Below are 60,948 nucleotides of genomic sequence, written 5' to 3'. Positions count from 1 at the left end.
GATTGTCTAAGCCTACACTTAAACTCAGGTCTCCTGACTTAGAGGGCTCCCATGTAGCTCAGCTTTGGGGTGGGGGACAGAAGAAGAAGGGATGAGCAGTATATCTAGCAGAAACAAGGCCCAGCCTTTCCTGTGAGGCAAGCACCACTCACCCAACCTTCTTCAGGGACCTCATTAGAGCTGTTTAGCTAGGCAGGTGTCAGCCTAAGCCCTGGGAGACAGGGCGGGGTGCTGAAGCCACACAGCCTCCACCTCTTCTGTAGCTGGCGCTGGTTGTGTTGCTAAGAGCTTCAAAAGCCAAAGACAAGAGAAGTTGAAGCTGGAGCTGAGGGCAGCCTTTTCCAGGTTGTCAGGCACTAACCTCCACCTCCGGAAGCTGCCTACAGGTAGTGGCCCTGGATATCTCACACGCCAGCGCCAGGCCACAGAACCATGAGTCAGGACAACAAAGTGAAGACAAGAGAGTCTAACCCCCCTGCCCCGTCCAAGGCCAGGTGAGAGATCCTGGCCCCCTGTGTTGGGTCTGTCTGCCTCACTAGATGGTAGGGCCTGATTCCTCTTGGCTCCCCCAGTCACAACTACAGCATTGAATGTCTGGTGAATAAATGAAGCACGACCTCCCCTCCTGCCACCACAGGAAGTCGCTGCCTGTCCTGGACCCATCCGGGGATTACTACTACTGGTGGCTGAACACGATGGTCTTCCCAGTGATGTACAACCTCATCATCGTGGTGTGCAGGTTTGGCGGGAGCACTAAGGGAGGGCCTTAAGGATCCTAGGGAGCAGAAGAGAGCAAGGCCTGAAAGAAGGGCAGGCCAAAGGAGGGATGGGGGCTGGTGGGAGCCGCTGTCCAAGGCAAAGCACTGAGGGGCCAGGGGAGACAGTCTCTGCCTCACACAAAGAGGGTGCCCTAGCCAATCCCTCTGTCCCCGCCCTCCAGGGCCTGCTTTCCTGACTTGCAGCACGGTTATCTGGCGGCCTGGTTCGTGCTGGACTATACAAGTGACCTGCTCTACCTACTGGACATAGTGGTGCGCTTCCACACGGGTCAGTGATCCAAGGGCTAACCCTTTGTTCTGTGTTCCCTTCCACTTTAACCTCTTAGTAACAAGAGAGTGACCCCTTTCCTTACAGTACTACCACATGCCTCTATGCTTGACAACACCCCCAAGATCACCTCAGGACCCCACTTCCACTGTCTTCCTTTCCTTCACTGGCCTGCTACTGTCACCCTCAGTTACTATAGCAGGAAGGTGCTCTGACCGATACCTACTGTTGACCCCATTCTGTGGCCGATCCTGGCCTGTCCTCCCCTTCTCCCCTCTAGGATTCTTGGAACAGGGCATCCTGGTGGTGGACAAGAGTAGGATCTCCAGCCGCTATATTCGCACATGGAGCTTCATGTTGGACCTGGCTTCCCTGGTGCCCACAGACTTGGCCTACTTGCGGCTGGGCCCGCACATACCCATGCTGAGGCTGAACCGTTTTCTGCGTATGTCTCGCCTCTCTGAGGCCTTCGACCGCATAGAGACCCGCACGGCTTACCCAAATGCTTTTCGCATTGCCAAATTGATGATTTACATTTTTGTAGTCATCCATTGGAACAGCTGTCTGTACTTTGCCCTGTCCAGGTACCTGGGCTTTGGGCGTGACGCATGGGTGTACCCAGACCCTGTGCAGCCTGGCTTTGAACGCCTGCGGCGCCAGTACCTCTACAGCTTTTACTTCTCTACGCTGATCCTGACTACTGTGGGTGACACACCACTACCAGACAGAGAGGAGGAGTACCTCTTCATGGTAGGTGACTTCCTGCTGGCCGTCATGGGCTTTGCCACCATCATGGGTAGCATGAGCTCCGTTATCTACAACATGAACACTGCAGACGCAGCTTTCTACCCAGACCACGCGCTAGTCAAGAAGTACATGAAACTGCAGCATGTCAATCATCGGCTGGAGCGACGAGTTATTGACTGGTGAGGAGGCTGGGGTCCCAGACCTGGACTGGAAAGCGTGTACGTGGTAGAACCAAAGTGAGGTGGCTGGGTTCTTACTGCATGGTGGGCTGGGGAGGGCAGTCAAGGTGTTGGATTCACTGGGCAGGGCTTAGAAAAGAATGTTCTCCACTAAGGGGACCTGGAGTAGCGGAGAGGGTGTATAAGAGACTGATAGGGAGAGGCACTCATGCACCAGAGCCCTGGAGAGACAGCCCCCCACACAGAGGGTAATCTTCAAGATTAACATGGAGACCAGGGAGTGGAGAACTGCCACTGCCTGGTAGGGCCCAGAAAGGGAAAGGAAGAGAACAATATCCCCCAAAAACGGCCAACAAAAAGATGATTGGCTATGTCATGGTAGAACATTGTGGGCCCAAAAACTGAAAGTATCACATAATTGGCTATAGTAGAGGGACCCTAGAAGGGAAGAGAGTTTGGTGATTGAAGTAGCAATCAATGGGGTGGTACAAGTCCTGTCACTGATGGGTGGGGTAGGGCCTGACAGGAGGTAAAGAATGTCTCATCCATTGTCAAATGGTGGAGAATTCCATGCCCTATGGGAGAGAGAAGAGATCATACACATTTGTGACCAGGAAAGGAGATTGTGGGCTGAAGATATTCATCAGCCAGCTGGTAGTTACTTCCACACCCCCTGTGAGATCTCACTGTGGTTGGGCTCTTGGCTAAAGCTGAGCTGAGCCCTGATGGATGTGGATGGAGGCATACATGTAGGGGGCTGATGAGGAGTTCACACTGCTCTTGCCCCCAGGTACCAGCACCTGCAGATCAACAAGAAGATGACCAACGAGGTAGCCATCTTACAGCACTTGCCGGAGCGGCTGCGGGCAGAAGTAGCTGTGTCCGTACACCTGTCCACTCTGAGTCGGGTGCAGATCTTCCAGAACTGTGAGGCCAGCCTGCTGGAGGAGCTGGTGTTGAAGCTGCAGCCCCAGACCTACTCCCCAGGCGAGTATGTCTGCCGCAAGGGAGACATTGGCCGAGAGATGTACATCATCCGTGAGGGTAAACTGGCTGTGGTGGCAGACGATGGCGTCACACAGTATGCCGTGCTTGGTGCAGGGCTCTACTTTGGGGAGATCAGCATCATCAACATCAAAGGTAGGCACCCTAGCATTTGTTCTGAGGGTAGGGCTGGGGGAGAGGGGTGAGAACACCAGAACCCGGTCCTGGGATAGTACTTCAGGGCTAATGGATGAAGGCAACCTAGCCCATGTGCCCATGACTAAGTCATTAGAGGGCTCGGGATAGAAAGAAGGTGGACATGGAGGGTCTGTTTCCTGAGAAGAAGCTGAGCCAAAGTCAGTGAGCAGAGCGGATCTTTAAAAGAGGAAGGAGACATGCTCTGTGGGTATTAATCCAAGACACAAGCAGACCAGTGGAAAGTGACAGAGATAATAATAATAATAGTGTTGCTAATTGCCATCAAGTCAATTCCAACTCATGGTGGTCCCATGTGTGTAGAGTAGAATGGCTGCACAGGGTTTTCAAGGTTGGGACCTTTCAGAAGCCGATCGCCAGACCTATCTTCCAAGGTGCTTCTTGGTTGGTTCAAACTACTAACCTTTTGGCTAGTAGTCGAGTGCTCAACCATTTGTGCTATCCAGGGGCTCCATAATAATAATAGTTGATATATATATGGCATGCTTACTACCCTGTTCTAAGTGTTTCACATGTATCAGCTCATTAAATTCTCACGACCGTGTAAGGTAGGTTTTATTTTTATCCCTATTTTAAAAATAAGGAAATCGAAGCACAGAGAAAAGTTAGGTAACTTGGAAGTCTACACATGTAATAAGGAACACACACTTGAGATCGAGACAAGGAACAGCCTTCTCACAGCCAAGTGGAAAGGAAAGAAGGCTAGAAGGAATTCCCTCTTACTTAACATCAACTCTGGGCTGGCCCCATTTTTCATTATTATTTATTTATTTATTCATTATTCTTTCATTCTTCTCATTGGACATACGCAGTAGAAGTTGTTATGCTTGATTACAGACGTGAAAAAAAACCTCACTCCCTGGAAAGGGGATGCACTCACCCTCGTTGATGTTCAGATGGAGGCTGGATGTGCTGTAGACTGGCAGATGTTCCAGGCCTCTCTCAGCCTGAAGGCTCCACCTTTTAGTGTTTCAGAAGGCCACACATCCGTCTTCCAAGGACCCCCTCAAGCTCCACAAGCTGCATGTAGTTGGCTGCAGTCTACTGGACCTCAGACAATTCGCTTCGCTTTTTAAGACTTCAGTTTCCTCACTTCCCCAATGGGGATGATGTTGAAAACATCTTTGTGAGGATTAAATGAGCTATATGGAAACCCTGTTGGCATAGTGGTTAAGTGCTATGGCTGCTAACCAAAGGGTCAGCAGTTTGAATCCACCAGGCGCTCCTTGGAAGCTCCAGGGGGGCAGCTCTACTCTGTCCTATAGGGTCTCTATGAGTCAGAACCAACTCGATGGCACTGGGTTTGGTTTTTTTGTGTGTTTTATGGGTGAGGCAGCCAGCACAGTGCCTGGCACATGGGAAGTGCTCAATAAGCAGTAGCTCTCCTTCCCCCTTTCTAAGGTCCTTTCTGACAATGAGACTGCAGCATTTGGCCTCACCTATCTTGCCATCTCCTAACATCTTTCTAAAACACACCTCATACCATATAGCTCCCCTGCTAAATAGCTCAATAGTTTCCCACTGCCTTCAACATAAAGTCTGAACTCTGCCATGGCTTCAAGAACCAACTTGGCCTGGCCCTCTCCTCTCTCTACTCTTCTCACACCCTCCACTTCAGCCACTCTGAACTGCTTACTGTTTTCTGCAACCATTCCTCTGCTCGTACTCCTCCCTCTGCCTAGATGATCCTCCCCACTTTCCCCTCCTCCTCTTCCCCTAATTTCCTTCTCAGTTCAGGCATCCCAGGAAGCCTTCCCTAAGTTCCCTGCTTTCCACCTTGTTAGAGGCTCTTTACCTGCTTCCTCATAGTACTCTATTCATATGTCTACACTGCACCAGCCATACTGTTATGCAACTCTCTGTTTAAATGTCTATCTCCTCTAGACTATGAATTCTTAGAGGCAGGTTGCTGATGCCCAGCACAAGGCCTGGCCCCCAATCCAATACTGAATGCAAGAATTAATCAGGGAGGAAAAGAGGTCAAACTGGAGTTGGGGGTCCTGGTTCAGGAGTGAAATGCCACCCTTTGCTCCCCACTAACTATCCTCCCATCTGTCTGTCTGTGGACCACAGGGAACATGTCTGGGAACCGTCGCACAGCCAACATCAAGAGTCTGGGTTATTCAGACCTGTTCTGTCTGAGCAAGGAGGACCTGCGGGAGGTGCTGAGCGAGTATCCTCAGGCCCAGACCGTCATGGAGGAGAAGGGCCGGGAGATCCTGCTCAAGATGAACAAGCTGGATGTGAATGCCGAGGCAGCTGAGATCGCCCTGCAGGAGGCCACAGAGTCTCGGCTTCGAAGCCTGGACCAGCAGCTTGATGACCTGCAGACCAAGTTCGCTCGCCTCCTGGCTGAGCTGGAGTCCAGCGCACTCAAAATTGCTTACCGCGTAGAACGGCTGGAGTGGCAGACTCGTGAGTGGCCAATGCCGGAGGGCCTGGCTGATGCCGATGATGAGGGGGAGCCTGGGGAGGGGACTTCCCAGAGTGGGGAGGGAAGGGCTGGCCAAGAGGGACCCTCAGGCCTGGAGTAACCTCCCCCCACTCCCCAAGACCCTCACCTCCAGGTGAATGCAGAGTTGTAGGAAAGCCTGTCTGCAGAGAGTCCAACATACTGCCTGCTAGGTCACAGAAATGGGAGTGAATTGGATCTGTAGGTGCCCAGCCAGAAATGTAGGCGTATAGCACACATTCAGTCCCCATTCACCAACACATATACACATGCCCATTTGCACACATACACACATATAGGCCACAAGACTGTACGTTCCATATAAAAGTGCTCTGGAGTTCCCATTCTAAGAACACAACTGCTTTCTCACAAGCATAGATAAGCCTTACACCCACATAACATATTCACATTCAGCCATGCACACCTAAACACACATACACCAATAGACACACAGATGTCTTCCACAGGTGTGTATGCACTTGTGAACAATAAAAGCACACCTAGGGCCCTCTAGTCCAAGATGTCCTTTAAAGGCCCCCTAGTACGGACAGTTCACAAGTGTACCCTGCAAGTTGCACTTTAATAAAGTATTTGCCTCCTCGCTAAGCATTTATGGGGCTGGGGGGTTAGAGGAAGAAAAGCTGATGATGGGCCAGGGTGCATTCTGTCTGAATTCAGAGTTACAGGGGCCAGGAGCATGAGCTGTATATAGCTGGGGGCTTGGCTTCAAAGGGTCCGGAGTACCTGATACACTGAGAATCAGGACAGAGCCAAGGCAAAGCATGTTCACGCATCCCACTGCTTTCATACATATACTTGCACACACATGCTGGCCGTCGCGTCTCGCACCAGAGTATGTGTTCTCAAATTTGTGGCCTCTAAGGCACACAACAACAACAACAAGGGGTTTGGAGAGGTCCCTAGGTGGCCGAATGGTTTGCAGTCGACTAAACCGAAACGTCAGTGGCTCGAACCCACCCAGCAATGCTGCAGAAGAAAGGCCTGAGAATTTGCTTCCTTAAAGATTACAGCCAAGAAAACCCTATAGAGCAGTTCTACTCTGTAACACATGGGTCACCGTAAGTCGGAATCAACTCGACAGCAACACGTTTGGTTTTTTGGTTTTAAGAGATTTGATCTAGTTTAATGGACCAAAGAAGATACATCTGTTCCTTTCTTTTTTCCCTGGCCCAGCCCAGGAGCCTGGGGTCTGGAATTCCCTGTGTTCAAGGCTGATTCCAAGGGGGGAATAGTTCCCAGGACCACTCTCCTGGCGCTATCCTACTATGCCATTATTGGTGCTGGCAGAATCCAGCCTCCTTCTCTGTACAGTACTACACAGTGTAGGGTGGAAGATGGAGTCTAGTAAAGTAAAACACCATGGGTGCGGACAGTTGGAGATGAGAACTCTGGGGGTTTTGTCCCAGCAACTTCAATATACCTTAAAAGGAGGTCTGCAGGCTTGGGCCAGGGAAGGTGTTATGGGGTCTGTGGGGAGGAGAATCTGATGTCATCTCTGAATCAGATTCACCGTAGGCCACAAATGCAGCTCCGTCAGGGACTTGCCAGCCTTTGGGTTTCAGCTGTGCCAGGTGGTACAAGAGAATGTCAGGTAGGGCTTTCTATGTTGTGAGGACAGGGTTGTGTGGAGAATGATCTACTGACTGTGATTGTTAAATCTCTGTGGATCAGCCAAGTATGGCCATGGAAACATTCTCCCAGAGCTGGTGGTGTCCCCAGGGCTGACCAACCTTTAAGATATTGTGGATGCAAGTAACATAGATGGGCTCAGACATAGAGGATTCGGAATAAAGCTTTCTGAAATGGTCATAGGAACTGAGGCTGTGGCTGGAGTCAAGGTGTCAGAAGAGACTGAGAGGGCTTATTGGATTTGCTGTACTTCAAATCATTTTTAAATATGTATTTTGTGATATCTTTCTCAAAACTGTAAGATCCTTAAGGCTGGCACTGGGTCTATCTTGTTCATCTACCAGGCATATCATAGGTACCCAAATATAGCGGTTAAGTGCTACAGCTGCTAACCAAAAGGTCGGCAGTTCAAATCCACGAGGCAGTCCTTGGAAACTCTATGGGACGGTTCTACTCTGTCCTATAGGGTTGCTATGAGCTGGAATTAACTCAATGGCAATGGGTTACGGTTACAGGTTAACCAAAGGGATGGGAGTTGAAGTAGATAGAGACTCATTGCTGAAGTGTTTTCCTGTCATCTCTGCCCCTAATCATGTCAAGCTAGAATGCATGAGTGTGTGGTTAAGGTTTTTTTAGCAGTACATCAGAATTTAGGGAGCTGAGAATAAGTTTTTCATTGGCATACTACAAGGTGCACACCTGTCTCCAAGCTGGCATGGGAGCCTCAGAGCAGCACCCCCTAGGGTGTGCACAGGCTTGAAGAAGGCACATACTAGCATAACCAGCATGGTCTGAAGACCAGAGGCCCTAACCCAGATTTTCTGTCTTACACAAAACTCCAAGAAACTTTTGCAAGATCCTAAATTGGTGGAAGAGAGAGTGGAAAGCAAGCCACAAAACACAACTGTGATTAAGTTTCTCATAAGGTAGGTGATTAAGAGCCTGGATCAGATTTATCCAATTTAGAGAATCAAGGAAATGTACAGAATGGTGCAAACGGTTAAGGGCTCAGCTGCTAACCGAAAGGTTGTCAGTTTGAGCCCACCTAGAGGCACCTCAAAAGAAAAGCCTGATGAGCTGCTTCTAAAAATATCAGCCGCTGAAAGCCCTGTGGAGCACAGTTCTACTCTGACACATGAGTCTGAATCAACTCAATGGCAACTGTTTTGATGGGTTTTTTTTTTTTTTTTTAATGGAATCATTCATAACTGCTCTACCTATCTCCTTTGGTCTTTATAACCTTGTTAGGAAGTTGATATTATTATTGTGCTCATTTTTCTGGATCTGGAAACTGAAGCTCGTATAGTAACTAAAAAAAAAAAACTAAAAAGGTACCATTTATTGAAAGATTACTTTGTGCTAGGTCCTTGGCTATTTTCAATGTATTGTTCCAATGAATCCTTACAACTATACGACAAGATTCTGTTATTACCCCCTTTTAAAATGAGGAAACTGAGGCTCTGGTAGATTGGAAGTTCTTGTTGTGTGCTGTCAGGTCAATTCCAACTCTTAGTAACCCTATAGGCCAAAATAGAACTGCCACATAGGGTTTCCTAGGCTGAAATCTTTACTGGAGCAGATCGCCAGGTCTTCTCAATTGCAGAGTGGCTGGTGGATTTAAATCTTTCATTTAACAGAGGAGCACTTAACCACTGCATCACCAGGGCTCCTTTGGTAGATTAGATAACTTGCCCAATATCCCAGGGCTCCTAAGACACTTGAAATGAAACCTTGGCCTGTCATATTGTTTCTTTCAGGGAGATAAGAAAGGGACTACCTCAGCTCAAGGCCAAGGCCAGGCAACCTCCTTCCTTCCTGGAGAATGACTTCTATGGGCAGTAACAGTAGTAACCAGGGAAAAGGGGCCCATCGTGCAGGGTAAAACTTGTGAATCACCAGCAGACTTTGACAGCATAGCTGCCAAATGCACTGAACTGTGACCTCAGGTCTACAGCTGAAGACAAGGGACCACTCACTGCTTAGGAAAACAGCAGCCAATTCCAGCTCCAGAGTCTGCACAAATGCAGCTGGGGGAGGAGGCAGGAGTTTTGAAGTCATTGTTAGATTTCTACAGAGGCCTCAAGAACTCTTCAAGGGTCCTCCTGCTGAGAGCCCCAAGCTGCTTCTGGCTCAGCTATTCTCCCTCCCACAGGACCATGGGCCTCGCCCCTTTCCCTCCTTCAAGGACACCTCAGCCTGTCTAAGCTTGGGATGTACACCTCTCCTTAGTGTTCCCAGTCAGCTGCTCCCCAACAGAAGCTTCTTGGATTTACCCCACCCCTGTTTTCTTTCTGGTTGTTTGGCTGCTGGACCCAGAAGACAGGTGGAAATAAAGTATCAAGCGTGGGAAAAAGAGAGATTCTTAGGGAGAAGGGCCATTCAACCTGAGAAGAGATCTAGTACAAACACTAGGCGTCAGGAACAAAAAAAGGTGGGTTTGGCTTGAGGCTAGGCTCATGGATGAGTGGTCAGGCTGGGTTGGATCTGAGGTCAGAGGCATGGCCCAAGTCAGGGAGAGTATTAAATATATATCTATAGTGTCCATTCAGACTCATGGTGGCCCCCCACACAGAGCTGTGCTCCATAGGGTTTTCAATGGCTGTAATCCTACAGAAGTAGATCACCAGGCTTTCTTCCCTGCCACTGCTGGGTGGATTTGAACCTCCAACCTTTCAGTCAATAGTCAAGCAAATTGTCCCTCCTGGAGAGAGTATTAGGCTGGCCTTGAAATACAACAGATGGGAAAAAGCATTTTTTTGGAGCCAGTCAGTTGGGTTCTAGTTCTTAATCATCACTGACTAGCTGGGGGGCTTTCTATGAAACGTATCAGGTTTGTTGAGAGAAATGCTTAGATAATTAAAATGCAAGTGAGATCATGAATGTGAACTGTCTGGCCTTAAAGTGTCTGGCATATAGCAATTGCTTAATAATGAATAGTAGCTATGGCTGTTACTCATGCCCCTCAAGCAGATGTGCTTTTGAGGGCACTGGGCACAAGTTTTCCAGCCTCCTGGCTGGGCCTCTGGTTTGTGTTGGCAATGCCAGACCTGGCCAGCAGAGGGCGCAGGGTACACTTTTCCTTCTTTCCTTCCAGCTCCCTCCCAGGCCTCAGGGTTGCATTTCCCTGTAAAGATGGGAGGCATATTTATTAAAAAATTACCCAGGGAGAAATGAATCTTAGGGGCAGGGAACAATGTTGGGGAATCTGGTCTCAACTGGTTTGTGGAAATCCCTTGTTCAGGTTATTTCACAGAAACCAAAGTGCAGCAGTGATGGTGAGAGAAGTTGAAGAGGACATTGTGCCAAATGCAGCGCCTAAGGCAGTCCTGTTGATGGCAGCTCTGTTGAATGGCCAGGAACATTCAGGACTGCCTTTGCCCACAGCTTCAACTTGTGCTTTTTACCTCAGAACTTATGGACCCGGAGGCCCATGAACCTTCTCTGCACCTGTTGATACCTTTCCAGTTTCAGTACCTTGGCCTTTTGATTTCAGCCTTTCTCTTTACCAGCAGGTCCCTCGAGGGGCCCAGAGGCTAATAACTTGCAGGATTTGATAGAAAGTCTGAGTGACCTCATTTCTGGCTTTTTTAGCTCTCAAGTGAGAGGAGGCTCTGGCCTGGGAAATTCAGGCCCACTCGGCCCACCTGTGAGAGGCTATACCTGAAGCTAAGTCTGACCTCCAGCCAGAGCCAGCCCGTAGAGCTGTGCCTCCGCTCTCTTCCCAGCACAAGCCCCAGGGGGCTTGAAGGCTGCCTCTTCTCTGGTTTCTTTCTTCTGCCCAACATCCCTGCCCGCTCTAGCTCCAGCCCTACTGTCTTCTCAGCCTGTTCCCTCTTTGTTTAATTATTCCAAAAGAAGGGCCTCCTGCGTGGGCAGGGAGTGTGTAGGCAGGAGCACAGTACAGAAGCATGTCTGAAGATCACAGAAACAGAGAATAAAAGGCCTTGAAAGATGGGGAGTGCCAGCTGCCTAATAAAACACAAAAGAAGGGTCAAGCTGAGCACACCGAGGACGAAAGTGTGACAGGTTTCACTCCTAGCACTGGATCCCAGCTGTACGTGTGTGTGTCAGAGCCAGGGGTGCTGGAGGTACTGTGTGTGTATGTGAAGAACACTGGGTCTCCTGGGTAAAGTGCTGATATTCTGTGGGGCCGCAAGCTGCCATTATAAGCAGTACCTTATAAAACAACTTATCTGGCTGTGCGTTAAGTACTATATTCTAATTGTTTCCCCTGGACCTTTATTGAAGTGTTGTTTAAACATTCTCGTCTTATCTCAAATGTGATATAGAATATTGAAAGAAGGAGCATGTGTCCATGCTTGGGCCAGTTAGCAACAGTATGGGTGATTGAGACTTCCCCAAGGGAAAAGTAAATTGTTCTTGCTACAAGAGTCAACCTAGCTAGTCCAGGAACAACCCCCTCCAAAAAAAAACAAAGAAAACAACTGACAACCTTGGCAGGTCAAAGCTTGAGTGAGAAAGGCAGGCAGTTTCTTACAGGACTGAGCCTGGCCCTACTCCAGGCTGTCTTGCACTTGCTTCCTTGACCTCAGATTTCTGACTTGTTCCAGGGTCATGGGTCCAGGTGTCTTTCCTATGGCAACCCATGTTGACTTTGTAGTTTCCTCCCGGTTCTGATCTAAAGCCTCCCTGTTTCTTGGCCCTGAGAAATCCCATTCCTTCCAAATTCTGGCTTATCCCTGGCATAGATGGAATTTCGTGATTTTGACACATAAGTGTCTACGCTTTTAGCACCACTGCATTTCCAACCCTTCTTCCTTCTGTCTCTGCTCATGGTATCCTCCCATTCTCCATTCTAGCTATTACTTGTTTTATTTCCCCCTTTATAAGCCGTCGTTTTGAAATAAACCTGCACCCATCATCTCCCAGCTCTCATCTCCCATCACCCATCTGCATTCAGCCAAAGGGGAGAATATGAACAAAGTACAAAGATGAGGGAGAATGTGGCATGTACAAGGAAACTGTAAGCAATTCAAGGTGGCTTGAACATAAAAAGGAGTTCCTGGATGGTGCAAATGGTTAACATGCTCAGCTGCTAACCAAAAGGTTGGTGGTTTGAGTATACCCAGAGGTACCTCAGAAGAAAGGCCTGGAGATCTTCTAAAAATTGGTCATTGAAAACCCTGTGGGGACACACATGAGTCATCATAAATTGGAATTGACTTGACAACAAGCAGTATGGTATGGTATAGAGCATAAAGAAAGGACAGAAAATAAGTGGTGGGAGTAGCGTGGAGAGTGGTTTGAGAAACTGTTGGAGAAAGAGGCAGGAGCCAGACCCTTGGAATATAGACAAGCAAAAGGGCAATTACAAGACATGTAATTGTAAGAATTACCATGATGAGATAGAAGACACTCTGGATGAGCACCTAACCCAGACTTGGAGGGTTAAGGAAAGTTTCTCAGACTTTTGTTTTCTGTAACTCTTTTTCCTAGATCAGCAAACTCATGTCCTCAACTTCTCTGAACACTCCCCTAACTCCGGTGCTAACAAAAACCAGGAGTCCCAATAGGATGGTACATCCTCTGCAGACCTCTCAAGGGGTCTCATCTTCCCCCAACCCATGTATCACCGAGTTGGGGTCTTATGTTCTCACTGACACTTCTTCACTCTCAGTAGACCCCCTGCTCCCATGAAGCTCATGCATCCGTTGTGCTACACTCTTCCCTTTGTCATTGCTAACAACTACCAATCTTCTGGTGCCTACCTATTATTCACTTTAGGTTTTGTTGCCTACCTCATGGTTCTCCTCTCCTCTCCGTGTCGAACTGAGGCTTCATGGTCTTTTAGTTCTCCCTTTTCTTTCTGCTTTTCCATTCCACCCATCTGGTGAAATCTCAACTTTTGATAAACTTAGCCATCAACATTCTCCATGATACATCCAACCAGCTGGAGAAAATGATTGCTACCACTAGAAAGTCAAGGTTACCAACTTTCCAGTGGGCCCTCAACACTCTCCTGTAATATTACTCTTATAATAGTGATATTACAGTCTCTACTTTCCCTCTCCCATTGTATTTCAGTTTTCTTAAACCATCTTGACTCCTAAATCCCATCCACTCATACACACACGCACACACACACGTACATGCTTCACTCACTGATAGTCAGGTCTCCAACTTCACAGAGAAAATAGAAACTATTAGACAGCAACTCCCCATAAAATCTACAAACCTACTGCCTTAGTTAAGATAGACTTTAGGTTGCTATAATAAAAGAGAAAAAAAATTATAGAGATTTAAGATTGTAGATTTGTTCTTTTTCATGTAGAAGAACCGGGGATGGTAAAATGGCTTGAAAGCACAGGAAACCCAGGCTCCTTCCATCTTGCAACTCAGCCATCCCAGAGTGTTACCCTCGCTGCACGGTTGAGGATGGCTTACTGTCACATCCACATTCCAGACTGCAGGAAGGGGCAATAGGAACAGAAGGGCCACTCTTCTTCAAAAGCTTGATCTGGAAGCTACACTTATCACTTCCACTCACACCTACCGGCCAGAGCCTAGTCATATAGCCACACTTAGCTGGAAAGAAGGCTATGAAGTATTACTACATCTGGCTGGCCGTGACTTACTTTTATCTACAGTCATTCTTTCCTATTAACTTCCTGTTACAATTGAGTCTAGGACCCTCCACTTCTGCTATAGATTCCATACCTTCCAGCCTTCTCAGAAACCTTGCAGTATTAATTAGCCTCTCTCTCACTCCTGTGCCTTCAGCCTTTTCTATCTATTGGAGTGATTCCAGCAAGGACAGAAAAATGCTCTAGTTTGCCCATCTTAAAAACAAGGTGGTGGGGGGCGGATCTTGTATCCCACATCCTCCTCTAGTTGCCACTCTCTTTCCTTTCTTTAATAACTATACTCCTAAAAGACTTGCCTAAAAGCACTCACTCTTCTTCCTCACACCACATTCAGTTTTCATTCCACCCAATCTTTCTCTTGCTTCTACAACCTCAGCAAAATGACTCTTTCCAAAGTTGCCAAGGATCTCTAACTAAATCCAGGGAGTACTTCTCAGTTCTTGTATTAGTTTCCTAGGGCTGCTGTAACAAATCACCACCACCTTGGTGGCTTAAAACAACAGAAATCTATTCTCTCACAGTGCAGTTCTGAAGGCCAGAAGTCTGAAGTCATGGTGTCAGCAAGGCCATGCTCCCTGCGAAGGCTCCAGGGGAGAATCATCTTCCAGCTCCAGGTGTCCCTGCATAACTCCAGCCTCTGCTTTCATCTTCACGTGGCCTGCTAATCTTCTCTACGTACCTCTCCTCTGTATGAGTCTCATAAGGACAGGTGTCATTGGATGTAGGGCCCCCCGAATAATCCAGGATGATCTCACCTCAAGATCCTTAATTTAATTATATCTGCGAAGACCCTTTTTTCCAAATAAGGTCACATTCACAGGTCCTAGAGGTTAGGACATGGACATATCTTTTGGGGGGACACCATTCAATCCACTACAGTCCTCATTTTGCTTGATCCAGGAGCAGCATTTGAATCAGTTCAGCACTTTCTCCTTGAGTATCTTCCTCCTCAGTTTTTATGATTCCTTGCTCCTCTTGCTTTCCTACTACCTCTCTGTCTGCTCCATCTTGGTTTCTTTTGCAGACTGGCTTTTATTTATCCAGCCTTTAAATAATGGTCTTCTCCAAGATTCTGACCTGGGTCTTCATTTCTTCTTATTTTATATACTCTCACTAATTCTATGATTTGCACTACTTCTATATTACTTGTATATCCAAATTCCTACTGGAATTTCTACTTAGGTGTCTAATAGGCATCTGAAACTCTACATGTACAAAACTGAACAGATTCACTAGTGAGAGTCAGTGGCATCACTAGCATTGATGTCACCCGGTGCAGCAACTCATAGTGCCCCCACCCATGGACCTCCTCCTGTACCGGACCATACTGGATCTTTAGTAATGTTCTCTGTACTTATGCTAACCATAAATTGTAATACCTATATATCACTCCTTCTTTTCCTTTAATTACTACTTTATTCTCAAAAAAAGGTGTTGATATAGGTTCACAAATACTAATTATCACAAATTAGAAAATTTGACAAAATCAGCAACTGTAGAAACACCAGCAGTGAGAGGGATGGAAACAACAATGAGTGCTTGCAGTGTGTGCAGGTGAAACCACGGGATTCAAAGCATCATCGTGATTGGGCAATAATGACACCTCTGATCAGAGCACATTAGAAGGTTCAAAAAGTAAATTAGCATAGAGTTTTAGCCTTGTAGGTATACTGATCCATGCAAGCTGGGCTTACAAAAAGTGTTTTTGTTGTTATAACTAGCCACCGGAATATTTTTATAAAAAATAAATTTCTGCTGAAACACTGCACAAAAATTTCATAGTCACCCCCTCTGGCAGTGTCACCCGGTACTGTCTGTACCCCCTACACCCCTCCAGAGATGCCACTGGTGGGAGTTTCTGTCTAATAGTATTCTCTCCAGGAGTTGGAGGCCAGGTTATTTATTGAGAGTGAGAAGGGTGTGTACGTGTGTATGTCAGGACAGAAGATGAAATTAGAGATTTCAGGAGTCAAGAAAATTTGAAAATATTGTTGTATAAGATGGAAGAAAGAAGGTGATCAGAGAAATACGGTAAGACTTCTACTCATTTGGGGAACAGACTAGTATGAGCATCTGAAGCCCAATTTTAAAAATCCCTGGCTTTGAATTCTGGCTCTTTCACCCAGTAGCTTTGTGGCTTTGGGCAAGTTCATTAAACACTCTCTTGTTGAGCCACAGTTTTTTCATCTAAAATAGTGATCAGTAATATTGGACCTAAATTTATATATATATATTGTATGTGAGGATTAAAGGTAATGTATGTAATGTGCCTGGAACATAGTAGGTGCTCATCAAACAGTTCCTATTACTTTGGTGAAGAGTACCATATCCATCCAGTTACCAGAAGCATTATTCATTTTTAACTCATCCTTCTCCCTCGTCCTTCACATCCAAACAGTGTCCAAATTCTCTCTTTTACCTCCTAAATAGTTCCTGGATCCATCTTCTCCAGTACCTCCATGACTTTAGAACACTATCATCTCTCACCTGAATTACTGCCATGGACTCCCAGTTGGTCCCACCTCCTTAAGTTGCTCTTTACACTAGCTGCCACTGCAATCTTCCTAAATCTTAACAAAGTTTGAGCCCTCCCACTGCTTCCAGAAAAAGCGAGAAGCTTACTAGCATGGCTTGCAAGGGTCTGCATTTGCTGCCTCTTGAGATGGGCGGTGTATTAGTTTTCTACTGCTGCCGTAACAAATTACCACAAATATAGTAGCTTAAAGCAACACCAATTTATTAGCTCATAGATCAGTAGACCAGAAGTCCAGCATAGTGTGGCTGAGTTCTCTGCTCAGGTTATTGCAAGGCTAAATTCTCATCTGGAGACTAGGGAAAAATCTGTTTCCAATCTCATTCTTGTCACTGCCAGAATTCAGTTCCTTATGACTAGAGTCCTTGTTTTCTTGCTGGCTGTCAGCCAGGGATTGCTCTCAGCTAGAGGCCTCCCTCAGGTACCTTCCCTGTGCCCTCCTCCATTCTCAAGCCAACAACAGGGTGTCAAATTCTTCCTGTGCTTCAAATTTCTCTGGCTTCCTTTCTGCAAACAGACTGTGAAATCACTCTGCTTTTAAAGAACTCCTGTGATTAGGAGAGACTTAGATTATCTCTCTTAAGGTCAACTTATTAGTAACATTAATTTCATCTCCCAAATCCCTTTTGCCATAAGAGGTGATATAATCACAGAAGCGATATCTCATTATATGCACAGGCTCCACCCACACTCAAGGAAAAAAGATTTTAAACTGTGAGGGTCATTGGGGCTCATTTTTTAATTCTGCCTGCCACAGGTAGGGAAGCCAGGGAAAGCTTCACTGAGGAATTGCTGCCTGAGCTGAGATCAGAAGGTTGAGTAGGAGATAAGGCAGTAAGGAAGGAAAGGAGCTTCCAGAAAGAGCTAACCCAAAACAAAAACCAAACCCACTGCCGTCGAGTCAATTCCGACTCACAGCGACCCTATAGGACAGAGTAGAACTGCCCCGTAGAGTTTTCAAGGAGCCCCTGGTGGATTTGAACTGCCGACCTCTTGGTTAAGAGCTGTAGCACTTAACCACTATGCCACCAGGGTTTCTGAAAGAGCTAACAGCATATGCAAAGACCACGTAGCTGAAGGAATTAAAGCAAATGAAAGGGACTAAAGGAAGTCCAGCATGTCTACAGTGGAGAGAACAAGGGCCATAGTGGCCTGAAATAAGTTGGAGAGGCAGGTAGGAGCCAAACCACACAGATTTTGCAGGCCCTGTTAAAGGGTTTGCTTGCAGAAGAGTGGGATAATCAAATTTATTTTCTGAAACATTACTCAGGCTATAAGGTAGCGGATGGGCATAAGAAAGCATCAGTAAAATGTGGTAGACCACTTAGGCTGGGAGAGTAGTACAAGAGCTCGAGATGCCAGTAGGGTAATGTCAGTAAGACGGAAGCAGACTGATTCAAGGAACACTTGTTGTTAGCTGCCAACGAGTCAGCTCCAACTCATAGTGACCCTGTGTACAATAGAACAAAACACTGCCCAGTCCTGTGCCATCCTCATAATCATTGTTATGCTTGAGCCCATTGTTGTAGCCACTGCGTCAATCCATCTCATTGAGGGTCTTCCTGTTTTTCGCTGACCGTCTAAGAAGCATAATGTCCTTATCCAGGGACTGATTCCTCCTGATAACACGTCCAAAGTATGTGAGAAAAAGTCTCACCATCCTTGCTTCTAAGGAATATTCTGGATGCACTTCTTCCAAGACAGGTTCATTCGTTCTTTTGGCAGTTCATAGTATATTCGATATTCTTCTCCAATACCGCAATTCAAAAGCATCAATTCTTCTGTCTTCCTTGTTCATCACCCATTTTCCATGCATATGAGGCAATTGAAAATACCATGACTTGGGTCAGGTGCACGTTAGTCCTAAAATGACATCTTTGCTTTTTAACACTTTAAAGGGGTCTTTTGCAGCAGATTTGCCCAGTTCAATGCATCTTTTCATTTCTTGACTGCCGCTTCCATGGGTGTTGATTGTGGATCCAAAGTAAAATGACATCCTTGACAACTTCAGTCTTTTCTCCATTTATCATGATGTTGATTATTGGTCCAGTTGTGTGGATTTTTGTTTTGTTTATGTTGAGGTGTAATCCATACTGAAGGCTGTGGTCTTTGATCTTCATCAGGAAGTTTCAAGTCCTCTTCGCTTTCAGCAAGCAAGGTTGTGTCATCTGCATAACGCAAGTTGTTAATGAGCCTTCCTGGAATCCTGATGCCCCGTTCTTCTTTATATAGTCCAGCTTCTCGGATTATTTGCTCAGACTGAATAGGTATGGTGAAAGGATACAACCCTGACACACACCTTTCCTGACTTTAGGTCACGCAGTATTCCCCTTGTTCTTTTCGAAAGACTGTCTCTTGATCTATGTATAGGCTCTTCATGAGCACAATTAAGGGTTCTGAAATTTCCATTCTTTGCAATGTTATCCATGAGTTGTTAGAATCCGCACAGTTGAATTCCTCTGCATAGTCAATAAAACACAGGTAAACATCTTTCTGGTACTCTCTGCTTTCAACCAAGATCCTTTTGAGATCAGCTATGATATCCCTGGTTCCATGTCCTCTTCTGAACCTGGCTTGAATTTCGATAGTTCCCTGTCGATATACTGCTGCAGCTGCTTTTGAATGATCTTCAGCAAGATTTTACTTGTATGTGACATTAATGATATTGTTCAATAATTTCCAAATTCAGTTGGACCACCTTTCTTGGGAATAGGCATAAATATGGAGCTCTTCCAGCTGGTGGGCCAGGTAGCTGTCTTCCAAATTGCTTGGCAGCAGGACTTTGTGATTGATTGGGTATGAGAGTAATGCAGTTGGAATTCTCAAGAAGTAGACTCTAAAACAGAGATGTTTACTAAGGAGCGTTCTTGGAGTCAACACCTGAGCAAGAGAGAGGACAAAAACAGAACTGGGCAAAGGGAGAAGCTAAGCAGTAATTTAGTCCCAACGAAGGCCTCTGTCAACCGCATAAGGAGCTCTGGGGCTGTAAATGTCATTCAGAGTTGTCCTCCACTGGAATGAGGACTTTATACTTCTGCACTGATCAGTCATTAGATTTAGGTTAGTGGGTTTAGAAAGCAAACATCACCTTGGATAAACCAGCTCTCTTCAGCTCAGGTATGAAATTGAGAATAAATCCAGCTTGAGATAAGAAGAAATCCTTCATTTTTGAAGGGGTCTGGGTTTTGCATCACAGCCTCCACCACAGGAATGAAGGCATTAAGGGTGATTCCTAAATTTCTGACTTGTGCAACCTGGTGGGTGCATTTATGACATATATTGCAATCATTTTTCCCCACTAGATTGGGAGCTACTCAAGCACAGACTGTATTGGACAGCCAGGGTTCAGCCGTATAGCTGGCACATACTTTGTTGAATAAGTGAATGACTGTCCATGACTCCTATTTCCACCTTTCTCTCCTCAACATTCCCTTTTCTCCCCTACCCTCACTTCGCCCCTCCATCCAATGTGGGAAAAGTACAGCAGGTTATCTGAGGCCCCACCTGGGCTGCCGCTGAATAAACAGCAAATCAGGCTCCTCTGATGGGCAAGGCAGGTACTGCCAGGAGGAAGGAAAGAGGGGCAGGTGAGGACATCCCCAGCCACCTCAGGCTGAAACCCTCCTTCAGTGCTCCAGCCGCAATCAGCTCAGCGCTGGATGGACCAGGTCCTCTGAATTCCCCTTAAACCCGGAACCCATCCCCACGCTAATCTGCTCTTTGACTGATGCCCCCACCTCTTGCAGCTACTGATGGGGACTGGAGTTTGTTAGGAATACAGGAGGATGGATAGCTGGCAGTGCTGAAATATTAGGGGGCGTCCTGCCCTAAGAAGCTGAACCCACCTCAGTCCTGCACACGCCCCCTGTTCCTTTGTTGCCGCTGCCCCTCGGTGACCCAGCCCCCTTCTGGCCCCCTCTCGTGGGAACCAGGCGCACTACACCGGCCGCTCCACCTGCGCTGAGAGCAAACACCGAGCCATCAGCGTGTTGGGTGGGAGTGGGCGCTGCCTGGAAACCGCGGAGAAAGCCAGCCAGCCTCTTCCTCCCCTTTTCTGCCTGCGCTGGGCTCGGATTGGAACCATCCTCTATCTCATCCCCGTTTATCCTGGGCACTTCTCACCACCACCTCTGGCCGCTCTCAAAGCCCAAGTCAGACTCTTCCTCCAGGCAGCCCTTTCCCCTGCCAAGGCTGTCCTGGGGACAAATGCGCTCCTTCTCCCCCGCCCTCCCCTGCCAGCTACTGGAAGTTCTTTTGAGCCTTGGGTGGAAGCCTGGGTTTGGGCCTTGGGTAGGAGGTGGAGAGTGCCGGGGCAGATGCAGAGACTACCCCAGCCCTGCGGTGAGGAGCTGAGGGGCATTAGGTTAGCGAGAGTGCCGAGGTCACTGGCCACTGCCGCATAGTACTGCAACCTCCGCGCCTCTCTGGGGCTAAAGCAACTGCGCTGCAGCGGGTGACCCCCACACGCAGCCCTTGTCTCCGACGCCACCTGCACGTTCCCTACCCCATCCAAAGAGATACAGGAACCCGGGGCAGTAGCGCCCTACTCCACCCCTCTTATCCCCCCACCCCGCATCGGCCCCTCCCACCAACAAACACACACACACACACACACACATAACATCTCTTTCTCTCTCTGGCCTTCTGGCTCTCTCTTTCTCTCCCCAAGATTTCCCCGGAATCGGGGGCGGGGGAAGAGAGAGGGAAGGAAATCTCTAAGAGAAGACTGGAGAGATCCAGGGAGTGGGGGGACCCTTGGAGGACAGTCTCGCAGGGAGGGGGCGGGTGAGTCCGCAGCAGGGGGCGGGGGCGGAGGGATCACCTGGCCGGACAGACGCGGCCCCGCGCCAGGGAGGCACGAGTGCCCCGGCAGGGCGCGCAGAGCAGAGCTGAGGCGTGGGGCCGGAGCTGGGGCGGGGACCAGACGGGCGCGGGGGGCGGGGGCGTCTGAGCCTGAATCGCAGCGTGAGCAGGTGGAGCCGCGGCAGGAGCCCGCCCGGCCCAGCGGACGGAGGCAGCTGGCCCCGCTGGGGCCATGGAGCTGCTGAGGCTGAACCGGAGCGTGCCGGGACCCGGACCTGGGTCGGGGGCTTCTCTGTGCCGCCCAGGGGGCCTCCTCCTCAACGGCAGCAGTGCCAGCAACCTCAGCTGCGAGTCCCCACGCATCCGCGGAGCCGGGACACGAGGTGGGTGCCTCCCTAACCTTCCTCACAAGCTCCTTCTCACAGCACCCTACAGCAGTAATAGAAGCTCCCCACGCCCTCCACACTGCCGCCTCAAACGGCCACACCATCTCCTTGGGAGTACTCCCTCAGCTGCCCCTCACACAGACGACCCCCCACCACCACACCAGCTCCTCACAGCCCTCCCCACAACACACATCCCCCTCCTTGACCCAGAGAGTTGGGAGACAAGGACCTCTTCTTGTCAACCCTTGGAGATATCTCTTTTCCTTTTACATCCAGTTCCTGGTGCCACGCTGGGGAAGGGAGGGAAGAAAGGAAGGGAAGATTGAGAAAAGAAGGGATCTGGTTAGAGGAGGGAGCATTCTGGAAGGCCTGAATGGGAAGTTAGAGCTGTAATCTCCTCTGTCCCCCACCATAAGCCCCAGCCCTCCCAAAGGAGATCCTCATGCCTGACCCCCTAAGGGCTGCTCCCCATTTCACTCCTCCAACCCCTCATGAGTCGGAATCAACTCGACGGCACTGGGTACTGCCTTCAAACCCCTCTATCTCCCAAGTTGAGGTTCTTCTCAAGGCTCTGTACTCTCTCTCTCTGTCTCCAAGTCTCCAGGCCCCCTCTGCATCCTGCCTATCCTTAAATCTCACCCTCTCCATGAGCCAGCCTGCCCACTCCATAGCCTCCGTCCCTTTGTGCCACCATCTTCTCCCCCTTCCTACCCTCCTCAGACTACTTCCAATCACCCAGTCCCCAAGAGAGATTTTCAATCCTCTCATCAGCTCACATCATCATTTTCTTGATAATTCCTGCACCCCTCCTTTCTTTAAATGTTTATCGAACACCTGATCTCCCAGTTCTGGGGACACAAAGATGTCCCCATAGTCAAGTACAGAGGAGAGACAAGCCAATGGATAAATCACAGTCAGCATGGCCAGTGGCGTGAGAGGGTCTGAACTGTCAACACTTAAAGGGCAGAATTAGTTAGTTCAGACTGATGGGGACCAAGAACTTCAAGAGGAAGGGAGCTGACTCTTAGAATTGGAGTTCTGCAGGCAGAAAAGGGAGGAGGGCAATTCTAGGAGAGGAAACAGTGTTAAGAAGGGAATAGTTAGAATGCACTGTAGTTCAAGCATTGATTTACTCCACAAACTAATAATGCATGCTTTCTCAGCTCAGTTGTTACACACACTCACTTAGATTCTTTCAGTCAACAAATATTTACCGAACCAGAGACTGTGCTAGGTACCGGGGAATGAGTTGAACGAAACTGGAACAGTGTCTACTTCATGGAGCTCACAGTTTAGTGGTGGGGACAGACAAGTAATCAGGGAATTGCAGCCCCAAATGAAAAGTGCCTTATAGGGTTGTGGGAACACAGAAGACAAGCACCAAACCCAGACTTGGAAATCAAGTCTGAGGAAGTGATATCTAAGGTGAAATCAGATAGATGAGAGAGATCCAGCCAAGCGAGGGGGAAGAAGAGGCAAAAAAAAAAAAAGCATCCCAAGCAGAGGAAAGTATGTGTAAAAGCCCAAAGTGTAAATTCATGGCACTTTTAATCAGTGTGACATAGTTTCTGACTGACTTGTACCATCTGAGGGGAATAATGAACGCTCAGGCTGGAGATCAAACTAGTGTATTTACGGACTCTTATAGACCCAGCTAAAGGGTGTGGATTTTATCCTGAAGGCAGTGGGAACAACTAAAAGGTTTTAAACCAGGATTCGTTGTATAGTGTAGAGGATGGATTGGAGGACATGAGACGGAGGACAGAGGAACACTTTAGAAGGCTATTACAGTTATCCAGGTGAAACAAGATGCTTAGACAAAGGTACTGGCAATGGAGATGGAGAGAAGAGCCACTTCTGGAAGCAGAATCAACAAGACTTGGTGATTGATTAGAAGTGGGCTGGGAGGGAGAGGTCAAGGGATGAAACCCAGGTTTCTAGCTTGAGTAATTGGATGGATGTTGGTGCTTTATAATGAGAAGGATAACAAAGGAGCATAAACAACTTTGGAAGGGATTATAAATTCAGTTTGGAACCCACTGAGTTTAAATGCCAGTGAGACATCCAGGTTAAATTGCCCAGTAGGCTGTTGAATCTGTGGGTCTGGAGCTTCAGGGAGAAGTCTGAGCTATTAATACAGACTTGAAAGACCTTTGCCTAGAGGAGGTAATGGAAGCCATGGGAATAGATAAAATCATCCAAAGATTGTGTAGAATGAAAAGAAAAGAAGTCCTAGGAAAGGACCCTGGGGAAACCCAATATTTAAAAGCCAGGCAAAGGAAGGAGAGTCCATGGAATAGATTTAGACCAAACTATCAGAGAGACAGGAGCTATGTCCTTCCAGAAGTCAAGGGAAAAGACAGTTTCAAGCAGGGTGGGATCCAAAACCAAATTCATTGTCCTTGAGTCGATTCCAATTCACAGCAACCCTATGCGACAGGGTAGAACTGCACCGTGGGGTTTCCAGGCTATAATCTTTACGGAAGCAGACTGCTACATCTTTCTCCTGCGGAGTGGCTGGTGGGTTCTAACCACCACCTCTCAGTTAGCAGTCAAGTGCTTAACCACTGCACCACGAGGGCTTCTTTAGGGTAGGGTAAATGATGTCAAACACTGGCAATATAGTTGGAAAAGGGCAGAACAGTGACCTTCATATTCAACAGCAAGAAAGTTCTTAGGTAGAATTGTGGGTGCTGAGGCCTGACTGCAGTAGGTTAAAGGTTGGGCCAGTGGGAGAGGGGGTTTGAGAAGTGAACTAGGGTGTGTAGACAAAACTTTCAAGAAATTTTGTAGGGAGAGAGAGAAACAAAGGAAAAACAGGATAGTGCTGGAAAATGCATTAGATTGAGGAAGGAGTGTGTGTGTGTGTGTGTGTGTGTGTGTGTGTGTGTGTGTGTGTAGTTTTGTCCTCAATTTTTTTTTTTTTTGATAGTAGAGACAAGAGCATTCAAAAATTGCTGATGGGAAATGAGGCAGGAGGGGGGAGGGTGAAGGTGCAGAAGAGAGGAGGGGGGTAGTCAATTGAGCACAGGTCCCTGAGAAAGCAGGATGTGAAGCAATTCAAAGCACAGGTGCAAGAAGTGGCTTCATGCATCTGGAAGTTGTTACACTACAATGCATATGTCACCCGGGCTCACTCCAACGTTGCTGATAGAAATTACCCTGATATAGTCCATAGAGACTTGAGCGTTACCATGTTTACTCAAATGCTACCACAGAAACACAGACATTACCCACACTTGCTTTCATATTGCCGACAGTCATTTAGATGTTACCCATCATGGAACACTACTCATTTTCATTTTATTATTAACCACACAATCAGATGCCACCCATGCTCATTTAGGTAACTGTCCTCCATATATTACCCATAAAATCATAGATACTACTTTCACAAGCTCAGATATTACCCACAGAGACTCAAATATTACCTATGCTCATTCAGATGCTCAGTTAATTTCACTCAACCAGGTGTTACTCATACTCTCTTAAATATCGCGTACACATGCTTGGTATTACTTCTACTCACTTAGCTATTACAATCATCATTTGGATATTCTCCCATTCGCACAGCTGTTACCCACAGAACCCTGATGTAAGCCATACTTCCTCAAGATATTTTCCACAAAATGAGATGTTATCTACAGACTCTTCACATCACCCTTGCTCATTTAGATGTTATAGCATTACTCAGATATTACCTACACTTGAATGCTACCCACATTCAATCAGGTATTACCTATAGACATGTAGGTGTTAACCTTCTCTGGATATTGCCCACAGAAACTCCTGTTAATCTCACCCACCCAGATATTATGTCAGAGACTAAGATATTACCCAATGGTCACTCCAATATCACTTACACTCTTGGGTATTACTCTTGCTTCCTCAATTATTACCCATTGACACATGGATGTCCCTCTATTCAACCAGCTACTACCCACAGTCGGTTGGATGCTATCTGCTCACCACAGAGACGGGTATTACTTTGATGTCTATGTGCATGGGTGACCAGATCCGATACACCAATGGAAGGCAGAATTTGAGGCATCAACAGCTTCAGTGTTCTATAGAATCTTTTCATAGAAAAGCTTGGTTTTTGTTTTATATCATATTGCCTGGATTCTTGTGCTCGTACTTTCTCTGCCATAGTCCGGACAGAATGTATGAAGGTCCTCAAGACCCCAGAAGCAGAACTGAACTGCCCTAGTTTTCTGAGTCCCCGGTCAGATTTTCTGCTCTCCTGTCATCCCCAATAGGCTAATGCCCACAGGGAGACTGTCAGAGCACTAGTGGCTATATTCCAGAAAGTGCCATCTCCCATCCTTCCACCTTGCCTTAGGTTCCTAGTCACTTCAGCCACTATGGTCACTTATACTCTGCCACACATGTGGATGCATACACACACACACACACACACACACACACACACACGAGTTTTCATTCTGAGATTGTTTTAATTAGTCTTTTTCACACTGCCTAACTGTTCAACAGCAAAGAACTAGAGAGAGAGTGGTGGCTGGGAATAAGGTAATATCTCCAGGAATACCCAGTAAAAACAGCAAAGCAGTGTACAATTGCTGGTTATTTTTATTGAGACTTTGTCCTCTAATTGTCAGGAGTCCCCAAGTGGATTAGGAACTTCATAAGGTTGGAGCCTAGCCTCATCTTTCTGCTCCACCACAATTAGCCAAGCTCAAAGACAGACACATATCAGCCAAATGAATGAATGAGAAATGTACTTTGGATACTTCAGAGTGCTGTACAACTTGAGAAGGTGGGGTTACTGCATCAAAAATCAGTGGAGGAGAGATGTCCAGAATAGGATGAGAGATGATAGAACTAGACAGAGTAAGGAGCAGGAGAAAAAGAGGCAGATTGTATGAGGGGAGGGACGGACACAGAGTATAAGATAGGCTACCAGCTCTACTCTTCCAGGTCTAAGGGCCTCTCTGACAGCTTCCAAAAGTTCTTTATTTCCCTTACACACGCATATATCTCAAATTTGCCACACATAAGCCTTTTCTACAGAGAGGGGCCCAGCTTCCAAATGAGACCACAGATGGTTTGATATAATAGCAAAAGTAAAAGCATCAGAAATCACAGCTTGTTATTGACCACCACCCCCCCCCCCCGCCCCACCAAGGACGCTCCAAAATGTGTCTCCAAAGAGACAAAGGCAGAGAGGAGAAGGTATGCTGGAGATTTAGAGGCACAGAGGTGAGACCTGGATTCGGAAGGAAAAGGCAGATGCACTTACGTGGAGAGAGGCAGAGATTCACAAGGTTCATTAACAAGCACGTGTGGAGTGCCTCCTTTGCATTGGGCATCATGCAGAGTATAGGGAGAAGGTAGGCATTGTCCTGTTCTCAAGAAGCTCATAGTCTATGGGGGAGGTAGAGAATTAGACTTTATAATACAGTAAGAAATGCCATGATAGAATGGGGGAGAGGAGAGAGACACTGAGATTGAAATTTGATTAAGAGAAGGAGGCAGCATGATGAATGACAGGAACCAGGGAACAGTAAGAGGCCAAACATTTTTAGGATCTAGAGACTTGGATTCTGTTCTGATTCAGCTTCTTACCAGCTATGTGACCTTGGGCAAGTTATTTCACTGCTGGGCTCACTTTGGGGATCACTCTTAAATAGCACTGTTGATGTCTACAACAGCTTCTACCAAACCAAAAACCAAACCCAGGGCCGTCGAGTCGATTCCGACTCATAGCGACCCTACAGGACAGAGTAGAACTGCCCCATAGAGTTTCCAAGGAGCGCCTGGAGGATTCGAACTGCCGACCCTTTTGTTAGCAGCCATAGCACTTAACCATTATGCCACCAGGGTTTCCACAACAGCTTCTAGATAAGCTAATTATTGTTATTAGAAAACAGTTCAATGCGGGGGCTAAAGCAAGACTCAGCCAATGTATGGGCTGTGGAAGAGGGAGCTGCAGCTCTGGGCCTTCCTTCCCCCAACCTGGGAGGCTCTGCCACCTGCCCTGTCTCTCTTCAAGTGCCAGTCTCCCTTAGGTTGAGGCCAGGAGTGTGGGTAATTTAATCCAGTTTAATTGAATTCGTCTAGGTGCCTAGTGGCCTAGGAGTCTACTTGACAATGATATGAAGACCCAAAGATGAATCCGTTTCCCAATAGAAATTGACTCAGATGGGTGGGGTCAGCCCTGCCAGCCCTCTGTCTAGTCCAGCAAAATTAAGTGTCCCTCCTCTGAGCTCTCACAGCACCTTGTACTCCGTCAGTCTCACCCCTTATCACACCATTTATGTATCTGGGTTCCCCTCTAGACTGTGGCAGGAAATTTGTCATATTCATCTCTTTGTCCCCAGTGCTTGGCACAGAGGTAAAAAAAAAAAAAAAAAAACTTGTTGCCATCGAGTTGATTCTGATTGTTGAGTGAGAGAGTGAGAATGAATGTTTGGAGATAAATAAAATATAAAGCAGAAAGTAAAAAGGACTCCAATAGATATATAAAGAACATGCACAGATCAGAGAAAAGGGGGAATTAATTCCAAATGTAGTGTCTGGAAAGTCCTTACAGAAGAGGGGGCAGTTGATCCGAGTCTTGAAGGACAAGAGACGAATAGGAGCTCACCAGATATAGAAGATAAGCTTGTGATGGGGAGAGGGGGGGTTGTTGAAGGAGCATTCCAGGCTGAGAAACACCAACATGAGCAGGAAGGGAGTCATGGGTGCACATGATGCATTAAAAAAACTGAGTCATCCAGTGCTTTAAGTGGGTGCATACATAGCAGGGAGGACGTGAGAGGGAGAGGGCAGTGCTTGGAGGACTTTGATGATGCACTAAGAGGTTACAGGTGGTGGAGAATACAAAGGGTTTTGTTTGTTTACTTTTTAAAAGAATAAGGACATGATCTGATCTGGGTTTCAAAAGGTATTGGGTGATCAGCTGTGTCAAATGTTGCAGGGAGGCCAGGTAGAATAGGCTGAGAAGGGACCTTTGGATTTGGGAGTTAAAGCTTAGTGACCTTGGGAAGAAGTGTCCAGATAGTGATGGAGGGGGTCAGTATTGGATTGTAACTGACTAAAGAGTGACCGGGAAGAGACAAATAATCTTTTTCAAGAAGTTTGGCTGCAAAGAGAAGGATCTGGGACAACCTTGAAGAGAAACAGGCTTTCTTAAGAAGGGTAGAAAAAAAAAAGAAAAAACCAAACCCAGTGCCTTCGAGTAGATTCCGACTCATACCAACCCTATAGGACAGGGTAGAACTGCCCCACAGAGTTTCCAAGGAGCACCTGGCGGATTCGAACTGCTGACCCTTTGGTTAGCAGCCCTAGCACTTAACCACCACGCCACCAAGAGCTAGGCCAATTTAATGGATGATGCCTCAAGGAGGTTGTAGGGCCAAGGACTCAAGTTCACCATTTAATGACTGGAACCCTGAGGGTGTGGGGGTAATTTTGGGATATAGGGGACCTGGCTGGGTAGTGGGGGTTGGAGATAAGTGAAATTGAGGGGGTTGGTTCAGTGGGGACCAGACGCCTTACTGCCACCTCTCCCTTTTCCCACCCAGAATTGGAGCTGGCCATTAGAATCACCCTTTATGTCGTGATCTTTCTGATGAGCGTTGGAGGAAATGTGCTAATCATCGTGGTCCTGGGGCTTAGCCGGCGCCTGCGGACGGTCACCAATGCCTTCCTGCTCTCTCTCGCAGTCAGCGACCTCCTGCTGGCTGTGGCTTGCATGCCCTTCACCCTCCTGCCCAATCTCATGGGCACATTCATCTTTGGCACAGTCGTCTGCAAGGCAGTTTCCTACCTCATGGGTGGGTGAGACACTCTTCCTCTCCGCCCCCCCCCCCCGCCACCTCCTCCCTCCTACAGTCCTTGCCGAATGTAGGGATCTTTCCTGATGGGGGAGCTGGGAAGTGTGTAAAGTCACTCTAGTGAATGTACAGTGCAAGTATGCAAGGCGATCCCTTTCTCTTTCCTTGCTCAGGGGTATCTGTGAGTGTGTCCACACTAAGCCTCGTGGCCATCGCCCTGGAACGGTACAGCGCCATCTGTCGGCCACTGCAGGCGCGTGTATGGCAGACGCGCTCCCACGCGGCTCGCGTGATTGTAGCCACATGGTTGCTGTCCGGGCTGCTCATGGTGCCCTACCCCGTGTACACCGCCGTGCAGCCAGCAGGGCCCCGTGTGCTACAGTGTGTGCATCGCTGGCCCAGTGCGCGCGTCCGCCAGACCTGGTAAGGGTGCCCATGACTTATATTTCGAGAAACTCCCTCTCCATCAGATGCTTGCAATCATTCCGCGGGACCCTCCTCCAGCTGCTCCACAAGTTACCCCACCCCAGTTCCCATTTAGCATCCACCACCCGGGATTCCCATTTGGAGCCTCACCGCCCCCCCCCCCCCACCCCCGGCCCCTGCTCTCCTACTCCTACCGCTGGGATCTGGCCACCAGCCCTAGAAACACCAATCCTTGGCCCTTCCCCACATCTGTGATTGGACAGAGACCTGCGTGATCCGTCCGTGTTCTGTCTCCAGGTCGGTGCTGCTGCTCCTGCTCTTGTTCTTCGTCCCGGGTGTGGTTATGGCTGTGGCCTACGGGCTAATCTCCCGCGAGCTCTACCTGGGGCTTCGCTTTGACGGTGACAGTGACAGCGACAGCCAGAGCCGGGTCCGAAGCCAAGGAGGGCTGCAGGGTGGGAAAGGACCAGGTGGGCAAAAACCACCAGGGGCGGAGCCTGAGAGAGTAGGTGGAACTTTGGGAGGGGTGAGGCCTAGTGTGGGTGGGGCGAGAAGGAGGAGCGTGAGCAGGAGGTGCTGCTGGAAATGAGGCTAAGGTTGTATGTGGGACCAGGTGAGGGTTGGGCTGAAGGTTAGGAGGACCTTGTCTTCTGTTCTGACCACCCACCCTCTGTGCCCAGATCCAGCCCAACGGAACGGACATTGCCGGATCGAGACTGGGCTGGCTGGCGAGGACGGCGATGGCTGCTACGTGCAGCTTCCACGCTCCCGGCCTGCACTGGAGCTGTCGGCGCTGACGGCGCCCACTTCTGGGCCAGGACACGGCCCCCAGCCGGTCCAGGCAAAGTTGTTGGCCAAGAAGCGAGTGGTGCGAATGTTGCTGGTGATCGTTGTGCTTTTTTTCCTGTGTTGGCTGCCAGTGTACAGTGCCAACACGTGGCGCGCCTTCGATGGTCCTGGTGCGCACCGCGCACTCTCGGGTGCACCGATCTCCTTCATCCACTTGCTGAGCTATGCCTCCGCCTGTGTCAATCCCCTGGTCTACTGCTTCATGCACCGTCGCTTTCGTCAAGCCTGCCTCGAAACTTGCTCCCGCTGCTGGCCCCGCCCTCCACGAGCTCGCCCCAGGCCTCTCCCAGACGAGGACCCTCCCACCCCTTCCATTGCTTCGCTCTCCAGGCTGAGCTACACCACCATCAGCACTCTGGGGCCGGGCTGAGGGATGAAAGGGGGAGTAGGGGCTAAGGCAGGACAGAGACCTATCCGTATAAGCTGAAACCCATCCAGACACACAAGAAATACAGACCAAAATTAACTGACACCTGACAGCATGAACTAACCCCAAAGCCCAGGAAAAGGTGACTTATCTGACAGACCCCCACACAGGAACTGAGGCACACTCCTGATAGGGGGTTGAGCCCGACGCATACAAATATGGCACCAATCCTGAACAGACACAGAGGCCCCAGCAGTGGCTGTCCCTACACAGTAGGAGCTCTGACAGGGCTGACCTGCCTCTCACACACATGCAGTAATGGAACTGATTCCTTTAGGGGACATGGAGCCTGGCAAGGGACTGACTGCTGGGATGTTCCAAGCTGCCCCCAGTTTGACCTCACAGTGCTGTTCCCCTACCAGCACTAAAAACACCAACAGGCCTAAACTCACCCCTCCCTGACCAACAGACTTTTTTGCACTGAAAAATCCCTTCATCCTTTTCCAGTTAAGGATTTGTGGCTCTGCCCCCATCCTCCCTCGCCTGGCCTCTTCAAGAAATAATAAATGATTTGGCTTCCTCCTGAACTTCCCTTATGGTCTTTTTTTGAGCAGGGGATTTTGTGAAGTCCTCCGTGTCAGATCCCTCCTTCAGCTGCCTGCACCTGTGCCCAACCGCCTGCCCAAAAGCCCCAGGTCTGAGGCTAGGTGGGGCTGTGTATATTCCCCCTGGATTGTTATTCTTGACCTACCTACACGCCGATGTCCAAGTAACTGGGAGTAGGGATGGGGGGTGAGGCTGGATATCTATGACCCATCATGACTCCTGAGCACATTCTCCTAAAGTGGTACCATTGTTAAGATACTGTATTGATAGATGATTAAAAAGATTTTGATGAAAAGACAAAAGAAAAAGCGCTGTATAGTAAGACTTGCTTCATTCCATCTGTGTTTGCAATGCCAGAGATCAGACCATGACAGGTGCACAGAAGTTAATTAAAGTGTAGGGCCTTTTTTTATTGTAAAAAATATATATAATCCAACATTTGCCAATTCGACATTTTTTTACTTGTACAATTCAGTGAGACCAATCACACTAATCATGTAGTGCAGACATCACCAATTTCCGTTGCCAAATGCTCCACCACCATAAACAGAAACTCAAAACTTTCTAAACAACGCTTCCCTCTTTCCCCCTCATTCCTGCCCTTGGTAACCACTATTAAACTCTGACCTCTACGTTTTCCTATTCTAGGTATTTCATATGGTGAGATCATACATATGAAATATGTATGGTGTTTGTGAAGAGTAGGACCTTTTTAATGCACTACTCTTCTCCAGTGTCAGAACCTGGCCAAGATTCTTGCCCCATGGAAGCACCCTTACTGGCCCAGCAACAGCAAAGAGGTTTGGAATTGGGGGCAGGAGGCAGGGGGCAGGGGGCAGGGGTTAGAGCTGAGTATAAGTCTCAGAACCCCACCTACTTTTTTGTTTGTTTGTTTTTTGATTGCGAGACTCTGAGCCAGGCCCAGAGAAAGGCAGATACCAGCAACATCAGCCTCCACATACACAGTGAAGATCGGATACGGAAGGACAGAAAATGACAGCACCGAGGGGATAGATACAGAGAATCAGAGGCATGGTATGTTGGGAGAGAGGTTCCTTGACACTTCATCTTGTAACAGATGGGGAATCTGAGACTCAGAGCAGGAAAGAAATTTGCCCAATTAGAGAAAGATGGAAAGAATCATATTGAAGTAGAGACTGAGGTGGAGACAGATAAGAAGCCACACGCATCAGGGAAGAACCAAGTTTTATGGGGCCTGAAACTTATTAAATGGGTGCCCTTTTTAAAGAAAAAAAATACAAAATTACAGATAGATAAGTGCTGGGACCCTGACCAGAGCCTTGTAAGGGGCCCATGCAAGTGAGAAGCCCGGAAAGTTAAGCTTCATTAGGTTCACAGCCAACATGCCTCTAAAATCTACCCACTCACTATGCTGGACAAAGGCTGGTTGGAGTGAAGGGCAGTGAGAAAGCAGGGTGGGTCTTCTGTTTACCAGTGCTAGGGGGCTGCTTCCATACACCATTTCTACAGAGTTCTGGGCTGCAGGAGTGAGGAAGACAAGGCAGGAGAAGGCATTCCAAGCTGTCAGCCTACCACAGTGCTGGTTAAAAATAGAATCCCAGCTGGCCTAGGGAGCTGAAGGCGAGATATTGGGCTGCTGTCTCTCATGCCAACTTTTCCAGGTGGCTGGAGTAGGGTTGTCTGTAGGTCCCCAGCACCCTCCCCCACTCTCACCTGCACATTACCTTCTGAAGGAGGTATGCCTTGATGAAGGCCACCCAATTGCTAGTCCCCCACCTGAGGCCTGAACACCTGATGACCACCAGATGGCAGCAGGGATCTGGGCTTGAGAGGGTTCAGCCCAGCCTAGTGTGTGAGCATAATTACTGTGGGGGTCCCTGGGTAGAGCAAATGGTTAAGTGCTGGACTATTAATCAAAAGTTTAGCAGTTCAAACCCACCCAGAGGCACTTTGGAAAGTCATAGCCTTGAAACCCCTATGGAGTGCAATTCTACTCTGCACACATAGGGTTGCCGTGAGTCAGAATTAACTCAACAGCAGCTAGCAACAACAGACAGGCCTGGCCTGAGATCTAGTACACAGGCGTGGCCTGAACAAAACCACTGCCCACATTGTGCAGCCCTTTAGCCTGCTGGAATACTTGTAAGTTCATCACCCCACCCTACACCCTGTCCAGGTACCAAATGTGAAATCTTGGGCTCATCCCATTTATTTTCGTCTCTTAAAATCTCATAAAACATTTCAGGTCCAGATTTAATAGCACTGTCTCCGTGACAAATCTTGCTTGGTGGCCCTAGCAGAACTTGTCTGCTCATACAGTACTTACTCCTTTCTTTCTTCCATCATAAACATTTACGTTCCTGCTTGATTTTTCCCTAATGATCTGGAAACAGCATGAGGTAGCAAGAAGATGACTGAGCCTGGGCTTAGATGGTGGGGATGATGGAGGGGGTGGTGGTGAAATCTTATGCTTCTTGAAGGTAGGCGACAGGCATTTTATATACAGCATTTCATTTCATCCTCAGAACACTTCTACAGGACATTTCATTTGACAGATGAGAAAAGTGAAGCTGACAAAGCTTCAGAGAGTTGTACCAGGTCCTGCAGCCAATATGGAGCCAAGAATTGAGCTCGGGTGTATCTAACTCTAAAGATTTTCTGTTTCTGTTGTACTGTGTTACCTTCTTTCAAATCTTGAAGACTTGGTTCCAGTCCTGGCCCTGCCTTTTAAAAGTTGTATGATTTTGTGCAAGTTGCATAATCTCAGTGAGTCTCAGTCTCAGCTGTAAAATGGGAATAATCACATTAACCTCACACTGTCATTCCTATGATTAAATAAAATAATGCTCATAAAGTGCTTATTAATGTCCCAGGTATATGGCATAAAAGGGTTAGACGTGAGGTTGCTTCAAGTCCAGATAGAAGCACCAGCACCAGGAAAGAAGGCCCTCTGCAGAGGGATAGCCACCCATAACTAAGGGGGGCAGAACTCTTGGTTCCAACGAGAAGGCCAGGGCCTGCTATGAGATGATATTAGAAAATGGTGGAGTCAGGATTTGAACCCACATCTAAAGCCTATGCTCTATTCATTGCTCGTCCTGATTCTGATCACCCACAGGCATCATTTCTGGCCGGGGACTCTTCCCAGGGCTCACAGTAGAAGAGCAGATGTTAACCAGTGGCATTACTAGGGTTGGTGTCACCCAGTGTGCTAACTCATGTGTCACCCCCTCCATAGACCTGCTCCCATACCAGACCATACAGAATCCTTAGTAATGATTTTTGTACTCATTTTACTCATAAATCGTAATTCCCAAATGTAATGAATGTAATGGCAATGGCAGTGACATAAATAGCTAGCAAAATTAAAATTACTCCTCTAAATTACCATATCATATGCGCAGCCCAAATGTATTTACATCCACATAGTTTCATGTGGTGAAAGTGAAAATTCAGTGAGAAAACAACAGAATTTGAAGTAAAAATGTTTAAGAACTACATCAAAATTATGTTTATTTTCACATTTAACTTTACTGTTACATGAAATACATTAATGGATTAGGTTTGTATAGTCAATAACGGCCCAAATAATGTAGAACTTGTAGACAAATGCATATGTAAATATATTTATAAATGAAATTACTACTTCATTCTCAAAAAAGTTATTGATACAGGTTCACAAATACTAATTACTCCAACGTTGTAGCTCAAACTCTAGAAAATTTGACAAAATCAGCAACCATAAAAACACCAGCAGTGACAAAAACAACAGCGTCTGCTTATAGTGTGTGCAGAGGAAACCCTAAAACCACGTGATTCAAAGCTTCACTGCAATTGGGTGACAATGACCATAATAATAACGATAATGCTCTGATCTCGCCTTAGAAGGTTCAAAAAGTAAGTTAGCATAGAGTTTTAGCCTTATAGGTATATTGATACATATATCGGAATCGACTCGACGCCACTGGGTGGGTTTAAGCTGGACTTACAAAAAATGTTTTTTGATGTTATAACTAACTGTTGTTGTTGCTAGGTGCTGTCGAGTCAATTTTGACCCATAGTGACTCTATGTACAACAGAAGGAAACACTGCCTAGTCCTGCGCCATCCTTACAATCATTTTTATGTTGAAGCCACTGTGTCAATTCATCTTGTTGAGGGTCTTCCTCTTTTTCACTCACCCTCTACTTTACCAAGCATGATGTCCTCCTCCAGGGATTGAACTCTCCTGACAACACGTCCAAAGTATGTGAGACGTAGTCTCGACATCCTTGCTTCCGAGGAGCATTCTGGTCGCACTTCTTCCAAGACAGATTTGTTTGTTATTTTGGCAGTGCGTGGTATATTCAATATCCTTCACCAACACCACAATTGAAAGGCATCAGTTCTCCATTGGTCTTCTTCATTCATCATCCGGCTTTCATATGTATATGAGGCAATTGAAAACACCATGGCTTGGGTCAGGCGCACCTTCAGGGTGACATCTTTGCTTTTCAACACTTTAAAGAGGTCATTTGCAGCAGATTTGCACTATAACTACAGGAGTATTTCTATGAAAAATAAATTTCTGCTGAAACACAGCACAAAAATTTTATAGACAGTCATTTTGGTGTTACCTCCTCTGACAGTGTCACATGGTCTGCACCCCCTGCACCCCTCCAGTGACACCACTGATGTTAAGTCCGTAGTTCTGCAGGCTTGGAGCCCTCAGTGAGCCCCAGTTCTAGTGTCCCCATCACTAGAGGGAAGACCCTGAAGAGCCACCTCCACAAAACAAGAGAGGGGTGACTGTCCTGGAAACTTCACCCCCTCAAACCTTCCCAGAAAGCAAGTTTCATGGCTAAGTCTCAGAAACTCTGGGTGATATGGGAACCACCCAGAGTAGGGGGACTGTCACAGTGAACATGCAGAGGGAAGGACCTCAGGCTCAGAAGCTGGCTTCTCTCACAGACATCTCAAGCCAGAATCTTGGATAATTATACACTCTGTTTAGTCAGAGCTGACTAGCAGCTAACAAGTGATGCTTCGTGGAAAGACTTTGTTCCTTTGAGTTATCTTTGGGAAACGGCAGGCAGAAGGAAAGGAAAGACAGTGAAGTGGGTGGGGAAGAGAGCAGGCCCCATCCAGGTTCCCAGCTTTGTTGCTTGGAGTATAATGCCTGGAGTTGGGGCCCTCCTGGAAAAGGCAGCTTGTGTTGCAGATCCTAACCATGATCCTTTAGCTGCTTCCTGCTCTCTGAGCCTCATACACTAATCCCAAACCATAGGGGGCATTTGGTAAATGATACTCTTGGTCCACCACTTGCACAATATACAAAAATTAGCATTTTCCTTTTGGTGGGGCCCAGTCTTTCGGAAACGGAATGCTAGTTCAGACATGTAGCCCATATCTTGAGGGCAGGAATAATTAACCAATAGGCCCATTGAAGCAGCACCTTGTCTTAATCAAACAGTTTTGGGCCCCAGCACCCTAACTAGGTATATAAGTAGTGAGAGATAAGTCCTGAAGGGTTCTTGAGGAATGTACATTGGAATGATAAGGCTGGTTTGAGTGATAAGGCTGTCCAGTCCTTGGGTAAAACAAGTGGGCTATAAACAATGTGGGAAAGGCAGAAACCAGAGAAACTCCCAGCCTGGACACATAACCCCAACTATATTTCAAGGAACAGAGCTATAACACTGTATATGAGCAAGAAGGGAAGGTGAAAGGACCCAATATAACTTGGAGAGGAGCAGAGCCTTCCAGGTGGAACTCAGCTTTTGAGCAGGGAGAAAAATCCTTTTCTTATACCAAACCAGGGATGGATCTTGATCCTTTTAAATGTAGCAGCATTGGTTCTCCCCCCATTCCCCCGCAGTCTATTATACCCTTTCTATCTGTTGTAAACATATCCCATAGTTCTAGAACTTTTCTTGGACTATTTTAGGATCATTTTCTCCTCTCACATTTTTCTACTTCGCTCTAAAATGGCTATTGTTCAAACCCTGGACCTCCTGGTTTGGTCCTCATTTCTCTCCTAATTTTCACCTCTTTCATATTTGTTTTATATTCTGGGAAACTGTCTCAATGTGATCTTCCAATCCTTTTTTTTCCCCCCCTGAAACATTTTTAATTTCCAGGAGTCTTTTGAGTCAGAATTGACTCGACGGCACTGGGGTTCTGGGTTTTTTAATTTTTTGTTCTCCAAATACTTTTCTTTAGATAGAGAACATGGTGTTCTTGTTTCTTAAAGGCATCACCTTTTCTTACCTTTCTGAGAATATTAACGAAAGCTGGAAACTACAGAGCTCCATGTTTGCTTTCTCTGTCCTCCAGCATGCTTTTACTTGCTTTGGTCTCTACCTTTCACATTAAAGGCTTTAGTATGAAGAATTCTAAGATGGCCTTGAGATTCCCCACACCTGGTGTACATGCTCTTCATATTCCTGGTACTGTGAATATGACAGATTTTACTTTATGTAAAACGGCATAGTTAATGGTAAGAAAGCTAGAGGTTATTTAAAAGGGCCTGACCTAATCACCCCACAAGAGCCCTTTAAAAGCAGAGAGTTTTCTCTAGCTGGTCCAAGAAGAGAAAGTCAGAGAGATGTACTCTGGTGGTCTGGCTCATGGTGGCAAGCACCCATGTTGTGAACTGCCTAGGGGGACCATGTAGCCTCTAGGAACTGAAAGCAGTTGCCAACAGAGAGCTTGAAGGAAAGCAGGGATCTCAGTAAACCTGATGGAAGGCTCTAATCCTCTTATGGGATTACAGCCCCAGCGGATCTCTTGATTGTAGCTATGTGAGACCTAAACAGAGGAGCCAGTTGCCTGTGCCAGCCTCCTGACCAAGAGAAAATGAGATAATAAACAAGTGTTGTTTCAAACCACTCAGTTTGTGGGAATTTGTTACATATCTATGAAAAAATAATATGGAGGCTTTATTTAGTGACCTATATTCCTTGATTGTCAGCCTAGTTTAACAGTGGAAAATTAAAAGCTGATTGGCAGTTTTGGGTGGTGGATGGAGCTTATCAACTTGGAGCTTCATCATAGGGTGATCTGGTTAGGGTGTTTGTTGTGGAACCCCAGATATCAGGATCTTTATGTCTTTCCTCTTGGAATGGTTGGATCTACTAAAGAAAATTTCCTGTATAGGGAATAAAGGCCTCGGTTCCAGCATTTGGGGAGCCAATGGGAGAAGAAAACTGGGAGGTGGACAGGGGCTGAGTAGGTATTTAGTATGCATATGTACACTTAAGCTTCCTGTTTTGTTTTGCTTTGTTTATGATATCCCTACCTTCACCTGTGCCTGGAGAACCCTCTGTTTTACCTTCATCAGACAGGAGATCTCCTGACTTCTGCCTGATGAGAAAAGGGATAGAGAGCTAGGAAGGGGATCTAGAAATCTACCATCTTCTCAACAGCTTTCAACCAATCTTATTTATTTTTTAGTTGGTTTGGTGTATTGAGCAATAAACTGCTTGAGAACAGGGAGCATCCAAAAAGGAGCTCATTCAAGTAGCGCAAATACAACATTTTTAAAGGCAGTTAGGTGATTTCTAAAGGAGTCCTGGTGGTGCAGTGGTTAAGCACTCAGCTTCTAACCGAAAGGTCGGTGGTTAGAATCCAGAAGCTCTGGGGGAGAAAGACTTGGCAGTCTGCTTCCATAAAGATTACAGCCTAGGGTTTCCCATGGGGCAGTTCTACTTTGTCCTGTAGGGTCACTATGAGTCTGAATCTACTCGACAGCAACAGGTCTCTTTTGTTTTCTTTTTTTTGGTTTGGTTTTACGGGATTTCCAGTAGAGAAGTTACAGTGATTGGATCTTAGGTATGCTCTAACTGAAGGGCAAGCTTTCCAAAGTTGGGGACTTTCTGTCATTGGTTTCGTAGGAATACTTGTCTGGTGGGAATTGGTTTTTCTGGTATGGGGAGTCAGAAACATTCTTCAGTGTCAGATTGTTTCATTTGGAAAATCTCTTCAGTTAGAACACTTTAAAAACTCCTTATTGTTCTGCCTGAGCCCTGGTGGCCCAGTGGTTAAGGGCTTGGCTGCTAACCAAAATGTTGGCAGTTTGAATCCATCAGTGGCTCCTTAGAAACCCTATGGGGCAATTCTACTCTGTACTTTAGGACCGCTATGAGGTGAAATCGACTCAACGGCAACAGGTTTTTTATTGTTCTGTCAAGATTTGTACCTGGTACAAATGGCCGTCTAGATTTGTTATTTTGGGAAAGGTCTGAATCTGGCACAAAAGGTCATTTTGTTCTTAACATTCCTCAGATTCCATAGCACTTTATAAAGTTTTATCTGTGTTTCTTCTTTTTTATCTTTTATAGTATATTCTATTTTTGTTGTTGTTAAGAATATACACAGCATGACATACACCAATTCAACAATTTCTACATGTAAAATACAGTAATATTGATTACATTCTTTGAGTTGTGCAACCATTCTCACCCTCCTTTTCCAAGTTGTTCCTCCCCCATTAACATAAACTCACTGCCCCCCCTAAGTTTCCTATCTAATCTTTCCAGTTGCTGTTCTCAATCTGATACTACATAGATAGATCCTAAAAGAGCACAAGGCTCAAGGAAGACATTCTTTACTAGTTAAACTAATCTATTGTTTTGTTTTAAAAGGACTTGAGGGGATATTGTTGGTTTAAGATTTAAAGATTATCTCAGGGCAACAATTTCAGAGGTTCATCCAGTCTCCATGCAGAAAGTCTGGTTTCCATGAGAAATCAACATTCTATTCTGCATTTTCCTCCTTTTGATCAGAGTTCTCTTACAGAATCTTCAATCAAAATAGTCAGTAGTGCTAGCCTGGAACCATCCAGTTCTTCCAGTCTCACGGCAAAGGGGGCAGTTGTTGATGGAGGCAATAAGCCACACATACATTCCATTTCCTCCCTCTATTCCTGGCTCTACTTCTTCCTCTGTTGCTCCAGGGAAATAGAGACCAATTGTACTTTGGATGACCCCTTGCCAGCTTTCAAGACCCCAGGCACTACACCACAAACTAGGAGGTACAACAAAAGCACTATACATGTTATTAGGCCAATTGACTGGAATGGCTGGTCAAACTATGACCCTAAACCTTTAAACCAAGGAACCAAATCCCATGAGGTGTTTGGTTGTACATAAGCAGCCTCAGCAGCTACTCTTTTGTGTGTGTGGGTATGTGTGTGTGTGTGTGTGTCTTATACATATATCTATCACACAGCTTTTGTCAATTCAACTTTTTACAATTGTATAACTTATTGACGGCAATTACATGAATTGGCTGTGCAACCCTACTCTTAATGCAATTTTCCATCACTGTGAATCAAAAGTCAGTACCCCATAAGCAATAAGCCCTCCCCCCCACAACTAATCTTCTTTTATTTTGCCTCCACCCCCACTTCCAGAGACAGTTTGAACCACCAAATCCTGGGCATTTGAGGGTTCCATGGTTTCATTCTGGTAGCTCTCTGCTTACCCCGCAGTGTTAGGGTTTTCCTTGCTTAGGTCTACTAATCAACAACCACCTATCTATTTTTCAGTTTCCAAAATTTTGTCATCTTCTGTTTTTCTCACCTCTTTGAGGACTTATGCCTTTTAAAAGATTATTTTTACTGTAAAAAAATTATTTCACTGTAGTTTTTATGGGGTTTAACAAAAGAACAGAATTTTATGCCAGTGTTCAAAGTGCTCTTTTTAATGGGAAAGCCCTAGGCCTCTGCTTAGTTTTTCTATTGAATTGTCCAGCACTGGATGGGCCACTTAGGCAACGAGATTTAGGCCTTTAAGGGAACAAATACTACCCGTGCTTGTGTGGCTACAATTTTGCTATCAGAAACCACAATGCATTCATGACGTAATTAATTCTTTCATAGTAACAATTATAAAAAGTTATTTTAAGCAGAGAGCACCTGCAGGCAAGCCGCTCCCTGGGATGGGTCCTGGGTCCCGCCTGCCTGGTCCTGGGTGTTGCCAGACTGCCTCCCAGTGAGTTATCTCAAGGACAGGGCCTGAAGGAGGGCCCAACCGGGAGCCAGTTCAGGAGGAGATGCAGGATGCAAGGTCCTGCCCACACCTGAAACCCGAAACTTGGGCTTACCACTGGGATAACCTTTCGTTCGCTAGCCCCAGGGACGGCCATGCCCGTGCACTGCTTGGGTGGTACAGCCTCGCCTTCACTTCGCCCCCACCCCTGCACCCTGGCCAACACAAGCACCCACCGGGGCATGGCCTGTGAAGCCCCAGCATTCCTCCGAGCTTTGAACTTCAGTGCCTGCGAACTAGAAACTGCTGAGTGGAGGAAAACAGGCTGATGCAGAGATGTGTCCAGGCTGAAATGGGCTTTCTCGGAGGGAGGCAGGAGAGAGGGGAGGAGGACCTGCAAAGAAGAGTAGCTGGGCCAGGAGGAGGGTGAACAGCTAGGGAGAAGCCAGCCAGGTGAATGAATGGGATGTAAAGAGAGGACAGTGAGAGGAAGTGGACCAGGATGGGGTAAGGGGTAAGAAAGGGGAAGCCAAAAAGGGATTGGAACGTTATCTTGGGGTGAAGAAAGGATTTAGGATGAGAGCCAGTGTGGTGACTTACCCTAGCAAGGAGGGCCCCTTACCATAGCCAGGAAAGATAGGTGTTGCTGTGGAGTTGGGCTGCCTGGGTAACCCGTGATTCTAACATGCTTTGATGACCAGACAGGGTTCTCCCTGAGCAGGACCCAGCAGACACTGCTGTAGTATGTTGGATTTAGAAGTGATCTGGCAAAATGCAAATAACTAGTAATTTTACCTCCTAATGTAATGGAAACCCTGCTGGTGTACTGGTTAAGTGCTATGGCTGCTAACCAAGAGGTCGGCAGTTCAAATCCGCCAGGCACTCTTTGGAGACTCTATGGGGCGGTTCTACTCTGTCCCATAGGGTCGCTATGAGTCCGACTCCAGGGCAGTAGGTGTTTTTTTAGTCATGTAATGCAGGGACCAGATTAGAACAAGAGAGAGAAAGCGCTTTGAAAGGGTTAAGTATTACAGGACTAACCCCCTCCTCCAAAAAAAAAAAACAACCAAGTATAGGGTCGATATAACTGGACAGCAACGGGTTTGGGTTTTTGGGTTTTTTGTTTGTTTGTTTCTGGGTAGTCATGTAATACTTAACCCTTTCAAAGCACTTTCACTTGCTCTAATCTGGTCCCTGCAGCAACACCGGTAATGTGATGAGGTAATCCTATTATCCCCATTTTACAAAGCAGTTAAGACTTAGGTGAAATAACTTTTCCAGAGTCAAAAACAAAACAAACAAACCCATTGCCATTGAGACAGGTGGAGACCCCATATATTACAGAGTAGAGCTGCTCCATTGGGTATTCTTGACTGTAATCTTTAGGAAAACAGATCACCAGGCCTTTCTTCTGCAGACATCACTGGGCCGATTTGAACCACTGACCTTTAGGCTGGCTAGGTTCAAAGCACCAACCTTTAGGTTAAGAGTTGAGCGCAGTTTGCGCCACCCAGGGACCTTGAATGAAGGAACGAACAATCACACCGTATTTGAGAGCTTTTCTTTTTTTTATTACTGTGTCACATAATTTCTTTGAAACTCAGGCTCCTAATTTACAAAATGGAGATGACAAAAGCTACTTTACAGAGACAATTGTAGGGATAAAATTTGATTCGAGTTGGAGATAAAGCACCTATTAGCTTAGATGCTTTGGAATATATCCGGTGCTCTTGGTCTACGCAGATTCTCTCCCAAATTTGGATTTCTGGTCTGTTCTATGTAAGTTTACTCTCTAATGTGGGTGTTGAGGAAACCCTGGTGGCATAGCGGTTAAGAGCTACAGCTGCTAACCAAAAGGTCACAGTTCAAATCCACCAGGCTCTCCTTGGAAGCTCTACGGGGCAGTTCTGCTCTGTCCTATAGGGTCACTATGAGTTGGAATCAACTTGACGGCAACAGGTTTGGTTTTTTTGATGGGTTGAAGACCAGGCTTTCTTCTGAGCTCCAAACATCTATCTTGAAATACTTCCATATGTAAAACATGTTTCTTTCCTTCCCTTATAAAGGGCTGGGGGCATCAGAAAAAAAAAAAAAAAGAAGTCCTTTGTAATAGCACCTGTGCAGTCATTGGGAGAAAAAAGTGAGTGAACAAACACACAGCTTAGAGTGCACCTGATAATTCCCTGACCTAAAGTGTACTCAGCAGTGTTTTCCCGATTTCCCTCATGATAAGAACTACCTGGAAAAAAAAACAATTTTTTTTTTTTTTTCCTGGAGCACTTGTTAATAATACAATTTTTGGTTCTCTTCCCCTGGACAGCTTGATTTTCAGGTTTAGGGTAGAATCCAAGAATTTGACTTTTTAACAAACACCCAGGTGATTCTTACCTTCATGGAAGATTGGGAATATGGCTAAGAGGTGAGGATTACAAAATTGCCAAACCACTGATGAATTTGAGTGGACAAATACTCCATTCCCCACTATAGGAAAGGAGAGGAGAAATTGCAGGTAAGAGGCTGGATCTGCCAGGATGAATATACCATGACCCATGTTTAGACAAGTTCATTATCTTAAGATACAGGTATACATAAAATATTTTAAAGCAAGTCTTTATACTTTCAAATGGAGTCAAATATTGTTTATTAGGAACCCATAACCCTACCTGAAGTGTTCAAATTTCCCAACAAATTTTGCTTTTTGCTTCCCAAAATCAAATCCTAAATCAAAATAAAACTTTCAGGATATCTGCAAACCTAAAACTTTCTTGAAGGTTTCCCAGAGGGGCCCTGGCAAATCACAAAGATTTGTTCTTTCACCTTATAAAAAAGAGGAAAAAATAGGTTTTATTTGTTACTATTAATGAGTTTCATGGGAAAAGTGGTTAAATCAAAAGATATGTCCATCCTCCCCTAGGTTAAATGTGCATAGGTAAAATATTATTAATGTAAATATTTTAGAAATTGAATATTTCATTGGAAGGTCTTAGAGATTTGTCACTGTTTCTATTTATCAGAGTCCTGACAGTGCTTTGCCTGATGCTAGGCTACAATAGTATAGTGTTATCAGTAACAGTTCTAGGTGTTGTTTAAAACGTTTACTTAGTTGGAACCTTACTTTTTAGATTCTAATCTAGCATCTTCTTGGCCAATGGAGATGCACATTAGACTTATCTATGGAGTTTTATTAAATATAAATTTTTAGGACCTACTCCAAGCCTCTGATATTCTTAATACAGTCTTGATACATTCTTATTAAGGGCTTGGTGCATTCTTGGTATGTCTCAAGAATTTTATGTTATAGCTTAAGAAATTTTCCTCTGTAAAACTGCGTTCATCCATTTTTATAAATCAGATGTCTTCTTTGAAAATGGCCTTAATAATTTTACTTATAGACATTTTGTCTAAAGCTTTGTGTATGTGTGAATTAGCTTAAAACAACCAAATTTCCTTGATGCATTACCCTTGTTATGAACTCTCATCTGAACTTTCATTTAAAAAAAAAATTAATAGTAATAAATTATCCACAACCATGTTAAGTCTCTGGCATCTACAGATATTTTTTGCATTACCCTGATGCGTCCTTGAAGGCTCTTCAATCTACTACAGGCCAGAGTTCTTGTCTTCAACAAAGAATAGCCCATGGAAAAAGGACTGTACTGGGTATTTCAAAACTATTGATGCTTCACTCTCATAGGTCACCTTTCAGCCAATTGACAGATTGGCTTATTAAATAAACGATATCACTGTGAGTACTGTGTTCCTTTAAATAATCATCTATATGAGACCAATCGGTCAACACTTGCCCTAAAGCAAAAATGAGAAGGCAAGGGAAGGCAGGAAAGCTAGGTTAATGGAAACAGAACAACCAGAATGGAAATAATGGGAATGCTGACACATTATGAAAAATGTAGCCAATACCACTGAACAATATGTATACCCATTGCGGTTGAGTCGATTCCAACTCATAGCAACCCTATAGGACAGAATAGAACTGCACCAGGAGCGGCCAGTGGATTCAAACTGCCAACCTTTTGAACAGCAGCCAAGCTTTTAACCACTATGCCACGAGGGCTCCGAACAATATGTACAGAAATTGTTAACTGGGAACCTAATTTGCTATGTAAACTTTCACCAAAAACACAATAAATATTATTTTAAAAAGAAAGAAAAAAAAACTTTTGATACTTCAAAGATAAATCTTGGGTACAGGCTTCTGATGACATTGCTTAAACAACTTTAAGACTTGCCAGTGGGCTGTTTCAGGATTTCCAGAACTCTTTTTAGTGAAGAAGCAGATGTGTTCTTGATATTCCTAACCCAAGGGCCAGCAGAACAAGAGTTAATTACATAGGACTGAATGGATTAATGAGAGATGATTGTAGCTAGCTATTTGTCTGGAATATTGTTGATGCCGTTTTAATGTTCTATTTTCTGGATGCATAATGAAGCACTTTCTCTTGCTTATTATCTATAACCCATAACAATTCAGTAGATTCTGCTTTCATAAACTTAAACATTTTCAGATGAGATCTTGTTCTCTCTGTATGGCCCTCTTCTTGCCAAATACAGAAACTCTTATTAAGTCTTCTTACTTTCATGGCAATACAGTTTATTTGAATAGGTCCAATAAAAATCTGCCCACATTTTTACTAGATATAATTGGAAAAATTTGTTATGTAGTTTTTGTCAAGAATGCCATATTTGAGAATGATGTTTATTTAATTGGGTATGAGCAGCCACTATTTTTTTTCCAAAACTATCCGGAAACCCTGGTGGCGTAGTAGTTAAGCGCTATGGTTGCTAACCAAAGGGTTGGCAGTTCAAATCCACCAGGCGCTCCTTGGAAACTCTATGGGGCAGTTCTACTTTGTCCTATAGGGTCGCTATGAGTCAGAATCGACTCGACGGCACTGGGTTTGGTTTTTGGTTTGGTTATTTTAAAATACTATCAAATTCAATTGTTATGGAGTAGGAACTAGTCATTTAAATGTTTTCCTTTGTAAAATGACTCCCCTACAAAATGCTTTTTAAATAATACTGAATGGTTGGAAACCCTGGTGGCATAGTGGTTAAGTGCTATGACTGCTAACCAAAGGATCGGCAGTTCAAATCCACCAGGCGCTCCTTGGAAACTCAATGGGGCAGTTTTACTCTTTTTTTTTTATAGGGTCGGTGTATGTCAAAATCGACTTGATGGCAATGGGTTTGGTTTTTGTAGTTTTGGTACAAACAGTTGGCACTTAACTACTAACGTAATGGTTGGCAGTTCGAACCCACCCAATGGTATCACAGAAGAAAGACCTGGCCATCCGCTAAAGATTACGGCCAAGAAAACCTTATGGAGCAATTCTACTCTGTAACACATGGGGTTGCCAAGGATCAAAATCAACTCTGCAGCAATGGGTTTGGTTTTTTGTTTTGTTTTTCGTCATTTCATTTACTTCAGCCATGAAGTTCAGAATCAGTAGTTTCCCATCTCTTGATCTTTTGAATTTTTCCAAATTTCATCCATACTTTCCATACAGGAAACGAAAAACTGTTAAAAAAAAAAAAAAAAAAAAAGACTTGTTTACATTTCAGTTAGTCTACTAATTGTAAAGATTAACTTTTCAGAGTGGTACTATCTTTCTGTCTCCTCCTTTAATACCCTTCATTTCAGACAAAAAGACCTAAATCCAACGAAGAAGTAAAAGTATCTCTATTTGCAGATGACATGATCTTATACACAGAAAACCCTAAGGAATCCTCCAGAAAACTACTGAAACTAACAGAAGAATTCATCAGAGTATCGGGATACAAGATAAACATACAAAAATCAGTTGGATTCCTCTACACCAACAAAAAGAACATTGAAGAGGAAATCACCAAATCAATACGATTTGCAGTAGCCCCCAAGAAGATAAAATACATAGGAATAAATCTTACCAGAGACATAAAAGACCTATACAAAGAAAACTACATTACCCTTCCGCAAGAAACCAAAAGAGACCTACATAAGTGGAAAAACATACCTTGCTCATGAATAGGAATACTTAACATTGTAAAAATATCTATTCTACCAAAAGCTATCTACAGATTTAATGCAATTCCGATCCAAATTCCAACGACATTTTTTAATGAGATGGAGAAACAAATCACCAACTTCATATGGAAGGGAATGAGGCCCCAGATAAGTAAAGCATTACTGAAAAAGAACAAAGCGGGAGGACTTACTCTACCTGATTTTAGGAACTATTATACCACCACAGTAGTCAAAACAGCCTGGTACTGGTGCAGCAACAGATACATAAACCAATGGAACAGAATTGAGAATCCAGACATAAATCTATCCAGAAATGAGCAGTTGATATTTGACAAAGTCCCCAAAACAGTTAAATGGGGAAAAGACAGTCTTTTTAACAAACGATACTGGCATAACTGTCTATCCATCAACAAAAAAATGAAACAAGACCCATACCTCACTCCATGCACAAAAACTAACTCAAAATGGATCAAAGACCTAAATATAAAATCTAAAACGATAAAGGTCATGGAATTAAAAATAGGGACAACACTAGGAGCCCTAATACATGGCATAAACAGTATATAAAACATTACTAACAATGCAGAAGAGAAACTAGATAACTGGGAACTCCTAAAAATCAAACACCTTTGCTCATCCAAAGACTTCACCAAAAGAGTAAAAAGATTACCTACAGACTGGGAAAAAGTTTTTAGCTAGGAATTTCTGATCAGTGACTGATCTCTAAAATCTACATGATACTGCAAAAACTCAACTGCAAAAAGACAAATAACCCAATTAAAAAATGGGCAAAGGATATGAACAAACACTTCACTAAAGAAGACATTCAGGTAGTTAACAGATACATGAGGAAATGCTCACAATCATTAGTCATTAGAGAAATGCAAATCAAAACTACAAAGAGATTCCATCTAACTCCAACAAAAAAGAAAAGACTTTTTTCACAAGGCTGGCATTAATCCAAAAAACACAAAATAATAAATGCTGAGGTTGTGGAAAGACTGGAACACTTATACACTGCTGGTGGGAATGTAAAATGGTACAACCACTTTGGAAATTGACTTGGCGCTTCTTTTAAAAACTAGAAATAGAACTACCATACAATCCTGCAATCCCACTGCTTGAAACATATCCTAGAGAATTAAGAGCCTTTACACGAACAGATATATATACACCCATGTTTGTTGCAGCACTGTTTACAGTAACAAAAAGATGGAAGCAACCAAGGTGCCCATTAACAGATGAATGGAAAAATACATTATGATATATTCACACAATGGAATAGTATGCATCGACAAAGAACAAGGATGAATCTGTGAAACATTTCATAACATGGAGGAATCTGGAAGGCATTATGCTGAGTGAAATTAGTTGCAAAAGGGCAAATATTGTATGAGACCACTATTATAAAAAAAAACCTATTATAAGAACTTGAAAAATAGTTTAAACAGAGAAGAAAATATTCTTTGATGGTTATGAGAGTGGGGAGGGAAGGAGAGAAGTTTTCACTAATTAGATAGAGGATAAGAACTTTTTTAGGTGATGGGAAAGACAACACAAAATTCAGGCGAGATCAGCACAACTGGATTAAACCAAAAGCAAAGAAGTTTCCTGAATAAACTAAACGCTTCGAAGGCCAGCGTAGCAGTGGCGGGGGTCTGGGGACCATGGCTTCAGGGGACATCTAAGTTAATTGACATAATAAAATCGATTGAGAAAACATTCTGCATCCCACTTTGGAGAGTGGTGTCTGGGGTCTTAAACGCTAGCAAGCAGCCATCTAAGATGCATCAATTGGTCTCAACCTACCTGGAGCAAAGGAGAATGAAGAACACCAAAGACACAAGGTAATTATGAGCCCAAGAGACAGAAAGGGTCACATGAACCAGAGACTACAGCAGCCTGAGACCAGAAGAACTAGATGGTACCCGGCTACAACCAATGACTGCCCTAACAGGGAACACAACAGAGATCCCCTGAGGGAGCAGGAGAGCAGTGGGATGCAGACCTCAAATTCCTGTAAAAAGACCAGACTTAATGGTCTGACTGACACTAGAAGGACCCTGGAGATCATGGTCCCCAGACCTTCTGTTAGCCCAAGATAGGAACCATTCCCAAAGCCAACTCTTCAGACAGGGATTGGACTGGACTATGGGATAGAAAATGGTACTGGTGAAGAATGAGCTTCTTGGATCGAGTAGACACATGAGACTACGTGGGGCAGCTCCTTTCTGGAGGAGAGAAGAGAGGGCAGAGGGGGTCAGAAGCTGGCCAAATGGACACGAAAACAGAGGGTGGAGAGAAGGAGTGTGCTGTCTCATCGGGGGGACAGCAACTAGGAGTATAAAGCAAGGTGTATATAAATTTTTGTGTGAGAGACTGACTTGATTTGTAAACGTTCACTTAATGCACAATAAAAATGTTAAAAAAGACCTAAATCCATTTTTTGATGCTCTTCTGTATCTCAATGGCTGCAATACAGCTGAACACCTTTACTGATGTGATATCCTGTGATAATTTAGTTAGCATTTGTGCTATATGACTAAAGTTCAACTGTAGGAAAATACTTTCATATAATTGGAAGATTCCTAGTCCAGTTCTAAATAAAAATTCCCATTCATTTCTATGTCTCACATATTTTGGACATGTTATTAGGATCAGTCCCTGGAGAAGGACATCATGCTTGGTAAAGTAGAGGGTTATCGAAAAAGAGGAAGACCATCAACCAAATGGATTGACACAGTCACTGCAACAATGGGCTCAACCATAACAACGATTGTGAGGATGATGCAAGACCAAGCAGTGTTTCATTCTGTTGTACATAGGGTCGCTATGAGTCGGAACCCACTTGATGCCATCTAACAACAACAACAACTCAACAAAATACACCCCAGACTGGATAGGCTAGACCAAGAAGTGTGAAGATCCAGTTTATCAAGTCTCTGTCTAGTGTAGACTATGAGACTGAATAAGAAGAAATGGTTCGGAGAGATTTTCTTCAAAGAGGACTTCAATTATTTCATCTTGTTGCTGTGATCCACATAGAAAAAGACATGGCTTATTTGTAAAATTGAAAATACAATGACGGCATCTGCCTCTTCCAAATCAAGAATGAATATTGCCGCGATGAAGGACATCCCTGGGACATAAACAATATCGGGTCTGTAACATGAATTTGCTCCTAAGATACTATGTAAAACATGATGTAGAGAGACAGAAATGCATAGGATATGTCCAGCTTAATGCCAGGCTAGCCTCTAGATCATCAACAGATACACTTACCATATACACATCATAGAGAATGATATGTTCAGAGAGAACTTATTTCACCAAAACTTTTCCATTCTTCTCTTGCTCTTGAGAGGAATATTTCATAAGGTTGCAGGAGTGATATTTAGTTCATTTCCTACAGTTAGACTCCAAATTTTACCACTAATACTAGGTGGCAATCCTTGTACCATAATTCTTGAATTTTCTTGACTAACCATTACTACACAATTGGGCAATATTTCACTGGTCCAAACTACAATTGCACTTGCAGTATTTTCTTCCTGCTTAATTATTTTTTTTTCCTTTTTATAAATGTACTGCTTTAATGTCTCCATTTTGAAACTCAGCCACCGTTTCATCAAGTTCTTGTCGGTAACGTAAAGCCTCTTCCACAGATTTGGCAGGACGGTTTCTTGGAGTAGGCAAAGATTCTTAAACAGGGCACAAAAGAAGTAGTCATATACGATGGCCCATACTCAAGAATCAGAACAGTGATAGAAAGTAGCTCAAAGTCAAGATCCTTATGTCTTGAAGATTGAAGTGGTGGTTTACAGGTCCTCCCTGTTTATGCTTCATATTTCTGCTTAATGATTTTGGTAGTTTTCTGAAGATTCTCTCTAGGAAGGACTTTACCAAAGTTCCTTTGTCATTTTTAGAAATGATTTCTGACAACCAGAGGCAGGTGGTTGGAGTGCTCTGGAGGTGGTTCACCTACAACAATTTCACGTTAATGTGGAAGAAGCTGCCCCGCCTCTCCTCAGCCCTCTCCGCTTTCAGCGCATCATTTCCAGGTTCCTCCTTGGCTCAGGAGTGGTTGAAGAACTCCATGCTGGCTCAGGAAGCTGTAGTAGCCTGACCAGCCACTTTTAAGGAACTAAGATTGACTTTATGGAGCCAATACTGACAAAGCCCTCTCAGGAAAACTGGACTGGTACCTGGCATACAGGGTTACTTCCACTGAAGACCAGGGACCTTGAGATGTTTTGAAACCCTCAAAAAAAGGAAATTGCCCCAAATGGATGGGATACTGCAGGTGAAATCTGGTGGAGAGAGCTTCTTGGGCTTAACTTCTTAGCCTCCGCAGAGCAAATAATAGAGGCTCTTTGAAGTCCTATCTGAGATTCTTTATGAAAACTTCCAGCAGAACAAACAAAAGAAGGCTTTTATGGTAAATTAGCATTCTTACTGCACCTATGTAAATAATCAGACCAAATCTAATAAGTCTAGATTTACTCTGCGGTCAAGAATAATCTTTGGAATTATTTTTTATCAAAAAGGGGAGACTTTTTTTTTTTTACAGGGAAAAATTTGTGTTTTCATGGAAAATTATCCACCGTCACTCTAGAGCCCACCAGAGCTAAGATTCTGATTCTGTGAGAGCTATTTTACAACTCTGTAAATTGTAGATAACTGATAAACACTTCTTGTCTATAGACACGTAAATGAATGCTGTCCAGTTGAGAGAGAACCGAAAAACCAGTTTGGCTCCATTTGCACGTTCATGTCAGTATTCCTGATCTATAAATGTGTCTGTTGTTTGGATTTTCCTTTGACCTGGTTGTAATACAGACCCCTGGTGGCACAGTAGTTAAGAACTTGGCTGTTAACCACAAGGTTGACAGTTTGAATTCACCAGTCACTCTTTGGAAACCCTATGAGGCAGTTCTACTCTGTTTTCTGAGATCGATGAGTTGAAATCGACTCAACAGGCATGAATGAGTTGAATAAAATCTTTAACACATGTTTATTTTTACATCTGTATGAGTGTCATGATTTTAGCTGTTTTTAAAATTTATCTTTTAATGCCAACTTGAAACTAAAACACTATTTAATCTCTAATCCTATGAGCCCTGACCTGAGTCTTTGCTTCCATCCCAGAAGGCCTAGAGACTTTCAGACAAGAGTGTCAGGACGCTTGTAAGGTAGCCCCGTTTGATGACCTTCCAAGAAAACTACCACAGGAGCTTTCTAGAGGCTTCATGGTGGCAGCCCTTTTCGGAAGCCACTTGAAAATTTTTCTCTGTTCTACTGATTGAGATGTTCTGAGACTTCTTGGCGGACATTGTCCTGGTCATTTGGCTCCCCTTAAAGATTGGTGGTAAAGATCCACATAAACCCCAAAAGTACACTTCAGGGGGAAATACAAGTTTAAGGCGCTCATATTCTGCTCTTACCAACAAGAGTGAGATAATACGGAAGCACTGCCAGGTGGGGCTTTATCAGTTTGTTTAAATCAAAGCCATCCAGGAAGCAGTGCCTGACAGATCCTTTCCCCCTTGGCAAGTATGGAATGTAGATTGATAACTGTGGACAAAATAGCACAATCTTTGGATAGAAGAGGAGGCACCACCACAGGAGTGATAAGAAGTAGATGTTTTCTTCTGGTAAAATTTAAAGCTTATATGGAGCTGTAAGGATGGACAATTAGCATAACACACTGAAAGGGGTCAATGTCATGATTATTCTTATCTGTTCGGCCTTCATGTTAGAGTTAACCCAGGACCCACATAATGCTGGCTCAGAGCCATGGTAAAAGATGTTGAAGGATCCCTATTTTTCGAAAAGGCCTTGGCTTCTGGAGCTTTGGGGAAGATAAAGAATCTGTTTAAGGTGTTGTCCTATATGTCCAACGGCTTCCCACAAAAAAAAAAAAAAAAAAATCCCACAGTAGGTCACATATTCACCATCCCTCACCCTCCACCCAGGAAAAAGTCCACTGGATGTCTTTGGTGTTCATTACCTCACCAGAAAAATGCTTTCTTTGTACTCCGTTCACCCCCAGTAGAAAGAATTCTTTACCTTCCCCAAAGCTTCCAGAAGCCCTTTCTTTCCAAAGGAGCCCTGGTGGCACAGTGGTTAAGGGCTCAGCTGCTAACCAAAAGGTTTGTAGTTCGAATCTACCAGCCACTCCTTGGAAACCCTATAGGGCAGTTCTACCCTGTCCTATAGGGTTGCTATGAGTTGAAATTGACTCGATGACACAGGTTTGTTTTGGTTTTGGACCTGACCAGAGAAAAGCTTTCTTTGTGCTCTGTTCATCTCAATTCTTTCTAGCAGTCCTTGTTAACTTGGATAACATCTACAATGAACAGCATTATTCTAGTATGTTTGAAGCTCACCTGCAATACAGTTATGAGAACAATGATAACTTCAGTCTATTTTGGATAGACAGACATTGATGTATTTTTTTCACTGCTTGGTGACGTGGGGGAAACTGATGCTCAGGAGATAGATGTTTTATGGTTATGAGAAGAAGCACCCGTCCCATTTCTCTTCCCTAAAGATGCTTTAAAGAGCCCTGGTGGCAGAGTGGTTAAGCACTCGGCTGCTAACTGAAAGATTAGCAATTTAAACCTACCAGCCACTCTGCAGGAGGAAGATGTGGCAGTCTGCTTCTGTAAAGATTAACCAAAACAAAACAAAACCCATTCCTGTCAAGTCCATTCCCCATAAAAATTACCCAATCCAAAAACCCATTACCATCAAGTCGATTCCAACTCATAGCAACCCTATAAGACAGAGTAGAACTGCTCCTATAGGGTTTCCAAGGAGATGCTGGTAGGTTCGAACTGCCAACCTTTTGGTTAGCAGCCGAAGCTCTTAACCACTGTGCCATCAGGGTTTCCACATAAAGATTACAGCCTTGGAAACCCTATGGAGCAGCTCTACTCTGCCCTATACGGTTGCTATGAGTCGGAATCGACTCGACAGCAATGGGTAAAGATGCATTTGGAAGGAACTTCTTGGTACTGGGGGAAGAGCAGAGAGAAACTAAGTTAATGATTAAATAACATCAGCCCTCTGTTGAATGAAACTAACATTTTTCTGTGATTTCTAAATATACACAAAGGAGCCCCAGTGGTACAAATAGTTAAGCACTCCACCACTAACCAAAAAGTTGGCAATTCAAACCTACTCAGTGGCTCCTCGGGAGAAAAGACCTAGCAATCCGCTCCCGTAAAGATTACAACCTAGAAAGCCTACGAGCAGCTCTGCTCTGTCACATGTGGTTTCTATGAGTTGAAATTGACTCCACAGCACCTAAACACAACAACATTGATACACCGAGGAGCCCTGGTGGCACAATGGTTAAGCACTCAGCTGCTAACTGAAAGATTGGCAGTTTGAACCCACCTAGTGACTCCGCAGGAGAAAGACCAGGCAATCTGCTTCTGTAAACACTGTAGCCAAGAAAACCCTATGGGGCAGTTCATTCTGTCACATGGAGTCACTATGAATCAATATGGATTCTGTGGCACCTAACAACAACAACAACAACAAATATACACATGGCATTGTGAAGGATTCAAAGATAAGTTTACTATATCTTGCCCTCAGGAGCTTACAGTCTAGTGAGGAATGGAGCAATTACAAAAACAAAACAGGACAAGCAAGAGTGTTACTTTGGTTAAGAGGAAGAGATTGTCACAAGTTTTTTTTTTTTTTTAAATCAAGAATATTCCCTCGACCAACTGAGTATATCAAATAGATTCGAGTCAGGAATATTTAAGAGATGATTTCAGGAGCCCACAAGAGAGACAATGGGATTCTAAACTAGGTCCATAGCAATCAAGAGAAATGAGAAAAGATCTGTTGACTAATTGTAGGAGAGATAATCAAGAGGGAAGAGACCAAAATGTTTGAGTGTTGGAAACTGGGAGAGAGGAGGTATGGCTAACAGAAGTAAGGCAGAAAAGAGAAATGGGGAGGAAGACAGCAAGTTCATTTTCTGAGATACTGCTTTAAATATTCATGGTACACTGAGTAAGAGATTGATGATTATGTGGGACGTTGTCGTCTTGTCTTATTTTCCCCCAGGAAGACATCTGTCTTTTGATTCTGCCTGTTCACAGTCAGTCCCCTGGTTTGGAGATGCTCTGTGCAGCATAAGCGTTCACGCTTTGAAAGCTAGTGCATCACCGCCCGCCTTCATTCTGCCACCTCTCTATTTAGCTTTAGCTCAGTATGAGTGACTCAGATGCCTGCAATTTTCTTCTCCTTTGTGTGCTGACACGATGGGGATGAGCCTGCTCAGCTGGAATATAGAAGTACCCCATTATCAAAGCTCTGTCAAGGGAGGAATGACCAACGGCAGCAACTCGGGCTCTACCCAGCGATCATCTATCTTCTGCATTTTTTTTTTTTTTTCCGGCTTCTCAGTACAATCTGAGAGCATCTGATTTGGATTCTGGAAAAATAAAACTTATGGTCTCAAGACACCATCCCCTATAAATCAAATGAGACACTCTTGCTAAATTGAGTCTCTTCAACACGTCTCTGAATTCTCCACATGTCAGCATAGAATTGCCTCAATCTTTCTTCCTCTACTTTATGCTCATAAATTTTCATTCTTGTTTCTGACAGCTTTTATTTACTTGGATCTACTTTCCAGGGTTGTTTAACATTTTTAAATATTTACTTTTTCCTGTTTATAGAAGTAATATGCACTCATTGTAAAAACAACTTGATTTGGCAACTAAGAAGCGTAAAGAAGAAAATACAGGACCTGTACTCTCTTCACTGTTAACACTTTGGTGTCTTTCCTTCTGGTCTCTTGCCTCGTATGTACATTTTAATTGTAAATTAATTTGATTTGGTTTTTTAATTTTTCTACTATTCCATTTTAAGAATTTTCTCATTAAAGTTATTTTAAATTATAATTTTTGATGGCTGAATTACATTTTACTATTGTAAATGTTTTATTCTTCCTCATGCTATTATCCCCTATGCTGATTGTTTAACTCTTTATAATAAAATTTCTTGGGCTATGCATATGCCTATAGTCAAAACTGGAAAAGGAAAGAATACCAGCCAAAACATATATAAAGAAAGAAATTACATAATTCTGGAATCAGAATTTCTGCTTATACTTCTGCTATGAAAGAAATAAACAATTTGGTTTCAAAATATATATATTTTTTTACAATGAGGATGTCAAGTATAAATACATGTTTAAAAGTTAGAAATAGAGAGCTATTTTCTTATAGCCTAAAGGCTTCTGAATTAGGATTAGAGTTTTCCCTTTTTTATTATAAAAATTCATGCATACTCATAAGTACAAGTAAAATTAAAAAGAACTTGCTGATACCTAGATGGTGGTTTAGACTCAACAGAGGCCATAGTGAAAACTGTGGCAAGCATGGGGTACATGGGGTGAAAAACTGTTCCCTGTCCACCCAAGCAGCCTCCTGTCTGTTCAAAGAAAAGGTGAGCTGCTTACAGTACATACAGATGGAAAGGGCCCTTGGCATGCCTAAAAAGGATGCCCACTACAGTTGTTATTATTCAATATTATTCTGGGAGTTCAAGGCAATTTGATAAGGCAAGAAAAAGGACAAAGTATAAATATACGAAAAGTCATCATTAATATATTATTAACTAAGGGAGCAAATGTAGAACAATATAAACTGTGTGATTCCATGAAAAAATATGTAAGTATATAAAGTGTATAATATACATGTGATAGAAAAATATTTTTTGGCAATGGGATGAGGAAAGGTATACTGATATTTTTTATACTTCTACAATTGTTTGCACTTATGAGTACACATTAATTTTTGTAATTAAAAAGGAAAAATTCTACCTAATCCTGATTCAGAAGCCATGGAACCCTGATGGTGCAGTGATTAAGAGCTCGGCTGCTAACCAAAAAGTCAGCAGTTCGAATCCACCTGCCCCTCCATGGAAACCCTATGAGGCAGTTCTACTCTGTCATATAGGGTTGCTATGAGTCAGAATAAACCTGACAGCAACAGGCAGGCTATAAGAATATAGCTCTCTATTTCTTTCTAACTTTTAAACATATATAAATACTTGATATCCTCACTGTAAAGAAAAAAAAAACCAAAACTGTATGTTAACCAAACTGTATTTTTCCAAAACAGAAAAATGGACATACCAGGTTGGATGATCTGCCTATTATCTTCACCCAATTTCCATTACCATTCTTCCTCAGACTATAAGATTTTACTTTGGCTTCCCATGTACACTTTGCTGCAGGATGAACAATGTTCTGACTAGATCATTAGATTCTAGACACTTGGCAGTTAGATTTCCTGATTTTGAATTTATGTGGCAACATTTCCAAAATATGTTTGCTGGAAAAGATGCCTTCCAAGCAAATGTCTGGAGCCCTGGTGGTACTGTGGTTAAGAGCTCGGCTGCAACCAAAAGGTCGGCAGTTCGGTCAGATCCACCAGCCACTACTTGGAAACCCTGTGGGGCAGCTCTACTCTGTCCTGTAGGGTCGCTGCAAGTCAGAGTTGACTCGACGGCAACGGGTTTGGTTTTTCACTTTTAAGCAAATGTTTAAAAATAATTAATTGGGAACATGAAATTTCCATTCATAAATATGAGAAACTTATTTTTTGAAGAGCATATTTTGACCAGAATAAATGTGTAATTTATATGTGTGAGAAGTTAATAAACTATAAGTGTTATCAGCTTCTGGTTAATTGTGTGATTTGTCTGTGAAAACATTTTTTTAAAAACTATTAGCTTTGTCTTTTCTAGAGTAATCTATGGTTGTTCAGTATACTGAAGTAAGATGAAATCTATTCAAGGAAAGAAAAATGCCATCAGGAGTTAAATCATATCTAAAGTTATACCTTTTTTTTTTCCAGAATGGTTTCTCCATGAATTTTCTCTTTCAGGGAAAAGTTTAATCCTGATACACTAAATTAGGCAGCATACCAGGGAGGAGGGAAAAAAAGATACTTGAAAGAAAACATGCCCAGACAATAATCGAAAAATTTCTCCAATCTAGTTTCTGGAGGGAGAAATGAGAATGGGGGAAGTCTTTTGAGCCAGTTAAAAATTCTGCCTGGACAAGGTCACAGAAGCTCCATGGACACATTCAAACTCCCTGAGGGACCAAATTGCTGGGCTGAGGGCTGTGGGACCGTGGTCTCAGGGAACATCTAGCTCAATAGGCATAACATAGTTTTTAAAGAAAATATTCTACATTCTACTTTGATGAGTAGCATCTGGGGTCTTAAAAGCCTGTGAGCGGTCATCTAGGATACTCCACTGGTCTCACCCCTTCAAGAGCCAAGGAAGAATGAAGAAAATTAAAGACACAGAGGAAAGATTAGTCCAAAGGACTAACGGACCACATCTACCACGGCCTCCACCAGACTGAGTCCAGTACAACTAGAGGATGCCCCACTACCACCACTGACTGCTCTGACAGGGATCACAATAGAGGGTCCCAGACAGAGCTGGAGAAAAATGTAGAACAAAATTTTAACTCACAAAGAAAGACCAGACCTGCTGGCCTGACATAGACTGGAGAAACCCTGAGAATATGGCCTCCGGACAACCTTTCAGCTCAGTAATGAAGTCACTCCTGAGGTTCCCATCTCAGCCAAAGTTTGGACAGGCCCATAAAACAAAACAAGACTAAAGGGGCATACCAGCCCAGGAGCAATGACTAGAAGGCAGGAGGGAACAGGAAAGCTTGGTCATAGGGAAACCAAGGTTGACAGGGGAGAGTGTTGACATGTCGTAGGGTTGTTAACCAACGTCATAAAACAACATGTGTACTAGCTGTTTAATGAGAAACTAGTTTGTTCTGTAAACCTTCATCTAAAGCACAATAAAAAAGATATATATAAAAAAAATTCTGCCTGGAGATAGCTACTTCAGAATCAGGAAGGGGAAAGAATCTACCACAACTCCCATTTTAATAAAAGTCTTATATGAAGTTTCTTAATTTAATTGGCACAATTCCAAGTTTCATGACTTTTAAACCACATGCTTTATTTTAAACCCAAAAATATATTGGTAAAAATGTTTAATATACCCGAACTGAAAAATGTAATCTCTCAATTTGGGCATTTCCTTTTCTGATGTTGTAATTAAAATAGAAAAAAAGTATATTAATGAAATAAGTGATTTATGGGCTATAATTCTTAAATATGGCCACATGGTTTACATCTATCATAATCATACAAATTGTCACAGAAAATGCATATGGGGAATGTGGAAAGGGCATAATTTGACCCAGTCAAAGAGATAATTATTATTTGCCACTAAAGCTGCGATGATTAACATTTCTTATGACTACAGTTTTCTAAATGTTCTCTATTTGCTTTTACATGTTAAAAAAAAAAAAAAAACTGTAACACCTGGCTTGATATTTGGAAGAGCTAAATGTAAATGTGAACATGAGCTAAAAATTGAAATATCTTTTATGCATTGATTTTGCGAAAGTTACCTGGGCCTGTAGATATTCTCGGGGGGGGGGGGGCTGGACGTGTTCTATTTCACAGCCTAGGTGATGGTTAAATGGGTGTTTGCTTTGTAGTTATTCATTAAACTGTGTTTTATGTTCTTTTCTGTTATATTTCACAATCAAAAGTTTCAAAAAGAAAATGGACATCTGATACCTTATTAACCCAACCCAGTGCCCTCGAGTGGATTCTGACTCATAGCAACCCTATAAGACACAGTAGAACTGCCCCATAGAGTTTCCAAGGAGCGCCTGGAGGATTCGAACTGCCGACCCTTTGGTTAGCAGCCGTAGCACTTAACCACTATGCCACCGATATAGCACACCTTCTAATAAAGAAAAAGTCTTGGTCAGATTGCTTTTCATTAGTTCCTTAGCTATTACCTTTTTTTTTTTATGGCCTATTTTTTAATATGATACCTTATTAGCAGACCATATATTTAAAAAAAAAAAAAATTGGCAATAGCTAAGGAACTAACGAAAAGCTATCTGACCAAGACTTCTTCTTTATTAAAAGGTGTGCTGTATTATCTAGAGTCCCAAGAGTAACAAAAAAGATATAATTGTTATTGTAGCAGTCATCCGTTTACTTTTATTCTTAATTATATTAAATTTTCTTCCACCCCACATTCCCACACTTTCATTTTTTAAATAGCTAATTCACTGAGAACCCAAATAGCACAACTTATTTCCCTCTAATCCTGATTATTGCAGGTCCCATGAATACATTTGGCTTCAAAGGGACAAAGGATACCAAGAGACCACCCCCATCATCAGTGGGAAAAGTGTAAGCCTTCTAACATTTCTAACACTATGCCTTTTT

The 60,948-nt window shown here is 44.4% G+C and overlaps 2 protein-coding genes and 1 pseudogene across 3 annotated transcripts; 2 read left to right on the top strand and 1 right to left on the bottom strand.

The window, feature by feature from the left end:
• The first annotated feature begins 351 nt into the window (after positions 1 to 351).
• Positions 352 to 5,707, top strand: CNGA4 (cyclic nucleotide gated channel subunit alpha 4). The gene is made up of 6 exons (XM_064288522.1): positions 352 to 494; positions 638 to 739; positions 941 to 1,047; positions 1,328 to 1,973; positions 2,764 to 3,113; positions 5,247 to 5,707. Exons 1-6 carry the CDS (start codon positions 433 to 435, stop codon positions 5,705 to 5,707), a joined length of 1,728 nt encoding a protein of 575 aa, XP_064144592.1. The 5' UTR covers positions 352 to 432.
• A 15,741-nt stretch (positions 5,708 to 21,448) lies between these two features.
• CCKBR (cholecystokinin B receptor) lies at positions 21,449 to 31,046 on the top strand. Of its 2 annotated transcripts, XM_003412058.3 has the most exons (5): positions 21,449 to 21,599; positions 29,150 to 29,401; positions 29,575 to 29,824; positions 30,125 to 30,282; positions 30,508 to 31,046. In XM_003412058.3, the coding sequence occupies exons 1-5, from the start codon at positions 21,449 to 21,451 to the stop codon at positions 31,044 to 31,046; spliced, it is 1,350 nt and encodes a 449-aa protein (XP_003412106.1). The 2 variants fall into 2 exon arrangements, with proteins under 2 accessions (XP_003412106.1, XP_023406675.1); XM_023550907.2 differs by lacking the exon at positions 29,150 to 29,401.
• Positions 31,047 to 49,770: 18,724 nt separating this feature from the next.
• Positions 49,771 to 51,721, bottom strand: LOC104846100 (TBC1 domain family member 12-like; annotated as a pseudogene).
• Positions 51,722 to 60,948: the final 9,227 nt, after the last annotated feature.

Source organism: Loxodonta africana, chromosome 7 (genome assembly GCF_030014295.1).
Source record: "Loxodonta africana isolate mLoxAfr1 chromosome 7, mLoxAfr1.hap2, whole genome shotgun sequence".
Taxonomy (NCBI): Eukaryota; Metazoa; Chordata; class Mammalia; order Proboscidea; family Elephantidae; genus Loxodonta; species Loxodonta africana.
Note: the sequence above shows the minus strand (reverse complement) of the source record. Positions and strands in the feature narration are given on the sequence as shown.

Coding starts and splice junctions, on each gene's coding strand:
- CNGA4 (XM_064288522.1), top strand. CDS start 433: ATGAGTCAGGACAACAAAGTGAAGACAAGAGAGTCTAACCCCCCTGCC. Junction 495..637: donor CCTGCCCCGTCCAAGGCCAG/GTGAGAGATCCT, acceptor CTGCCACCACAG/GAAGTCGCTGCCTGTCCTGG. Junction 3,114..5,246: donor CAGCATCATCAACATCAAAG/GTAGGCACCCTA, acceptor TGTGGACCACAG/GGAACATGTCTGGGAACCGT.
- CCKBR (XM_003412058.3), top strand. CDS start 21,449: ATGGAGCTGCTGAGGCTGAACCGGAGCGTGCCGGGACCCGGACCTGGG. Junction 21,600..29,149: donor CCGCGGAGCCGGGACACGAG/GTGGGTGCCTCC, acceptor TTTCCCACCCAG/AATTGGAGCTGGCCATTAGA. Junction 29,402..29,574: donor GGCAGTTTCCTACCTCATGG/GTGGGTGAGACA, acceptor TTCCTTGCTCAG/GGGTATCTGTGAGTGTGTCC.